We start from the raw sequence: 72,089 nt of genomic DNA, 5'->3' as shown, positions 1-72,089 counted from the left end.
CAAGAAAATCCTTGTAAAAGACCATCTAAGTTGTTGCATAATTAATTAAAAAATTATATAGCAACTCTAACACATAACGATTGTACTTTAATTTAAAAAAATATGCACTATGCTTAAAAAAGTATTCAACCGAGTATTCCTAAAAGTTTAAGCAATATTCATAAAACATTAATTGATTTTAAAATAATAACAAATCGTTAAAATTATATTCGTACTGACGAAGAGTTCCCTCCAAAATTATGGTCTGAATTTAAGTCTAGTACAATAAGAACTACAAACGCATGTGAATCTTTCCATTTACACTTCAATTCTATGTTTTATTTGGCTCACCAAAATATATTTCAATTTATACACGTTTTACAAAATATTCAAATCGACGTTAATATTAAAATGAGAAGTCTAGAAAGAAGAAGAAGAAACTGTATTATATCTAAGGAAAAAATGACAGAAAAGATATTGGGAACAATTAATTGCTACGAATTCGTTAAATCTGTATCTTATAAATTTCAGCCCAATTATTAACTTATTAACTAGGTATTAACAACTAGACGAGTGTAATTATATTTGTACAAAAATAAATACTATGTTATTATATTTGTGTAATTTATATATATCAATAATAAATTAAAAAAACAATTTTTTTTCTGGGACCCAACTAGTATGCATCGATATTTGCTATCGTTCGTGTAGAAAAATAAGCTTTTAAAATGTTTAACGAATAGTGTGCCCTGCCTAATAGCGAGCTAAGAAAATTTGAGTATTATGTATATAATATCACATATCATGTATACCTTTATTATTATAAAGGGGTGGGGTCGTGATGCTTCTAGAAGCAACTCAATCGAATGTCTTTTTAAACTAAAGAAAAGTTGCTAGAGATTTCCAAAGATTACCAGAGATTCCAAAGATTACTAGAGATGAACTAAGATTACTATATAGGGATGACCTAAGATAACCAAAGATTTTCAAAGATAACTGGATAGATAAATTAATAAAATTAATAAAAGATAAATAAGGATTTCCAAACATTACCAAAAATCCCTAGTAATCTTAGATAATCTATGGAAATCCCTGGTAATCATTCAAAATCACTAGAAATCCCTTAGAAATCATTGGTTGTCATCATTGGTAATCTTAGACAATTTATAGTAAATTCTAGGTATCTTTAGTTATCTTTGGCAATTTTTGTAAATCTCAAGTAATCCTTGGTAATGTTTGGAAATCCCTGATAAACTTTGGAAATTTTTAGTTATCATAGGAAATCACTGGTAATCTTAGGAAATCTTTCTTAATCATCAGAAATCTGAATTCCAGTGTACTAATTTTATGTATTGGTTTATCCTTCGGTAGATTTAAATACTGACGTTATTTGAGTTAAGTTATTGATTTTCGTTTTCCATATCAATTGACTTTATAGTTATTCATTTAGCGAAAAAACAACATTTTATATTTTATTTAGTAGAATTAAATTTGTTTTTAAATAATTCGATTAGAAAAAAATATTTAAATTATTTACTTTTTACTTTATATTATGTCATTTAGGCTTAAATTGTAATTTTTAATGTATGCTGTTTTTACTTAATTTTCTTGAATCATTGAACAGAATTTAAACTTGAATGTAGGTAATGCAATTGTTAGCATATCTTATTTTGCAATAGTTGTGTTAAGTTATAGGTATTTTCATACTTATAGTTTTGCAATTTAGGTCATACATATAATTAGTTTGACGATGTTTTAAAATTTCAATGCAGTAACGCAATTATATCGATTTGTTTCATCAGTTTAGATGTAAGATATTGTGTGTCGTAATTTTCATTGATAGGTATTAAATTGAGTTAATTCCTATATAATAGGAAATTTTATACAAGTATTAATTTAATTTGATGGTTTTAAAATGTGTGATTAAAAGTTAGAAATATATTTACAAGTTTTTTTCCGACTAGAGATGGAGATGATTTTTAAAGTATTTGATTTTGTACTCAAATACTTTTTACAAAGTATTCAAATATATATTTTAAATATTTTTCAAAACAAGTTTATTATCTGTATTTTAACACTATTAAAAAATATCTTTTATAAGCCTGGCTAAGAGGTTTAGTAATGAAATCACTGAATCATTGCTTCTGGTATATGCCGTAAAAGTTCTTTCTGTACACTCAATGTTTACAAAACAAGCAGTGCGCACTGCAGATATGCACTTCGATTTGGTAAACGACAAACATATGTATATTTTTAGTTTTTGGTTCAGTTTTAATTTAGGCCATAATAGGGGTGGAATACAATGTCCAATGAACTACAATAAATGTATTATTTAACATGCCTTAAGTGATGTCAAATGATATTACAATACAATGTAAAGTTGTAATCACAAATTTTAATAATCAAATTAAATTCAAACTTTTATCGAACGTATTTTCCATTATTTGGAGATTACCTGCTTTAAATTAATTTCTATTAAAAATGACTAGACATTAGATTCTACATCAAAACTGATGAAATATCTAAATATAGTAATTTAAATTGTTTACCACCCATGAACTTGGTAACTATACCTAATAATATGACCAAGGTATTTGGAAAATAAAAATTTGAAATACTTAGGTAGACTGGAAAATTATAAAAATATATTATATCGTTATCTTCAATAATACTAAGTATTATAGAAAATAATATAAATATGCACTTACTTCACCTATACCGTAAAAGTAAATAATAATAAAAACAATGTTCCATTGTTGTACGCTTGCTGCTCTTAGACATTAATTGGATTTCGACTTCCTATATACCTACTTTAGCCGGTTCTTACAATGTCCGGTTAAGTGTCCGTTAACGATTAACCGACGGTTAGTGGGAATTTTACCGGCAGAATTCTACCAGCTAAGTGTCGTTAACTTTAACCGGACATTGTAAGAACGACCCTTAATGTATGGTAATACTCGAATTATGTAATATAAAATACAGTGATACCAAAATATTTCCCATTATACCATGCGTCATGAAGTAATCATTTTGAACGCCCACTTGCTATGAAACTCGAATAATAATAGTTTCACAAATACGTAAATAAGTCAGCTATACTAACTATAAGCGAGGCTATAATTTGGATGGGATTACTAAGGCACATTAGGGTACATTCCAGTAAACATGATCCACCTACCACCACTGAGCTTCCATAAAATTGCATTAATTGGTAGGTAAGCTATTGTATATTGTGCATACTCATAGAACAAAAATTCTGGTAATAATTTGTGTATACTATATTATAATGTAGTTTTATTTTGAAATTTTGGTTTTTATTTAACTCCCAAAAAAAAGAAAATACCGTAGATACACGTGCATTAAATTTTCACTGGATACTTATAGAATCATTTTCTATACACGATAAAATTTTCAAAATATTTTGATTAATATTGAGTTATGAAATAGTATATGAAATTTCGAATTTAATAAGATTTTTCTTAATTATTAATGTCGATAAAAAAAAATGTTCACTCGGTCAAAAAACTTGAATATTGAATATAAGACTCCTAATAACACAATATTACAATATAAATCTAAAAATATTAAAAATATATGGGTATGATTTTTTTATAAACATTTTAAGTTAAAATGTTGAAAACTTTCATATTATTTTGCTCTTAAAAATTTACAAAACGTTCAATTTTTAAAGCTTAAGATTGAAAAATAAAAATATTAAAAAATTAATTGATTAAAATTAATTATGAAGCAAATTTGTATTTGAAATAAATATTATTGTGATGACTGATAATAACCTACGGACGCATATATTACACAAGTTACAGCATAGGTATATATATATAATATCCTTATTAAAATCTTGTATTAAATTCTTATTTTGTATAATTCCCTGTATCCTTAGTATTACCCACCTAAATAAAATAATACAATTTAGGACAATCAATTCACTTTTTTAAATAAATAATTTTAATTTTTCTATACATTTCTAAGATTTGGAGAAGATAGATGGTACCTATGTTAAATTAGGTATATTATACGTAGGGCTCGCGCAATTTCATTCGAGTTCGATAAACTTGCAACTACAACCAAATAGATGTAGTTTATAGATGACATTATGACAATCACGTGAAAATAGTTTTTAAACAATGTAAGTAATTATAGAAAACGGCATATTGTCCAGTGATATAAGGAAAACGTGAGGAAATGTTAACTTAAGAGATACAATCATGATAATCATGATTGCAATGAAAATTAATTAGTGTTAATGAGACACAGTTATCGAAATAACATCAGTCTCAAATTAGTTGTCAGCCTTTTTTGGACATGAGATGGCAAAGAATGACAAGAAAGAGATTAATGGTTTCTTCCTTCAGTTGTCGCCCATTGTTCTGTCCTTGGAATGCATTAAGTAATATACTTACATTTAATAATATCAATACTTCAACAAAACATTATTTTGTCGATGGTTAGGTTAAATCATTGCTTCACTGGTAAATCACGGGCATGTTTAATGTTTATTAGCTATAATGCCGACGCTCACCTGTTACGGTGTAAAAATCTTAGGAATAATTTATTGATATTATTCAATTAGTTACGATTAAATGAACTTTAAATTTAAATATGAAAAAACACATTAATAATATGTTTATAATATTATGACGTATTACACGATGTGTAATACACGTAATATGTTTTCTTAAAAAAAACTATTGAATTATTCTGATTTATAAGGTAAATAATTTATCTATACATACCTAATATATAAATGTTAGTAAATAAAATATTGCTCATAATATTATATATAGTAAAACAATTCTCGTTCGTCTTCATCTATAAGTACCTTCAATGTACCTACTAATAACTTTGATTGTAAATTATACTTAGGTTTACACGGTTGTTGTATTTCATGATGATTTTATCGTTTATTAATAAGTACCTATTCATATTATTTAAAAATAAATAATTAATACATTTGTAGAGCTTTAATTACATAAGTGAAACTATTCTATTCTTGGATTTAACCAGCGGCACAACGGCACACCAAGGGGGATTAGGTATCTTTGGCTAAAGCCCCTACCTAACAAATATAATATATGCTTTTATGTTAGATTTAACATAATTATAGCATATTGTTTTGACACGAATACATTAAAATGAAGAATGATGATGTTTGCTTTTCAAAATTGGTTATTATATTACTTAATAATACACATTAATAGTTGTACCCACATGAAAAGTTTGGGACAATCACCGATTAATTATTTGTAGAATATTATTGTAGGTACTATAGTCGTTTACTATAATCGACAACTAATTTACCTAACAATAATAATTATAAAGTCTCGTTTGGGCAGATCTGTTTATACGATTTTGCCTTTGCATTTATTATATATGATTAGTGATTAGTGTTTGCTATTATGATTTGATTATAATAGTTTAAATTAAATTTGTTTTATACTTATTTCTTAATCTTAATATAATAAATACGTATGTTAGTCATTCCAAAAGATCTCTCAAATTAGACAAAAACTAATTACATTTTAAATTAATACATCAAAAATTTAGTTATAAATATTATGGATATAATTATTATAAACATATACAACATATTATTTACTATTTCGTAAAAATAAATTTTAGAAAATAATGATTAAAAATAATTAGTGATAAATGTTTATTTGTTTGTAAGAAAATAAAGAACATAAAAATTTCAAATCCCATAGAAATAATAACAAATAAAAATTATTAAAAAATTAGGTAGGCCTTTTATTTAAATTTTGATAAAATCATTTTGGCTCGTTTAAAAAGTAAACAAATTTAATACAGGGTCCTTATAAGTTGTTCTATACCATTTAAAAAATATCAAAAATAAGTCGTCAGCAGTTTTCTACCTTAAATGATAAAAAAAAAATGTTTAACTGAAATTTATATTAATTTTTTAAGAAGAATATCATAAATTATACTACTTAGTAATATATAGCCTTACAGACCTTCTTCGATTATATTCGTTATTCATATACAATGGTTTTAATTTATTGAACTCAAATTTAATACTTCCAACTTCCATTAGAATGACCCACTCAACGCCTACTGTTCAGCAAAGCGTACCCACTTGCCCGTCTTTTAATACATAATTTTATAAAGGGAAAAATCAAACCATTACATAAGCAGGTATCCACTTAGAATCATTTTTTTTTGTGTAATAAACCAAATTGTAGTTTTAAAAATATAGGTAATTTCGATACGACAGAGCTGTTTTGTGCCAAGGAGAGCAAAGTGAAACGAGTGTTTAATATGCACTCTCTACTCCGAAATAATCAGATATAAATTATATTTAACGCTAATACATAATTTTTTTAATATTCATTCATGAAAATATAGTAGAAAGGTAATAAAATATGAACGTTGATTCAATATTTAATTTTCCTCTGCTATAAGATATTTATTTTTTTTTTTTAGATGAATATATCTTAATAAATTGTATACATCTGAACAATATTAAAAATCATTTTCAACAAATTAAAGACAATAAAAATTATTTTAAAATAATTATTTATAAAAATTTATAATATTCAAATATTCATTAAAAAACAAAAATATGCTAAGTATTTTGACGATTAAACGTTTAACCCTTATTAAAAATATAAATGTCTTACGACATAATATCGTATTTTATCGTAGTTTCGTGTAATTAATTGTTAATATTATACATTATTGAAAGCTAGGATAAGTCATTAAATTATTCAAAAGCGATTCGTGTTGAAGCTTAGCTAAACATAGATGTACACTTATTATAATATTATGATACGACAATTATAATATATCATATATTATATTTTATTGAAGTAAGTACCTTTACCTACCGTGAAAATTCTAAATATTAATGTGCAAACTATTTTCAATTTTTGTAAGCTTAAATATTTTTCTTATATATAATATATATTATTTATTTTCTTATATATGTCGACGACTGAATATGTGTCATTAATCATTAATAGTCATTCACATTCGTATACACGTATCAGATATTGGTTAACCACACGGGGTAAACCATAAAAAGTAAAACCATTATTATTAACCTTATGGACATTATCTTTTCATTGTTTCCATTGCATAATGGGTAGTGAACATATAAAATATTCAGCTAACCATTTTTTCGTAAGCTTAAAAATTATTTTCAATAATTAGCTTAGGCAAATGTATATCCTTTTTCGAATTGCTAAAAAAATATATGATCATGCATTTATGTATATGAATGGTAAATTTCAAAAAAAAAAAAATAACTAAAAAAATATGGACAAAAGTGTTTTTTTGAACAATACATCCATGGGTAAAATATAGAATAAGTAACTTTATAATTTTTTAACATGACAATATAGTTGATCATTTAAAATAATAAAATAACAGCACTAATGGTTAGACATTATAAATATTATATTTTAGTGTAGAAAAGATGAATTTAATTAAGGAATAATTTATAACAATAATAATAAATTATATATATACATAATAATAATAAAATAATAAGATCATGAAAACGACAACGTTTTAAGCATCTTTGAAGTGGTAGATGCATACCCATATAAATTTAAGTATATTAGTTGAACCTGTTGATCTGAGTGAACCAGGTACATTTAAGACCGGGGTGCTTATATAATCTTGTTTTTTCTAAATTATGAGTATTTCTACAAAGAAACAGTTACGGAAACTGCCTGCCTACATTTAGTTAAAATGTTAAAAAGAATTTAAAATTTAGTATTTAAGTAAACGGCGTACACCACTAATGTTATAAAATTTGAATGCGCATTATGTGAATAATAATTATAATTTATAAGTATAACATTAACAAGTAACAAACATGTTGGCATAGTAAATAATAATTGCTAAATACAGTGGCACCAAACCCTATGTTAATGTAGGACAACTGTCCTCGGAGTCTCCGTCACCACCAAGTCTCATGCAAATATTTTTTATTATAGTATTATTATCCTGGACAATATATTATTTTATAGTATTACAGAATAGTAGAAATCAGAAATCTATTTATTTTGGTAGAATAAACTAACAAATGAATGGGTGGTGAGTGAGCAGGCGAAACGCAAGATAACAATTTAAGGGGGGGGGGGGGGGGGGGGGGGGGGTAAAAATGTTCAAAAAATATCATACTATTCATATTGTATTTATGTAGGTCAGGTAATTTATTTTTTGTTCCTGATATAGGGGGGGGGGGGGGGTTAACACTAAATGTTTGTCCTACATATTTTTTTTTACTTCGGCGCTGCTGGCTAAATATAAGCTAGGATAATTCCATATTCTTATGATATTTTACTTCATTAACTTTTGATACCTAGGTATTAGATATTTCTAAAGTAACAGGGCAAAATACGTATTATATACCGTTCTAAATTTTTAAGGTTAACCAATTATGTAAATATTATTATGTCACAAATATTATAACATAAAACATAATTTATTGTGTTCAATTAATGACATAATGTACTTTAGATCGGTAGTGCATATAATGTAAATAGTATGAATTGTTTTTGTTTTTGTTACTTTAACTACCTATATGAATTTATCATCCTGAAATTAAATAAACATAACTATTCATCAAGTTTTAAATATTGTCATTATTCTGTAACGTCTAATTTATTAAAAGGTTAAAACAGCCGATAGGTATATATAAGTCTTTAGTAAACATGAATAGAAATATTGTGTAAGGCCATGGTATACAATAACTATAGTGTGACCATGTAATTATCGTATATATTTCATTGAGAATAATGATAGTTTTTAAAAACTCACCAAATACTTTTATAAATAAAATGATAAATAAAGACTAATAAAATATTAAAACTAGTAGGTATAAAAATTAACATGTTACCTTTTTTTTAAATAATTATTCACAGTACAAACAATCATAATTAAAACTATACTTTTCAATAATTGATCTTGGAAAAAATTACTCGTTCTATTTTAGTAGAAATACATTTTACCTTTTAGTTAAAATTCTTTTAAAAATCAGCGCAACTATTGCAACCTTTTAATCTTTATAATTTGATATTAAAATATAAATATTTTCTTTGTCTAATTTATTTAAGTTTATATAACTTTTAACCACAACATTTTAATGCACTAATTAGTTGATTAAAAAATACAGATACATATTCCTGTATTAATGTACCTATTATGTATACTATGTAATGCTTGTGAGTTTAGGTTATAATTACCTAGTAAGTATTTAAAAACACATAAACAAAAAAATTATATTTTATTTGCAATCGTTGTTATAGTAACTTTTAATTTTAATTTTGAGTTACGTATTGAAATTGAACATTCCAATGAATATCATCGCGATTAATAGTCTATAATCACCTTAAAGACTTATTTTATATCGATATCTATATTTAACAGTAATTAGTTATTTCGCAAACAGAATAATTACACCCACGCTTCAACCAAAGAAAATACAATTGCAAGATCTAAATGACTAAATGCTTCAATGCTGGTAAATATCCAATTCGAGGACAAGAGGTAATTTTATTTAAAGATATGATTATTTTTTAAATCAAGAGAATAAACCGACAAATTGTTGAATAAAATAAAATAATACAATAAAATTATATTATACATTTACTTACATACGATCACCGATATTATTACCGTGTTTAGACAATATGATTGTATTCATTAAAAAAAAAAATAGTGACTTATAAATTAGTATCAATAATATATTATGTTTAATTTTTTTTTCTTTTTATTGATCAAAATATATCAACAACTAGGCCATTAGTAAAAGACAATTTTTTTTTTTGGTTACATTTTTAGTATTTAAGTATTTAAATTTTCTACATTAAATTAAATTGTACAATTCTGTTTTTTTTTAAGAATAAAATTAAGTTTTTTACATCCTGTGGGTTTGGTCCAAGAGCTTGACAGATTTGTTCGGAGATGTAAAATTGATTTCGATACTGGTTGTATTTTTGACATTCAGTGATGATGTGGTTGACGGTTAAAAGTACGCTGCATGACTCACATAGTGTAGTCATCAAGTAGCTGTGTGTTCAGTGTGTGTTACCGATTTGGAGACGGTTTATTATGGTTTCATCTTTTCTATTGAGTTCAGGATTTTTCCATGGGTTTATATTATTTTTTATTTTGTTGAGTTTGGTGTTGAGTTTTCGCCAGTGAGAGTGCCATTTATTATTTGAGTGTAGGCTAATTTCGTTATTTGCATCTGCGAATGTAATGGAATTTATGGTTGAAGTTGATGTAGAGGCAATTGCATTATAAGCTTCTTGGTCAGCCATTTATTACGTTTAATTATTTAAACTTTAAATATAGATACTAAGTTCCTTCAAACTAAATAATAAGTAGTTGTAACTTGTAAATTAGTTAATAACAAAATAATATACGTAAATCAAAACGTATATTTTATTAATATTCCATCCATGACAGAACTATCATAGTGTGCTTGTTCAGCTTTATCGTATTTTTTTCCTTAAAGAAAACATTTTCTTCGATAAATACAATGAACAACTACTATTATATACATTTGCGCAATGTATGTGTATAATTAATTTAACAATTTTTATACTAGCTTTAATTGATATTCATAATATAATAATTATGATAATATGAAAATGTACTACTAAGATGATTCAGATAGAAAATAATTCAATAAAAAGTCCTTCACTTAGCCATGAATAATAAAAGATGTAATGGTTGGCAAAATCTCATGGTCTTGGTCAGTGTCCCTATGTATAAATAAGCATCAATATATTTTAGTATTTTACCCAAAATATAATAATTAGATAATATAAACCGCATTTTTATTTCGTTTATTCGTCATGCTTTGACACACCGCGGCCGTCATATTATCATATTATAATAGAAACGCAAAGCGATGATAGTATTATTACTATTTTAATTGTTATATTGAAATTATTTTTGAACTAGTCAGTTCGATAAATGTTATTGTAAAGACTTATTATTTTGTATTCTTGGGCATCATATTATTTAGAAAAATAATAAGTACCATAAAATGTAATATTATATAATTTAAACATGACTCTATATTTTATGCATTTGGTAATTAGAATAATATACTCAAATATACATTAAGATTATCCTTCCAAAAAACTATACTTAAGTCGACAGATGACAGATGAGTGGTGTGTAGATGGGCCTGACACCAGCTCACTACCAAGGTGATGCAGTTGATATTATACTAAATTGCATGATATATGAAATGTAATCACGGGCACATGAATTACCCGACTTGAGTATATAGGTGTAATTGGAATCGGGAAACTCGCGGTGAAATATCGTTATTATTGCCGCCGTTGTTTAATGTAATATTTATGCACATATATACAAACGAAAAGAGAAGAGAAAAAAATAGTGGACGTAAAACGAACCACTCCTAACGATATTATTAACCTCATACAAGGAGGCCATGACCCGTCGATTCTTCCGGACGGTAGGTAAACCTCTATAATTTACGTGTATATGTAGTAGATATTATACTGACTGAATTGTAGTATATATACCTACAACCTACTCTGACCAAACTTTGAAAACGTCAAATGTTGTTCTCAGGATATGGTTGGTACATATTATATATATATAATATTATACAGCCGAGGTCATTTTAAATTATATTTTATAATAAATATTTTTTTTTTCTATAAAAACTGCTCAGATGTGTATTTGGAGTATTCTGAATATTATAAGACAAACCTAGTGGAGCGTGTTCAATTAGTATAAGCTATAAAGCATTTTGAATTATTTTTTCATTATTTTTATGTTCTTTACTTCTATACAATATTTATGAAAACATATTGCTGGTGTAGATACACAACACTAGGGTTCGAAAATTTCATAAAATATTTCAAAGTTTTAATAATTTTTTTTTTAATAAGTTTTATTTCTAGTATTTCTACATCATAACTATTAGGTACCTTTAAAATTTTATAATATTAAGGAAAACAATCACTAACTACTCATTAGTTATGGTTTTCTGTAGTTAGGTTATTGATAAAATAATCATTATTAATATTTGTATCAGAAAAAAATTCTATGTTTCACATTTCCATGAAAAATATTTCATCACATACTGAAATATTTCATACTTCAAACAATATTCAAACACTACACAATACACAAGAACTGCATAAACATAATACTCACCAATTAATACTGAAATACTGAATATTACTGCAGAAGTACTCCTTCACGAGTGTAACAGGTAAAAAATGAAATAAGTTAATTCCTACACAATGTATGTGTATATAAGATCAGAAAAAAATTACTTGTGTTAGTTTCTCACTAATCAAATCCTGAATTTGTATCACCAACATTCATATATTTTTTAAATTGTTGAAATTCTAAAACTTGTTTGAGTAAATACATAGGATACGTTAAAATAACAACAACAAATAGACAAATAGTAACGAAAAAATAAAAATCATCAACAAAAATACAGTGAAATACGAGTAGAACATTTTAATTATACCTACAACAAACACAAATAATCAATACGTTTATGTGAAATATTTAGGTTTCCAAAATAAACTATAAAATTGTATATTTTTATACTAATTATTTATTTACGAGATGAATTTAAGACATTAACACTTTTTTGATTATTTTTTAACATATTAAATATTATAAAATTATATTTTCCTTTAAAAATGGACCTAATAGTATTATAATATTATTCCAATTGATAAATGTATAAGTGTAGGAACTAACATAAAACAATTTTTTACCTTGTAGGAACTTATATACATTTTTTCACACTGTTAGAACTAAGCTACCTAATTATTTCTTACCTTCTATGTCTCATGTAAGAATTTAGATACGCACAATACGCTATAGAATAGCAAGTGGCTATGTACAAGTACCATGTAGAATAATAATTAAAATTATAAGCTATGCATTTGTTTCTAGAATATAAGGAACTTGAGATTCAATTTATTGTAAATAATTTGAACTAGATATTAGCTTTGAATTAACGAAAATCAAAAGCATTATTTTAAAGATCTGAAAAGGACCAAATAAATTAAATACCTAGGTAGTATTAAGATTTTAAGTTGCAAAGAAGAATTAAAATATTCATACATCAATTCACATTTTTATTTGTAAATTATAAAAATATTTATTTTTCAGCTATTCGACAGGTTTATATTTGGCACTGTTGAAAATTGATCGAATTCAAATTTATAATTTTTATCTAAAATAAAAATAGTTTACTATTTTTTATACAAGTTAAAATCCATACAATATAATACTATGCCTTGGGAATATATATTGATCAAGATTCTATAATTGAATTAAAATATTAAAATATAAGCACACGTGCATCTATTTTTTTAGTTAATAAAAAAAATTGTTTGATCATGGAAACATTATTTTAAATACTTTATGATTTATGAATCTGTGTAGCTAGTTTTCCGGGTTTCAAAATTATAGGTACGTGAATAGAAAATTGAATACATTTTTTCTATGTTATAAAATAATTATATGTATCACATACAATATTGCATTATTTTAACTAAGAAGTAGTTTAATGCTGATAAATGGAAACCATTTTATAAAGTTAAAACAGTCTTCAATAATTGATGTTATTTTACGCTACACCACTAAATTTAATAACATTAATAAAAATAATTGATTAAAACCATTTAACTCTTATTAGACATACCTATAGGTATAAGGTCCTAACCAAAATATATCAAGTGACAATTTTCCTCCAAAAAAGAACAATAAGTACTTATAAAGATATAAAGATAAGTAATATGGACAAATTACAAAAAAGTCTTACATTTTTCTAAAAGCTTAGTTTTCAAAATAGCTATTAAATAGTTGGTTAAAGCAAAAAAAAAACACTTAAATATATAGAACAGAAAATAAATTATTTCATTTGCTAAAGCTTCGTGTTACATACAATTATGTACATATTAACTTATAATATGTATAGTTTCAAACGGTTATTCATTTGTTGGTATAAACAAAGTTAATTATATTACCATATATTTGTATTGGTATTGGTATTTTTATTGAAATTACAGTTAAATTTTAATATTTTTTATTAATAACTTTTTGGTTTCTATTATATTTTAATATCTTTTATTTGTTCTGTATATGAAATTAAAACACAATTTAAGAATACGGTCGTTTAAGTCTCCATAAGAATAAAAACTAGATATGTTATATATATATATATATATATTTTGGTTTCATCATAATTTATATATATATATTTTGGTTTCATCATAACGTAAAAACTGAAAATATTAGTTCCTGCACAATATTAGATTAATTTACTTCGAATTTTATTCAGTCTTTGGTTAATAAATTTGGTACCTAGGTAAAATATGATGGCATTCATGTACTCAAATATAATATGTAAATTAAAAATAGAATATATATAAATATATTTATACATATTATCACTCATTACTATGAATAGATACTAATTAAAAATCTAGTTTATTCAAATGCAAATCATTAAAATAAAGAAAAGCTATACCAATTTTTTACTTGAGGTCATCCTGTAGGTTACTATATACTAATTAATTAAAAATAAATCTATATCTAAATTAATTATTAAGTACAGAATATATTTTTTTAGATTTACACCAATAAAATAATAAATGGGCGTTTCTATGCATATTGCAGTTAACTATAATGAGTAATGATCAAACGTTCCTATAGTTTTAGATTCTTAAAAATAATTTCCTGAGTAAGTACATATAAAATAGACATACTATGTATTATTACACTAAATTACCAACATTGTCATAATAAACTAATAACTATAATACATATTATATAAATATGTATATTGTATACTTAAATAAATAATATGTTACCTACTAATCTACAAAATAGTAAATCTGATACTTATTAATCATCTTAATAAACAAAATGTAATATTAATTATAATAATATTAAGTATATAAAATAAGAATTTGTAATTTTTATCTAAGATTTAGGATTTGATCGATTCTGCCAGACGTATTAACACATACATATATATACATATATTATTTGGGTTGAATGCAACTTTTAATGCTGACTAAATAATTTCTCACCACTACAGTGATTATGAAAACCAAATGATGGAATTAATTTTAAAATGTAATAACTTTGCGTTATAGTATTTAATTTACTTAAGTCGATTGCCCCTTTCAATTTCAACCGACGAAAATATATGGTAATTAGATTATTAGAAGTAGAGTGGCTCCAAAATTCGATGACACTCGAATTGCCTACGCGCAGATGTTTTCTAATCTAAATTTTTCATTTACCACTTTAAATGAAATATATATATATATATATAGCACAAAAAATGAAGAAAAAAAGTTAACTATAGTTTCATTAATATTTTATATAATAATACGATTTGAATATAAAGGGTGTCCCGCGAGGATTTACCCAATCCGATATCTCCTGAGATAGTTAATATATCATAATCTGTTGTTTTTTTCATTAGATTCACATATACAAGTGCTGCAAGTTTTTTATTTTTTTATTTAATTTAATTTTTTGGTAAAAAAGTTGAAAAAAAATAAAGATATCTATTTTATAGAAGTTATTTTACTGAAAATTTTGACCTTTCAATATTTTACTCTCATTAATCTCATGATTTTTAATTATTTTTTTAGTTTATAGATAAAATGGTACACCCTACATATACATATCAAAAATATCGTGCAGAAAAACCAATAGATTACTTAGTAAATATGACATGTGATTAATTATAGTAAAATAGAAAAATAAAATAGCAGAAAATAAACATATTTTATTATGCACACTATAATTATACAATTATTCATAACATATTATTTTTATTGGGTATAAAACTATTTTAAAATTACATAAATATTTCAAAATAATTATAAAAAATAGATAAGTATTGATATTTTTGCTAAACGTATGCTATAATGTTATTATAGCACAATATATTATTTTCTAAGTGTCCGTTTAAAATAACTAAATTACTTTTGTTTGAAGGCCACTACGCTTCCCACATCCCGATCGATTATTCTCAGCATATATTTTTGCAATTCTTTAAAAGTATATTACTAAACAATAAAAAATTTACAATTTACAGACACGGAAGATAAATATATAATTTTCCGGTTGTTTATGATAGTTTAGAACTACTATTTAGCTATTGTGTGAGACGTGAGTGTTCAACTAAACATTTTCGGATATTGAGTCAAAATGCATATAATTGTTTAATAATTTCACCAAATCTATTTACCCATTGGGTTTCAAAGACAGAGAGTTGTTTCAAGTAATAATCCCTTTTATAGATCAATAGTTGTCTTATATATATATGTATATCATGATGACATGATTTATGTTACTTTTAAAAATATCGATGTACACTTGATGTTTTTCGTAAATATTTTAATTTTAAATATTTCGGTGGGGGAAATATAATTATGGATTAAATTTAAAAAAAAATTGACAAATTTCTACCGAGTAGTTCATAAAAATGTGTAGTTCATTCTGAAATAGATGAAAATTCTGTCTTGATTTTTGGTAAACTATCATCATATTACCAAACATCTAGGTAATATGTATTGGAACAATTTCCAACAAAGTGTAAGAAGATAAGATATATCACTCAATATCAGTAACTATTTCGTACACCTTATTTTACCCGGGAAGCAATTATGCATGTTATAAGTATTCACTATTCTGCATGTAAATTTTTTTTTTTTATACCATATAGTTACTATACAGACAACGGCCGAATAGTTTTTCAACCGTGTAAAGGCAAGCAATGACCATGGATCAGACCACGAGCACCCTCACCTGAAATCATTTTTTGAAATTCACTATTCAGTAAAACAAAGCATGCAGTATACCCACATCCCTCTTATCTGTAAACTGCTCTCCGATGTCTTGTTTGCATTTTACTATTTTTATAACGATTATGTCTTTGCATGATGAAATATTATGTCAAATTTTCCGGGACACTGATATTTATCCACTTGACAACAATTGACTTTTGCATCGTTTCCTGATTATATTTCGTGTTGTATAGACGTCGGCCTGAGGGATCTAATCGATCGGACAGACTCCACGATGACCTGAGAATAACACACACAGAACAATAAACTAAAAAAAAAATCACATTAACATTCCAATAACCTTAACAATAGTCACGACCGGTCCGACCTATAGGTACTGCTGTGGGTTTCACGTCAAAGTATATACGTAAATATAGTCACACTTAAATAATTATTTATCATAATACGTTATTATTATGTTGGTTTTTTTATTATAATACGTTTTTATGGTATATGTATACACTATGATATATGTTATTATATTATTATAGGCTGTGAACTTGTGGGTGTTTGTGAAAATAATAAACACAAACTCCCGTGCGGTTACTTTTCGCCTTACATTAGACCGATCTAGCAGACTGCGTAAAATTAAAATACGCGTATGTGGATCTGTACAAGTTGGTCAAGGATCAACCCACTGTTCGCGAACGCTCATTGTCTTTTGACGTGTTCCATTATAACACGAATTATTGGGTCTCATTACCTAGGTACTATTAAACGGACAAACATCTCCGCGTGATGAATAATCTAAATAATTACTGGCAGGTATATACTATATAGGCGGTACATTGGTTATATTATTATATATTATGTTTCAAGTAAGTATATAGATAGGTATGTGTTTTACTCAATTACGGTTCGTTTCGGTGCCACGCGCTTTTACTCTATATATATATTATATAATGTATAGTATACATCCGAATTGCAGTAGTTGTTACTTTTACAAACACGTTTATTTCAATACTTATGTGTTTATGTGTATACTTTTATTTTTAAGTATGATGATTATTATTGCCATACGTGTTTCTGCCGCCTATAGTATCCATCGACTGTGTTTTTCCACATATTTTTCAACGTGACCGTGGGTATACATGTATTTCAGCGTTGTCTTTGTGCGTGGCTCTCGCATCTTTTTCCATCTTAAAAAAAAACCTGTAGACCTTGTTGTCGAATGTCCTGAACTCGTTCTAAATTAGGTTTATTCATATATAATATAATCTAATCGGTTTTGGGAATTTTTATATGCCTATTCATTAAAACACACATATAATAATATATGTACATCCGCGATGCAGATATTTCCCGACGCATAAGGTTATGATATCATAGAATCGCGTAGGAATGCCAAACGTTTTTAAAACCTATTTTATTTGTTGACTGTTGATTTTTTTTAATCTTGATGACCGATGTCATTAATTTATTTTACTACAACTTTGTCAACCAATTAGACGTTTGTGTTTAGTTTTGTAACTAAGTGTCGTAAAGGGAAAGTGGCAGGGGAAAATTCTAGAATAAAAGAAGTACCTATATGTTTATCTATGCTAGCTCTAACGTGATTAACTGTAGGTAAACAACTAAGGTGTGAAACTCTAAAATAGTAAAATTATTAAGCTACGACATTATAACAATATAATTAACAGGTATATTGCGACCATAATAATTAGACGCCATTTAGGCAGCTTTTTATACGATTTAATAATATTTGCAGATTCTAACGCTAGATTTACTTCTGATTATTATAACACGTCTAAATTTAACCAATTCAAATTTCACAGAGGCAATTTTATACATATGTAATGAAATTACTAAATTTATTATGTGCATTATTTATATAGGTTCCACAAATTTTATTCTATACTCCATAGTCCATACTCGTATGATAATATTGTATATTAATTAATTTTTTTGACTAAAGCCTAGAGGGACATTGGCCTCTATTAGTCAATACAGTATATTGCTATACGGCCATACACAGCTAATATAAATATTTCATTATAGAAAACAAAATATTACTGTGGTTACCGCTAAATCAAAACAAATCAGGCATAGAGGCTTTTGTTCGTATTATCTGACAACGCGAAAGAAAAGTTCATTAGAAAAGACTGTTTGATTTGGTCTTAAAAATGTTGTCCATGATATTATGTGACGGCCCAGATTAGATATACTGAACTAATAGTGAACGGAGACCACTGTAATTAAATCATTTTGATAAGTTAGCTTAATTTCTGCAGAAATGGCTAATAGCTATCTACCTACACATGTTTTTTTTTTATGATTATGGTTCCTTTCTACACGAATTTTTTAGATTAACATTATTTAAATTCATATATACGTTACGTTGACATGATGACATTACAGCCACTCATAAAATAACAATAAAATCAATTATCTGTGTTAAAGCTCAATCATTGGTACTTACGTATTTTTAAATACAAAGAAATAAGTATAGGTACTATTAAATGATCGAACCTTAATTATTTTTTCTAACAGTGGACTTGTTCAGTTTCCACAAAAAAGCTATTTATTCTTATTACCATTGTATTTATCAACATTAAGATGATAGATAAAAATTGACAAGTACAAAGACCGAGCTCTGAGAATTAATTTTCCTATTTATTCACCGTGATGCAAAATAGTTAGAACCATAGTGTGTTGTGATATTCAATTTGATAGCTTCGATCAAGTAGTCATTTTCCTCAAAAAATAGAATAGTTCACAGTAAAATATAGTAAAAATGTTTCAAAATACCAATGTAAAATTATAAAAGAAAATATATATCTATTGATTGATGTGAATTCATCGCAAATTATTATAAATGGTTTTTTTTTTTATATTAACTCGATTTTATCATAGTTATTGTAGTTTAACGTAATAACCTGTACCTAAGGTAATAAATTATAATAACTTAATAAATTGTGAGCAAGCGGTTTGTGTAAAACTAAACGATAATGTAATTAATTGATTTGGTGATCAGTAAATTAACGTGTACACATCAAACATTTATATGTCATATATTATACCTACGTAATAGCTACAGTTCTATATCAAATATGTTAAATATAGCTTGGTATGAACCGAAATTTCGGAAGTTGACATAATATACTTTATTGTTGAAATAAGAGATTGTAAAGATTTTTAATAGCGCTTCAATGTTGTGAGTAGGCGGCTCTGTTGCAATATTGGACCTTGCCAAAACATATACATTGACAATACTGACCGTCGACCACATATAATAATAAATAATAATAGTAAACATAATTCGTTTGCGGTTTACAACTTAAGACATGTATATAATTAACGAAATTTGTCACCGATAGTGCGCATAATACTATTCGTTATTGACCGGTACTACCGTAGATACATCAAAATATTTATAGGTTCGATTTGATATGCCGCCGCTTCGAGCTAATGGCTTATGAGTTAAATCTTACTATTATAATGTTGGGCGTATACTGTACGCTCACACAGTATGATTACTATATTATTATGAATATTAATATTGACACATGGAAAAGGATTATGAACGGGAGGTAGCGAATAAACTTTATACAAGTGTGTACGTATAGTTTTATGTGTATACACCGCAGTGATATTTTGTATTACACTTTCTTGGATTTCATACAAATAATGATTGTAAATAGGTATACATACACACACTTTATTCTTGAATACGATTTTCACAGCGATCACGATCGTCACGATGGTGGATTGCAATTTGATTGATATAATACATTATTATTATAATTGTTTATATCTTCCTTCGGAGATTTTCCTTCAGCTAAAACAATTATGTTGACATCAAGTATTACAAAATGTTATTAGGTGCAACTTATATACTATAATATACTTTATGTAATAAAACAAGCGCACGCTGATTATTACATAATATCGGCGTTAATAATCTTTTTTGAATCGGCAAACGATATTTTAAATATATAAAACAGTGCTCCATGAACCGTATAGCTGTATAAGTACAACAAACCTACGTCCCACGATCTAAAAACTGATATTAATCGTCCTTATTATTTCTCTGATAAACAACTCATTACGTTTAATCGTTCAAACGAGGTTACGTTTAGGTTTAGCGCCCTCCACTTGAATACAAAAAAATAAAAATTAGTAATTTAGTACGTAATTTTAAGTTCAATAAATTGCGTGCATTTTGGTTTCTAAAAACGTGATAGGTACCTAACATTAAGACCATTAAGTTGAAATCATTTGAACAATATTGTATTGCTATGAAATATCCTCCGCGAAACTTAATTATGTAATGCATTTGTATTTAATATACCTAAGTAGGTAGATTAAATTTTAAAATTACGATACAATATCTCACTTTTTTGGAATTCGTCTTAATCCTCATAAATAAAAATAAAAAAACTATAATTTAGCTATTTATGGATATTTAATACATTTTCTAATCAATATTTTTGCTGATTATTTTATTCTAATTAAAAAAAACATTGAAATATTATTATTTATTTATAAAAAATTAAAATTAATGGCATTGTCAATGGGAAAATAATAATTTCAAAATTATTTTAGACTACAATTATTGTAAAAGTTAATAGATGTAGGTACTATGTTTATCGATCATAAATCATATCAGAATAAAATATAATTATTATTCATTTAATTTATAACTTTTCATCAAGTTCTTAATACCTAATTGCTTGCCAATGTCAACTGTTTATGTCATAAGTATATTTATGTATGACTATTGATCAACGATATTCAAAACGACCACTATAGTAATAATACGTATTATATACCTACACTTATGTGCAATATACTCGATTTATTGTTTTGTTTTTTTACCTCGTAAACGAAAATGTATTAATTCATCCCGTCCAACTTTGCCAATGTTACACGCATAATAAAACACCTAAATATAGATTATAAGAACAATATAATATTGTGTTCGTATGAAACAGTGTCCATGCGCAGTCTTAGATACTTGAGTCAAAAAACATACCTATTATTAAACGTACCATATTATATTGTGTCTCTTAAGGCCTATCATACATGGCCTCTAGATCGCCATCACCGCGGGGGCAAACCGTTGTTTCTATTCTTTGCGACAAACACTTGTGTTGAACGAATAATATAATACTCACGGAGTCACGGCTCGTATAATACGTCGAACGTACTATAGCAGTGTCCTGCAATCTTTCAATCCGTTTCGTTGTCTGCCGTATACAGTCGGATGACAATAGAATCTAGAAACATATACAAAATACTAATATGCTACATTCATAATATATATCTATTATATAATTGATCATGTGATATACCATTTTCCTTTGCAGTAGGTACCATTAAAATACTCGTATAACTTTATAATATATCTGCAGGGGTGGCCACTGATGGTTGGGTTAAGTTAGTTAGAATAGGTCATTTGATAAACATACATCACCTGCCTAAAATATAATAATATTTTAGAGACCTACTTACTGCAGTTTGCCAGTTTAATTTGTACTAGTGTACCTACATATAATGTCCTAATTACCCACAGTGGGTTTGTACTAATTAGTGACTAATTAGTACAAATAAATATACCAAAATGGTATGGATAATATAATTAAAATTTATTATTTGTTCCCTTAAGATTGTAAAAATAAATGTTGCGTAATATAAATCTAGATATCTAATTAATATTAAAATAAATTAACTAGTAACTACATAGGTATAACTATTAACACAATGAGAAGTTAAAGTATGACAGAAAATCATTGGCAAGTAAATTAAATTCCGGAAAATAGGTGCTCAGTGACCATTGCTAACCAAATAGACTTATACATTTTCATATATAAGTGTAGCTCCGTATTTCAATTTAACAAAATTAATATTGTAATTTTCTAAATAAATGTACAAACTTATCAACAACGATCGGCCATTAGCCCACTATATATGTATATTACATTGTAATACATGAAATCCCTTAACGTTTGTTTAAGTTATTCGTACGTTTGTCAAATTATAGTAGCCTATGATTTTTAAAAGCTTTTAGTTATTACTATATTTAAGAGACACGTGACATTAAATTATTATTATTATACGTTGGTCTAATAAAAATAATTATATAATGGTCTGGTATTCGCCATCTACCTACGCATCATATCGATTCATCGATAAAATTGAATAAACAATACAACCACAAGACGTATTAGCATATAAAAGACCTTCAATACACATCATACGGAATTATTATTTTTTTATATTACTATATATAAGTATTTTTTTTTTTAATTCTCAAAATGTATTAGTTATCGTGATACAATTTGTACAATATTGTAATTTTTATTTATCTATTATCGAATTTTTGTTCGCTACGAGTACCAATGGAATGTCAACTTTGAATTTTTCGTTTTGAAATTATTGAAATGACAACTATCATTATTTAAAGATTAAATTATGTGTGTATAATACTTAAAAGTTAGTTATTTAGTATTGAATAATATCATAATAACATAATAACTATAGACTATATATAATAACTAATAGCGTGAAATAAACAACAGCATTTTATGCAATTACTTTCTGTCAGTCGCATAATAATAGGTATAACAAACGAAAAACAATTAAATACTGATGGTAGGTAGCTTAAAATGTTCGAATAGTAGTTGTTGGTTCCATATTTTGCCATGAAGAATTATTGTAAATCATACTTTAAACCCACAAACTATAGTGTGTAGGTCACGCATTAGACTAAAAAATGACGTGTAAGTCGCGAGTTAAAACTGTAATTATTCAATTATTGTAATTATCCTTTTCGGGTTACCTAATCTTAACTCAAAGTTCATGTTCCTCGAATATTTGAAATAGTCTTACTATATAAATACACACAATTTCAAAAGTTAAACAGTCGTTATTTTCATTAAGTGTATATTATGTATTAGTAGGATTGTGTGACTTTTTAAAACATCTACGTAAGTTATTAGGTGGCGGGTAAAGAGGAGCATAAATATACATTTACTTGTAGGCGGATGAGCGTACACACGAGGACAAACATGAAGAGACAAACTGTATATACTATCAGACGTTCGTATTTGAATACTTGACATTATATACAGTGATAATGTATTATTATTATTTTTATTATATACCCTCTTTTAAAATATAAATATATACACTTCACACAAATAATATTGCAGTCTTCCGATTCGATTCACGCTTTGTAAAAATAATTATGTTATAAAACCACAATATTTCAGTGGGCGCGGACTGAGGTAGGTGACTCGATAGTCGTTAACGACGAATTTGAGGAAATGCCGCAAAATATAAAACTTTGATTTATCAGCAGTTTCGTAGTTTAAAATTTTAAATACTATTTACTAATTATCACTCGCCAATAATGTTGCGTTTTGTAAAGGTCATTACAGCGGCTAATATCTGTACGAAATCAAAAACCAATAACCATACATATTACATATTATATTAAATTATATTTAAGTTATGAATCATTGGGTGTTTCTTCGCTTGTGCAATTTATACATGAAGAATAAACCACAAACGTGTATTTTTATAATACGACCGAATTAAGTATAATATGCAACACTATGCGCTGTACCACACCGTATATGAGTATAATAAAATAATATATATATGATATATTTAAGTGTATAAAATATGAAGTCTACACATTACACCGTACGCCATTCATTTCGGTCCATCGCCGTACTACAATAGAATAATATACATTATACAATAATATAATATTAATTAAATGTTTTATACTGATAATGTATAATTAATGGGTGCGCGTTATTAGCGAGGAATAATATGAGAAAAGTTGCATAACTAAATTATAATCGTGCCTATGATAATCAATTAAATGCACTTGATTAAAGTAGATGTTTTACATAATTCCTGAAGGCATATCACACACTCGTGTGAACACATGTTATAATACATTATGCGAGAATCCGACTGTCATGTCTTAAGGAACAAAAACATATCAATTTAATATGAAGGATTTAGTTTTATGAAAATGTAATATACACTTATTTCTGCTTTACCTATTATTATTTTTTTCACTCTGACAGGATTCCGTTTAGTCACCACGGTTATACGTCATTATTATTGCATTACATATAATACTAGGTCATATAACTAATTTTGTATTCAGATTCATCGTATACTAACTATGTATACTTCAAACAAACCATTAGTCAAAATTATAGGTACCTACTTACTTTCTGTTAATAGGCAATTTAAACACAAATAACTTTTTTGTAATAACATTCATTCAATATTGATTTAAGTGAAATATTATACGAGACTGGGTCTAATATATAAACATAACATTATTTTTATTGTTTTTGCCTATTTGTCTATTTTTTCAGGATTGTTTGTTAATACTTCGTACATTTAAAATATATGTACTTATTGCTCCATAATGCTCATAGTGGTTTTGTTACTTTTACAAACATGGTTTTCAATAGATACTAATATTGATTTTAATAAAGACAAATTAGTACAAAATACAACTTATAACTACTAGCTGATTAGTATATGTCAAAGTACGGAAAATTAATTTGTTTAACGCGTAAAGGCATAGTTAAAGTTGCATGATGTTAGCCCCCCCCCATCCATATCATCATATTTGCTTCAAACCTTAACCGATATTTTGAAGATAAATTAATTATTTGAAATCTAAATTTTCAAAAATTAAACTTCGAGCTTTTCAGAAAAAATAAATAACTAATTGAATTGAAAAAGGCAGCTAACTTTAAGCTCACCTCTATTTTGTCGTAATTACATAATTAATTCACTTATATTATGGAGCGTAATTGGAACTATTTGGAAACAAGTTTTCCGAATTCCAAACTTGAAACTTAAAAAGCATTGCTTTTATGTTTATGTTTATTTCAATATATATATTTATAATATACCTAAATTAGTACTAAAAAATTAAATATAGTGAAATATTAAAGTAAAATATAAAAAAAAAAATACTAGCACAATTATATTCCGTAAAATAAAATGATAGCCCAAGAGTAAAAAGTTCTGTATATCCCCCCCCCCAAGTAATAAATGAAGTATAACAGCTAGAGACAAGTGAGTACCCCTGCTAAAATATATTTAAATTTTCAACTATTAAAAAATATTTTATATAACCATTAAAATTCTTTTTATTTTGTAATATGTTCTACAATAGTACAATTTATATTGATTAGGTACAAAAAATAAAAATTCATTTTTTTACTTCACTGTATATTAGATTGTATAGGTAAATAATACAAAATTGAAATAATTTTTAAACTTTTATTTTGCAATTTTTGTATTATTTTCATTTTTTTTGATTTTTTAAGCAATTGATGGTATTTCATAATTATGGTTTTTATAATATCTTAATCATTAATAAATATATTTCAGAATTCAAGCAAGTATAAATATTATGTCAAATGTAGGTATTATCCTCAAATCCATGGCTTAATTATTTTGACGTTTTAAATATGTAAAAAAAAAGTTAGGATCAAAATAGTTCCAAGTACGTATCAAGACTAATACAAACACTTAATTATTGACACATAATTAACAACTTTTTAAAATCTATTTTTACAATAAGCTAAAAAATGAATTTGTATTCATAGTAACTAATATAAATTATTGAAAACTATGAAACAAAAAGAATATTTATGGTTGACAATAAATTTTTCTACTATTGGAATATTTTAAATTATAGCTATGGTTCGTGGTACAGGTCCTGACATATTATGTACCTTAAAGCTGTTCATTTACTATTATAGTCATTACTCGCAGATCCTCAAAACATTTTAATCACAGACCTACATTTTATTTTATTTCATAAAGAACTGTGTGATTAATTTTATTTATTCTTTATTTAAATACATGATTTTTTTTTTTTTACAGTCAAATTCTAAATTCAGGAAATTTAATTTTAACTATTTAGAATTTATTAAATTTTTTAATTTAATTCTAAATAGTTAAAATTAAATTTTAAAATATTGGTGAATGTTGAAGTCAATATGACAACATTGAGATAGGCTGGATTCACGCACCATATTCAGAGAAATTATCCTCTATTTCACTCTAGCTCCCTGATTGTCATGATAATGTAATTATATTACATCAATTTACAATTAAACAGTATAATAATGCTGTATTACTTATACTAGTTTAATCACACGATATTATTACTTATTAGGTACTAGATAGGTTGTATTATTAAAACGAATTATTCACCATCCTAACATCCCTCCGCAACGCTAACCATTTGTTTGATATAATTTATAATAAGAAAAAAAATTGCTAAATTGTTATATAGTTTACAATATAGTATATATAGTATACATACATAATTACATAAAAAAATTTGAACTTAGATAAACCTATTTCTTCTTACTATAATAATCAACATATATATATAATTAAATTGAAATGCGTTATTTATTATTTACAGATTAAGTTGTGTTATTACCTTAAATTTCTGGGCCAAGTTTACATCTGCTTCCATCACTCTCCAGTTTTTTCAGTACTTACACTTTTTTTTGGTTTAAATAGTACAATAATTAATATGGTTAACTGATTATTATGAATTAACTTAACTTACTCATGGATATATTAGTTTTACCAAAACGTTATATATAAAAATAAATAAATATTATAGCTCCCTAAAATCATTACCTAAAAATATATGGATAGCCATAGGTGAAAAACCATATTAGTTTGATCTGTAAGATGATAACATCACACCATTACTCATTGCATGATCAAAGTATTAATTAATTTATATTATTTAGTCTGCTTTAATTTATAGTCCACTCTGAAACCTTTCTATGCGAAATATAATATAAGATAACATACCACAATACGACCATCGTATGAATTTCGTAAAACCAAAAACCATATTATAGAACCAGCACAAATAAACTATGTCGGTAACTTAAACGCTGCCATGGAAAGGAGATTAATTTACAGCTTAGTTTATAATGTTTATATAATATGATAAATATTTTTTAATCGAACTAACAAAATATATTTTATTATATTGCGTTATCATATTAGTATTCCGAATGAAAAATCCAACTAAAAACGTCTCAACGACATCCCATTGACGATTCGTCAGTTATCGTATACAAATCCTCTAATGCGAGATTCAAAGTCTATTTAATTTAATATGTATGGCATAATAGTAACATAATTATGTATTAAAATATTACCTATATATTTTACACCCGTATTTTTTCTTTAAATTATTTTTATAGGGAAAAAATTCTCTCACGGCCTTCAGCATAAACAATATATACATATAACATAACGTATATTATTTGAATAAATCACGTTCCTTTTTTTGTTTGTTTTTTCATCCTTTCTTCCTCTCACGCACACAGATAAACGCAAACACGCACACGGACACACAAGACATATCTTGTATCTGCGGCGGGCACCCGAAACACGGTGCGTGGAACCGCAATCCATAAAGTCCAGGGTTATCCATATGGGTGGGGTCGCCGGTCGAATCGAGTATATAAGCCGGATCCGTAAAACTCTTCTGCACAACGAATCCGTCTCCTCATCACTGCAGATAATTAAATTCTACAGTTGACACATAACAAATCGCAAATCACCATGAATACCTTCGTCAAAGTGAGTGCTTATATACTATATTGCAATACATCATACAGTCACTATATTGTAGACACTCGGGCACTTATAGACACGTATTTGAACGTCTATAAATATATCGATCTTAATATATTTTATAAGTTTCTAACTATTATAAAGTCTACACGATAGGCTGTGCTAAGTTAACAACGCAATATACAATGTCGGAATTGTCATCATAATTTCTGTTCTATACTTAATTTTAGGTGTTTGTCGTGCTGGCTGTGGCCGTAGCTCTAGCTAAGAGCGAAGAAGCCAAAAAAGAAACTAAAGTCGTCGAGAAAAGATCAGATAAATCCGATCTGACTCCAGCGGCCACCGGACGATGTAAGTAAACATATGAAATCCTTAAACTATATAGGTAGGTTATAGGTATATCAACGTATTTTCTCAAAAGACCTATTATATATTATAATAAATGGTTGATTTTAAAGCCTTTTATTATGTTATATTGTTATATATTCTTTTTTATTATTAACTTTAAAACCTTTTTCAAAGACACAAATTTGATTTGACTTATATTTTATATACAATTTATTGGTATTAAGTGAGGAATCTAAACTTTTTCGTAAATTTTCCAAACCATATAATATTAATTACCAAATGTAATGACTTTATGAATATTTTCTAATAACGATTATGATACAAACACACCAATTCGCCCCGAAACACGTAAAAAATTTAAATTTTTCAAAATAAAACTTATCAGTTTACACTTTATATCACACCAATACCTTAAGTTTGGGACATTGTTCACTTTTCTCTAATTTTCATTAGCATGACGTCTCTGTCGTTTTTGTATAATATTGGGTAAATATATTATTGTTCCAACGGATAACCATTCTTGCAAGTAATTTAAGTATATTATGCAATAGTTCGGAGCCACCATTTTCATCGTCTTGGTATTTATCGGGGGTGCTATAACATAGAGATCCATAGGAAAAATAAAAAATTTCCATTGGCTGCAGTTTGTAAAAACTGTTGAGTAATTAGCGCAATGATAATATTGTATTTAATTATACGATTCACATAGTGTTCGCTGAACTCCAAGGAATACCAGTTTTCGCGGAAAATCTAAGCTAAATATAAAATTACACTCATCATAGTATACGTTTGTAAATTTTCGTCTGGTCGTTATTATTACAGCCATTGACACCGATCCTCCAAGGTTCCAATATCCGTACTATATATTAAGGTACACGGACCGATGACAGTTTTATTGCACTTGCCTGCGACGGCCATCACGAAATACACTCACACGTAGTGTGTTTACACAAAAATAAACGTAAACACTATAATATTACGACACGCACTTACAATAACGCGTATCCTTCGCTGAAATATTATCTAACGCGACGTAAGGAAAACAAAACAAAAACTCAAACCGGACGTGGTTTTCCTGAGCTGGAATCTGCTGTCCACACCGTGTCTTGCACTCTTGCGTGCGTCTAACACGTGTGTGAACGTCCGTGATGACTACGGGACCGTGTCTTTTTAGATTATTTTTAAGACCATCCGTGCGACCTTCGTGGGTTTTGTAATAAGCGGCGCATACGAATTTGTATTTTTTTTATCATTAACGTTTCAACAATGAGAAACCTCGACGACGAGTTCAACTCTTGTTAGCGGTGACAACTGCACATAATTTAATACAATGATATCATTATGTTGTCCGCCGCTCATCCGATCGAAATCATGATTTTATCCCACCGTATATTATTATATATCTACACCTACTTTCCGCAATACACTTTGTAAGACGGCAGTTGTTATTGTATTTTACATGTTTGATTTTTTCGCATCATTATAGTGTTCTCGGGTGGTTACAACAGTTACCCGACTGGCTATAGCAGCGGATACAACAGCGGTTACAACAGCTACCCGTATAACAGCTACAACGGAGGTTACAACAGTTACCCATCGTACAACAGTTACCCATCATCCGGATACACCGGAGGCTACTCTTCCGGCTACGGAAGCGGCTACGGAAGCGGCTACGGAAGCAGCTACAACGGTGGCTACAGCAAATACCCAAGCAGCGGTTACGGTAACAACCAATACTACGGTGGATACGATCAAGGCTACAACCATGGCTACAGCAAATACCCGTCCGCTTACTCGTACAGCAACAGCTACAACTACCCAGGATCGTACAGCTCCGGTTATGGTCACAACAACTACGACAACGACAACTACGGTTACAACGGATACAGTGGTTACAGCGGTTATAACAAAGGCTACAGCTCATACCCACAATCTGGCTACGGTTATAACAAATGGTAATAGCCATTTCCGATCATTTTTCATGCCGAAAACGATTACTTGATAGAATTTTGCTCTTTTTTTTTCTTGCGAGTTTTTTTTCATAACGAAAACAAAATTCCATATTCATTTCTTTTAATGACATGTAAAAACCTTATTCGTGTATTTTTATGTAATATGTATATATACATAATATAAATAATTTAATTTATTGCCTTCCAATATATATATATTTATATGTAATAAACAAAATATATTTTACAACGTATACTTTTGCGTTAAATTGTATATACCTTATACCCATCTAATCTTATATAGTTCTCTCGTTGTCTAAATGACTTTATACAATATAACTAAAATCGTAAGTATAATATGATATGAATCATTTGTTCATCGCTCATCGATCAATGTTTAACAATAATGATCCACAACTCACAAGGTCACTACTTAAATTTTCTCATTATAGAAGGCTCTTAATCTTAGGTTTTAAAGTATCATAATTTTACCCTTCTATAAATAATTATAGTTTTCAATTATTAGATAATATATATTATATACTATTATTATTGCCTCTGCAACAACAAATCAAGAATATTGTTTTTTGAAATGATAATTGAAAGGTGCAAGTCGATTTATATATTAAGTATAAAGCAACCTAAATTAGGTTCACACCTTAAAATTGATAATAAAGGTTTGAATATTAAAATCTAATAGAAAATAATAATCAAACTTATCAATCGAATTAATTTTATGAATTTATCACTGAGTATAGGTACGATAAAACTTGTGCATATTTCTGAATCGACGACTAATTAAAGCCACCTAATATTTGTTATAACATAGACATCTATATGAATGTATTATACAGCTAACATGTGTATACATTAGGTAATAGGTACATATTTGTATAGTGCCTACATAAATTGTGATTTGTTGATAAGTAATGGTCAAAACATGCAAAATAAACACATCTGCAACATATAACTTTTTGGTAAGGAGGATTTGCCTAATAATATATTATTATGTATCTATCTAACTGAATCTGAGCACTGAAAAATTATTAAATTGTCCTAAACCAACTTTTATGTTTACTCAAATTAATTTTTCGTATTTATTGTGACGCATTTCAAAGTTAAAGTAGATGAAGAAAAAAATGGATGTTTAAAAAGAAAAATAGGTATTATAATATTATACCTAGTAACTTATTTGTTGGCTCAGACGTGATATGGTTTTTTCTATTAAGAACATACGACAGAAGATATAGTTAAATGGGTATCTTAATTATAGTATATTATGCATCGAACAAAGCATTATAAACTTAAAAAGATGCAAATAACGAAGTATTTATAAAATAGTATTTACGTTTTCACAAAAACCGTCAAAAAATAGATTTATATTCATGGTTTTTACAAAATTATAGGTAGCTAAAAACGTACTAATGTTGTTATTTTTACAATAAATCTAAAAAATCGTAAAATTATTCCAGTAAAGTTAAAAAATTATTCTATTGTAATGTCAAGCTTTATTGGTCGTCCACGTGATTGCAAGTAACTTAGTACTTACCGTAAATTAGTTAAGATTATGAAACTCTTTTCTGAATAATCACTCAGCTCCAAATAAGTAATATATTTAATTAATTATAATTGTAACTATTGGAATAATAATAATTATTTGTTATGTCTCATTATTAACATTTAACTTATACATTGGAAAACAGACAAGAGAATTTAAAATATATAAGATATTTATTGAACATTCACGAACAGAATTGAAAAACATTTACAAATATACAATTTAGTGGAAATTGAAACTAAAAAAAAATACAACAGGAACCTTATAAATATAGATAAAATATGTATGAGTTTTTATTAACGCATAATATTGTTGTTTATAATGTTAAGAACAATTTATTATATAATACTAATTAAATTTATATGTAAAAATTTTGTTTTGATTCCAAGTCAATATATAATACAGGAGTCAGTAAACAAATATGACAGTGTATGTCAGCTCAATGGCCTATATTATATCATATTAATATAACGTCTCATAAGGCATAACCTATATCATTTTAATTACTAAACCAAAAATTCAATGTTGTATTACAAACACGTATAAGTTTATAATCACAATAAAAATTACTACAGACAGACAACAGTTATTATAGTAACATAATATTATATACATACACGTAGGCACTGATTGCAACCGTTTGTTATTATTATATTAACAATGGCGAATAGTTTTAGTTTGGGCAATGGCCCTCATTTAATTAATTAATTGATCTAGTATATTGATTAACACGTGGTGGTGGCCTAGTTAAAATATTATATTGTATAGCACAACAATAATAACAAATAATGATACATATATTTTTAAGGTCAAATAAATCGTTTCTATAAGACTATAATATAAACTATAATTTCGAAAACAATGTGCGTGTGTAGAAGGTACCTACATAATATACGTCGAAGCGTATTTACTATTATATGATAGTGATGTATTATACGTATAGTATATAGTATGACCATAATATGACGTAGTTAATGTTATTAATTATTACGCTCAACAGCCCTTCAAATGATTGGGTAGGTGGGGATGTCGAGGATGTAGATCAGGGGTCAGGAACCTGCGATGAGACCCGTACAATTTAAAAATCGCAAAACACTACAACTACGACTACAAAAAAAAGTATGATTTCTGGACCGAACAACCTGTAGTGTGTCTCTCTGAACATTATAGCTTAGTAACTTTTTAAAAAAATGACAATTTCCTACAAAAAGGTTCCTGTCCTCTGGTGTAATAGTATAAATCATTTCAATCGTCGGATGAATCAATGAATGTATGCTATTTTCAAAACGTCTCTGATCGTGTTACGAATATTATTATTTAATAATATAATATATTATACTATAACTATATAGAACCAGCTTCGGTAATCAGTGCCAAAAAAAAAAAAAAAACGACCAAAACGAAACGCATATCGTCGTTAGGTATTAGTTTTTACTTTTTACAATATTATTATTTATTGTCGAGAAGTGAGAACGACACATGAAGCGCAGAGGTCACGCCCACGACAATAACAATGCACGTTGACATAATATTTACATTATGAGACCATTATAGGCATGTAATATTAAAATATTATAAACGTTTCGAACGTCAAGTTGTCTAGCGACGATCGATAAATCATAAAAAGGTACCATGACGACCGTATCGGTAGAGTTCATCATCACAACCGCTGAACCGCAGATCTATGGAAAAACAGTTTTGGGTTCGATACGTAATTGCAGCTCTACTAAATCGCATATAGGAGCAGTCGAGCACATATAACTATATACAGGTGTTCACGTTAAAAGATACCATTACACATTTTTTGATAAATTCCAAATTTTTAACGCTTTCGATACGCACATGCGCAATACAACTTACTTTTTTTTAATGGTAAAACCGACTTTTTTTACATATTCGAATAGAGTATTTTTTTCTAAACAATTTAGGTATAAAATGTTTATCTCTAAATAGAAAATTGGCATATTAAAATTAAAATTTAAAGGTGCAATTTAATATTTACGAGTAATTTGTTTTTGACGAAATTTTAACTAATTCAACTTACTGTTACTTATTAGTACCTATATAAATGATAATATTTTTAAATTTAAATTTCGCACACGAATAAGTTAAAAACAAACACTTTTTTATCGTAATTTATTCTAATTTTAGATTCTGAGCGAAGCGAAGAATGTATTGGTTTTACAATAATGTTTATTTCTTTTTCTTTTTTATTCTGTAAACACTTTTTCTCCCTTTAAACTTGCTCAAAAGTATCAAGTATAGCATTTTTTCTGAAAGGTAATGTTCTTGGGCTGGTACTTTAGGAAGATCATTTTTAGATTTTTGAAACGGTACTCAAAATAAAAACGGTTAAAGTAGAAAAACGTACGATTTCACGATTTTATATTATTAAACAATTACGAACGACGTTTTTTTTTTTTTGAAATTTATTATAACAATATAATTATTATAGTATAACATATCCTAGACTGATAAACCGTCTCCACTCAGAATTGTTTTACGTATACAATGATATTACATCATTGAATTCAAATTTTATACCATCCATTACAGTAACCCAATTGTAACCTACTGTACTATACAGAGTGACATCCACTTACCCGCTTTTTTTTATTCATTCTTCAGAAATAAGATAGCTGATTGAATAAGTTTAATTTAGTTTAAATTTCAGTACCAAAAAATAAACATAAAAAAAATGTATTATACATGTAGCGCTATCTTAGCACTTAATGAAAAAATAAATAAATAAAAAATATTAATTTGAACAAAAGTTATTCTAAAAGTCAGTTCTATCTGTTACACTTTTTATAATATGTGAATGTTTAAATAATTAAGTCTAATTAAATGTTGGAACTTATTCTTTCAACCTTCTGATTATCTGATATATTCCTTAGTCCTACTCATTACTATATGTTATTCTAATGTTGTTGCATTGTGCACATTCCACATATATAGAGCAAACATAGATGGTCTGCTTTTGAAGCACTTAACTTGCGTATTGTTACTTGTACGTACCAAACATAAATAATATTATGTTACATCGAAATAGTTATGTTAAAATATCATTCGCATCATTATCATATGAAAAAATATCATATAATAAGCCATAAAAAAAGATATTTAAATAATTGTTTATAATATTTTTCTTTCATCGTAATCGTTCGGTATCAATAATTGTTCGTGTTCTAAAAATATCGGGTACAAAAAGTCTGATGTCAAAAAAACCGTCGGGTGTCAATTGTCCGAATACCCATCGAGATAGGAAGGTAGAAATTGTCTAAACTGGAACAGTGGTGTTGTGTAGGGCACATAACCCCTTATAGGGGTCCAAATTTATGAAATGAAAATGTTAATGAATAATAATGGCTGTAATGTCCGTAATGTTATACATAGGGCCTTCTATGCGCGATGCAAGTAAAACGTACGGCTGGTGGTCGCGTCACGACTAATGAATAATTGTTGCTATCCCTACCACTGTATGATGGTAAGAACATTTTAATCGGGTGTTGTTTTTTGGCGTCTATACGTCTAGTACGTACGTCCAGTAGGTATTCTTATCTATCTCGCGACGTTAAATTAGTTGGCACTATATAAAATATCTGTGGACACTGTTAGTCTATGCATGACATTAAAAACGTGACATAACATGGTCATCGGTGATAAATCATATTATGTGATAATTATGTATTATACCTACATTATGGCATTACATATTACATCCATGACTACCATATTCACTTGTACCTAACCTATGTATAACATTACGGACATTACAGCCATTATTATTCATTAACATTTTCATTTCATAAATTTGTATATTTCCGCAGTTACTCTGTATCTACACTCAAACCAAAAGATACTTTACGAAAGGTATGTATCCGTATTATATAATTTAATTTTAATATTATACATTTTTAATATTTCAATATTCGAATGAATAAGATCCAATGACGACTAAAATACACGTAATAGTGTACCTAAGTCTCAAACCTCAGTCTGTGATTGCCGATTGGTACCCTCTAGTTTATAGGTAGTCTATCTACCTATTACTAAGCATGGATTGATGGCTGTACTTACTATTATAATATTAATAGTACAATTACCATTGTCCATTGTTATTTGTATCTGGCTCACTCAATCATCTATAGAATACACAATTGATTAATGATTATAAAGAATTAATATAAGTCATTAACGGAATTAACTATTAAAATTAGAGTAGGTATCCTTTATTATATTAACTACTATAAAGGAGGAACTTTATTTTAAATTTTCAATCCTTAACTATACAATTTAAAAGTTTTATACATTTTTAACAACTAAATAATTTGTAAATTTTCAATTAAATGTTGTCAAAATTTGAACTTTAAATGGTTATAAAAAAAAAGTGTCTATGTATTTAAAATATTTTCCAACTGCTATTATATAAGCTTATGGGAAACCTTATATTAAATTCTCAAGTTTTTAAACCCGATAAATAAGATTTTATCGACATTTATAGAATAAAAAAACTAAAAAAAAAAAAAACAGATAATTTAAAATGTCTATAAATAACTTGGAAGTTGTTGAAATATTTTGAAAATTGTAAAATTGATAAAATAAACAATATGGGTACATTTCAAGTTTCTATAGTTATTGAAGTTTTTCGTTTTTGAATAACAACAAAATAAGAATATCGATACAAGAGAAACTGAGTGAATATCCTGCAATGTTGTTATTCAAATGCTCATAAAAATGTAAACTGACTTTCCGGTAGACATTTTCATTTGATAAAAGTAAACAAACTTTCGAAGAATTTTGTATTGAATTTTCAAATCTTAGATTTAAAAAGATAAATTCGTACGAATTTCTAACTCCAAAAAACTACCGGGAATTTCAAAATTTGACCTCCCCAATAATGCAACAACTATAGATTCAATTTTCAACTGAAAAATCTACTGAAATTGAAAATCTAAGTATTATTTCAACAATTTATCGTGTACACAGTACACACACACACACACAAAAGCACTCGCATAATATTCATCGCTCTGCTCAGAACCTAAATAATTTATTTTACGTCAGATTATGAAATTCTAAGAATATTATGGATCACTGATAAAAATACGATTTGAATATTGTGATTCAACCACAACCACTTATTCACATAACAATGATTATCAGTTAAATAATATTTTAAAACTAAATGGTAGAATTTTAAATTTTCAAAAAAAAACATTATAAAAAAAGATACGAGTAAAAATACATTAAACATTTGAAAAAGCGTGCTTATATATAATAGTTATATATCATCAAAATCGACGAAAAAAAAGTATTCATATTATCTAATACAAGGAAAAAGCTTTACCTATTTTATAGTTTATACTTATACACGTGTATATGTATATATACAATATCGGCCGAATGTCTCTAACAACAGATACACAATATTGTGGTCGACTGCTTGTATATGCGATTAAGTTGAGCTGAAATTGCGTATCGGTCTCAAAACTGTTTTCCCATTGATATATTTTCATTGCAAACCAAAATACGATTCTGAACGAAGACGGTGTGCGGTGTGCATCTAAGTCTCTATTTCTAAGTAGATTTTATAGTTTATCTATAGGTACTACTATCAGTAAATTATTTTTCTTTACGTAATACGGAGGTTGAACTTACTTTCGTAAAAAACATCGCAAATGGTACACCTTAGGTAGGTAATAATTTTTTATTACAATACCTACCACATTATATCTAATAATTATAAAATCTGCTGTATTAAGATTTTAACTAGAATACTAGAATACGTACTATAGGATGGTGTTAACACTGAATATATTCGTGATATAAATATATAATATATAAACCTAAAATTAATCTAAATATGTTTAAAAATTTAATTTCACCAATACAGAAAAATTATAATATAATACGTAGGTGGTAGGTGATGGCAAACATTTCAAGTTTGCTACGCATAATTTTGCTATGTATCTACAACGTAAATCTCTATTTAATTTTTGATGAATACAGCGACGCAAAAAATTTGTAGTTATATATTTCAAGTTAGCAGTCTAGAAAAATCAGGGCGATTGACGAAAACCGAATAAAACCACGGCTCACGTTATATAAATTTATTATAATATGGCATACTGGCTAGCTTCTTAAAAAAATGTCTTATATTATAATAATAGACAGATAATAGATATTATTTATTTATTCCTTTTCTTGATTTTCATATGATTTTTCATTATATTGAACGGATCGCAATTCTCTAATCGTTGGCCACCTCTGCAGGTTAAACTATAACTTCAGTAAAACCATTGATTATAGAATAGATTCTATAATCAATGGTAAAACTATAGGCAAGCTTGGGCATACACGAGTTAAGAAGTTGAAGTTAAGTTAATTTTAACTTTTTTAAATTTAATTTTCATCATATCAACTGATTTTTATTGAGAATTTAAAAAATAACGAGTTACTTTTAATTAAATCCGAGTTATGTCAATTCATATGTAATCAAATAATAAACAAAATTAATTATTAATGATGATGCATATTGCATAAACATTTACATTTTATTATTTTAAACCAACTGCTAGCTATTTAGATATTAAAAAAACTTAAGTTAGTTTGATTGAATTGAAAGTTTTCCTATAATTTTAAACTTGACAGAGTTTAAGAAAATCAGGATAACAATTAACTTTAATCTTTTTTATATGTTTTCTGTCAACTTAACTAAACTCAATTACAAATTATCATTAAGTTGCCAAAACTTTACTATAGGTATATATTATACTGTAACTATAACAAACCAAAAACAATGTATAGGTTTCTATTAGTTAGGTTAGGTATCTATTATGAAGTTAAAATATTAATAACAAATTTATTTTATTTTCCTTTAATAAAAGCTATCAAGTTTATACCATGGATGGATTACTCAATGAAGCTCGAGAACTTGAAAAAAGATTTCTTCAATATAAACAAGTATCCACCTATTAATTCTATTTATTTAATTAAGTTAAAGTGTATTGAAGGTACTCCGTAATCTTTACTAGTCACATAATTATTTCGATTTTCATATAAAATAACTAAAAAGTGGTATCTATATAATTAGTATTATGTAATTTATATTAAAGAAATTTTATTTTTATAGTTTTGGGATAATTTAATGCAGCAATCAAATTTACTGGATAAAGAAAAGTTTTCGTTGTGTGATCAATTATCTAAATTAAATTTCAAAATAAATGTTTTACAAATAGAAAAATACCAACTTGACGAACAAAAGCGTAAATTAGAAATGGACGTGGAAGAATTATCTGAAAAAAGTAGTTAGTAGAGTATTTTAATTGATAATATTATTGAATATACATACCAAGCCAATACATTATCAATACATTTTTGTAATTTATAAACAATACCAATTAGTAATTTTAATTTTTTGTAATCATATATTATTTTTGATATTCTATTAAACATATTATTTCAGAACAATATGAATTTTTGAAAACTCATCTTGAAGTTCTAAATCAAGTAAATATAAATACATTTTTGTTATAAATTAAAATAAACAGTCAAATTGATAATTTAAAAAAAATATATATAAATTTAGCGCAAAGATCAATTGGAAAAATATTCATTAACTAAAGGATTAGAATTTGAAGGTAACAATATTAACAATGCTTTATAATATTGTAAATTAAAAGTATAAAAATAATATTCTAATGTTGTATGTTTAAGAAAATATGTTAGAAAATAAAATAGATAATGTATGGAAATATTTCAATGATAAGAATTCTAAGTTGGATAAAGAAATTAATGATCTAGAATTGAAATTGGCTAATCGCCACGATATGGTGTCTAAGATGGTGAGGAAAAATATAAATATCAAAACAAAGTATTAAGTAACTATAAAAAAAAATGTATTTAATTCCTATATTATTATAGTTTAAGAAAGAATGTAACCAGTACAAGAAATCTATAGAGAAACTTAATGATGAAAACAGTGTATTAAATAAAAAGTTAAGCTTGATTAGTAAGATCAGTGAAGACTCAAACAAATTATCCATAAGATAACTTAGTGTTTTGTTTAAATAAGTATTAAGTAATAATAATTATATATATATATATATATAATATATAATACATTTAATATTATGCAATTATATAAAAATAAAGATTTTAGATACAACTAGATGTTGTAATTAATTATATTTATTTTTTATTAATCATAACATGTTATAAATTTTAAACTTAAAACAAATTTATAAAAATGTTGAATTGTATTTTATGTTAAATCTTATATAGTATTAAATAAACTAAAAAAATAAATACCTTGTAGTAAAATCATCCAGATGAACCATGTTGATATTAAATAGTTATTATTTTATAACATAAATCTTTATCATGCATGTAAAAATTATATAAGTTAGCCATGAAAAAATTTTTATTGTTAATTTTTTTCTTTTTTTTTACAGTAAAATAAGTTTTACAAAACTTTTTTGTATTTAATTTATTAAAAAATTACGCATTAATTTTTATTACAATGGTTTATAATGTTGTCTGCACCAATTAATTATCATAAATAGTTTACAGCGTTAGTTATACCTTAAAAACTAGAGATTGACAGTACCATCACACTGCCATTCTTTATTTTTTAACATAGTAATAAAACACAAGTACTGCAAATATTTTATAAGAATAACCTATTTTACTAGAATAAGCTTATCATAAAGCTATTCAGTATTCATCATTAAATCATTTAATAATAGAAAAATATAATATAGAATATTAATATTAGAAAACATTTAATAGTATCACAATAATTATGCCAGGTTGCATAAGAAATTACTAAGTATTTAATGAATTAATTATGACTGAGCTAATGATCACTTAAATTAAAATTAAAAAAATACATTTCAAGTGATTGTCATGATTAGTTTATTATGTTTTGGCAAACCAAATTAAATATTTCTAATGCAATCCGGCATTACATTTATAAAAATATAATAAATGAAGTACATAAAATTAAAAAATGCTTTAAATATAAGTTTAATATAATATTTTTCTCAATTTTAATTCATATTTTCGATATATTAAAAATCAAAACATAAAAATAATAATATGATAAATAAAGAAGATAACATTTTAGCAATATTCACTTATCATTTTTTATAAGGTTGTGGATGTAACAGAACTCACTCCATGGACAAGCACTGTAGGTGGTAGGTTATTGGTCAAATCAGTGAGTGAGTTCAAGTAACTTACATTTTGTAAATCTGATCCACGTAACTCTTTGGGCATTGGCAAATAAACAAAACATATGGCAGTTTCAGCACACTGATTTCTAATTAGTTTATTCACCCTGCAATAAATAAAAAGCATTATAATATTAATATATGCCAATCATAATGTTATAAATAAAAAAAAAAAAAAAAATGAAAGAAGTTATTACCTAGAAATATACGTATTTACATCACTGTCTAATGTTGTCAAATCAATTTGAGACCATTCTGTTACCTGAAAAATCATGCATTTATAGTTTATACTGTAATATCTTGTTTTTAACATGCACTTACTTCATGAATTGAAGCTTTAATACGTAGCGTAGACAACAGCTGTTTTAGCTGTACTCTTTGGCTTTGAATATCGATAGTATTGAGCAAGTGAACTCTCAATATGTGTTTTTTATACACAGCAATCATTTTGATAATGCATGATAATTGTAACATAAACAAGCTGCTAGTATCATACGCATCATTCATTGATGGGCCAAAGAAGTTAACAGGCCAAACATCAATATACTTATACTTAATGTTTCTGAATAAAGAAAATTATTGTATATATTAAAATAAAATTATAAAATTTATCATATAACTATTATTTTTTTAATAATAATCATACTTAACAATATCAGTCTTGTTATATAAATCAAAATGTCGACAAATACATATATTTTTATGCATTTGAAATATATCACAGATCATTGATACAAATTCTGATGTAGATAAATGTTTTTCTTCGTTGGGTAATCTCAAAGGGAATTTTTCTTCATTAGTGGTTAATCCTTGAAATAAGGATGTTTTATAAACGGAATCTAATCTATAACATACATACAGTTACACCTTGTACAGTTTTAAAATTTGAAATTAACTAACCTTGTAAAATAGTCAAGTGGAACTTTATTGTCGTAGAAACCCAATACAACAGTATTTGGCTTCATTGCTCCCATACCGGATAACCTTACTAGATGGTGTAATCCTTCTCTTACACTATTGGCTACAGTCAGTTCAACAAATGCTTTTACCTAAATTAGTTTTATTAAGCCATAAAATGAATGAGTCAAAAACAAAATATAGATATTTTTAGTGTACTTTACTTTTACATGATCAACTAAAGTCAACCAGGAAGAGATGGTCTTATCTGTATAATCTAAATTTGTTTCTGCTTTATCGACTTTGACGTGTCCTAATACAAATAAACCACTTTTTTTCAGATCATTAATAAATGTTATAGTTGGGCAAGATGACCGAGGATTAGCAACCATTAGCAGCATTTGAGGTCTCCAGAATTTGATATGATTTTTTCTCGGATCTAACAAAAGCAGATACTTGCGAACCTATGATGACATAATATGATTCAATAAATTTTTGTTCTTAAAAAGATGCTACACCCGCATGAGTTTTTTTATGTCTTACTAACGTATAACATAACAAATTTTACATAATTGACGATAATCCATTTTACTCCGTTAATTTTTAAATAAGAGCGAATTTATTCATGGTAAAATTATCGTCCAGAGCATCTTAGAGTTATCTAAGTTGTGATAATTTTAAAATGTATAATTTCAAAAAGGTCATAACTTGCTTCTGAATACAAATATCAATAAAACCTTTCAAGATGCTTACTATCTAGATAATAATCTTACTTTTTAATTGCATAACAAGTTAATTCACTCTAATTTAATAATTTACAGAATAAAATGTATTATTGTGAATATTAAGTTTGTCATATTGTACATTTGTAAGACAGTGACAACACATGTGGGTGAGGCATCTTTTTAACAGGTAAGCAAAGGAAAAAATCATACCTGGTGAAATATTAGAGCTTGAGATATTGATCCCCATTCAGAAGCTTCACATGGAGAGAAGAAGTGCAATAAGAGTATAAGTAACAAACACAATCCAAAACTTGTTGAGGCATAAAATGGATTTATTACAAACATCATTATTACACTACCCATTAGCCCAAAAGAACAGGTCCATGCAGAAAAATACTTGAAAGATGGCCTATATATCAAATAGAAATTAATTGGTAAATGTAGAATTTGTACATCAATTAATACATAATGCATATTTATTTAACTTTGTAATGGATAAAGAATAATAAAAAAAAAAAATATTAATAAATACCTAAAATTAGGTGCTGATGTGAGATCCAATCCAAGGCAAGTCAAATTTAGCGCTACATAGGCCAATAAGAATAGAATGGAATTTAGCTGAGCAATTAAGTTAAGTGATCCAATAAATAAAATCAACTGAACTAATAACCATGAAAATAAAACTGCTGCTATAGGATTTGAACGCCAAACTCCATAATTAACAAATTGCAATAATCGACCTGAAAATGGTTTTTTTGGAAAACTTATGTACAAAATTTAATACTCCAATTCAAATCTTATAAAAATACCAAATGGCACTGACAAATATATTTTTTAGTTAATTTAATTTTTATTTATTTGCTTTTGTTCTATCATAACAATGTCATAATAATATTTAATTGTCAAGGTGTATTGCGTAAAAACTGATATGATATCATTGAATCAGGCTAATAAAAATATCAATATGAAATTAAATATAAGTTACAGGCCTATAAAATATAAAATGAATTTTTAAATTTAAATGTGAGAGTAATGCTATTAGAAAAACCATACAAACACTTATTTAATATTTTAAAATGAAAAGTTGTAAACTCTAATTACAATATAGTAATGATTAGGGTTCGGATTTGAAGGCAAATGCCTTTCTTTTATTAATCATAATAGAAAAATAATTTTTATACAAAAATGTGTTTCATTTAATTTCTTAGACGATAGATCTTTTTTTTTTTGCCTTTTTACTTATAAATGCCTTTTTGCCTTTTTATTACCTTTTGTACTTATAAATGCCTATTTAATTTTCAGTTGATTTTATAATTTTATACCCAGCTAGAGTATTATCACTTTAAATGGGTTTTATTATTCGCAATATTTATCAATATCGTCTTATTGAGTATTTGGTATGGCCATAAAATTACCCGTACACCTATTTAAAGATTAAGATATGTTCGTAATGCGTAGATTCAAGATTGTTCGTCAGTCCGCCTGCATTTGTCGATTGCAATAATTGTCATTCAATAAATTAACTGGTATAACTCAAGTAAGTTAATATTTAAAATTGTTTTTAACTAATTTTTAGGACAAACCTGGTTAAAGAAAAAGGTACCAAATCTATTTATACAAAATAGCATAAACTTAATGTAGTTTAGCATTCATGCTCGTTTTTAATTTGTTTTTTCTCAAAATGTGTGCATTTGAAAGTGTTTAAAAAATGTTCACTATTTTATTTTGTAGTATATTTATGAATTGCCTTTTTTATTGATTATATTGCCTTCAAATCCAAACCCTAGTAATGATATTTAATTTTTGCGATTTTATGTTAAAAACTTAATTAATAATTATATTTTTTCTTTACTTTTTCATTATTTTTGTTAAGTATTTAAATTATGTGATAATATTATGTTAGATGATATTTTAAAAAGTTTAGTTTTGCTACTAGAAAAAAATTATTCTTTGTGTATTTCTATCTATAGTGATATTTCTTAATTTACTTCTACACTTTAAACTTCCTAAATTAATACTTTTGTTATAATGGTTAAGTTTTGAGTTTTTATAGCTACATTTTCCAGGCCTAGAAAAAACATGATGAAAAATATCTATTCACTAAGTGCTCATTAAAATGACTAAATAAACATATTTATAAGGTATCTGCATAAGCTTGTAACTTGGATATATATATATTAACTCTTACCATAAATATGATCTTTTGCTAATGCTTCAAGCACTCGGCTAGAACCAATCAAACAACTTAGACTCGCTGAAAATGTGGCAGTCAATATACCAATAGAAGTAAATGGAGGCCAAATATTAATGGGCATTAGGAATACATAGTTTTCTTGAAGTAAATCTCTTGAACATGTAGCAGCAACAAGAATGGACAAACCAATGTATGATATAAATGTAAACAGCACACCACCTAATGTTCCTCGAGGTATGCTATAAGATGGGTTTTTCAAATTTCCTAAAAAATAATAGAAACTTTGTACATACTTTTATTTAACCTTCTATTAGTCACGTGATTTATTTTTCACATTTGATAGCAAGGGGTAAAATAATTTTGCAGTATATTTTTATTTTATACAACAGTTTTAACTAATTTAATAATTATGCATGTATTATTTAAAGGCAAAATACTTTTTTTAAATACAAAATTGTTTTTATTTTTAATTTAATAAACAAAAAAAAAGTTTAAAAGTAATAAAAAGCAGTTGACTCATTAAGTTAGATACATATATTATCAAGAGGTATATGACATATAAGTACATTATCTTGAGAATGTTTATAATAACGTTAACTAGCTCACAAAAGGGAAAGAAGGTTAGCAAACAACAATATTTTTATTTTTTTTACCAGACATATTGGCTCCAGCCAAAATTCCAGTCACACCACAGAAAAGTACACCAAACACAGTTGAAAAGGTTACAGCAATATTGTTTGATGTGTAATCATTACCGAACTTAGGGCCTAAATTTTCAGAAAAAGTAGTTAAACTAAAACCAGTATAGTTTAATAAGACTGTAGCATTAGTTTGATTTACAAAAGTATTTGCTGCAGGCACCTCAATCTGAAAACAACATTCATTTTTATTTTATTTTGTATGTATTTCATAGCTGTTTTGCTTACTTGTAGTGGAGATTTCAAAAAAAAACTTATGATTGATGAGAGTAAGCATATCACAACAATTGCAAATATAATCACAGTAGTTTTTGCAAATAATGTTGCACCAATTAAACAGATAAGTAAATTCAGGAAATTTAATGATGATGTATAAGTAAACCTCCACCAATGGCCATCATTTAATATATAACTATCTTTTGGCATTAAATAACCTAAAAATAAATACATATATAAACAAAGTAATACATTTTACAGAGTTTGGTATATAAATTATATTATTATACAACATACACAAAATATATAAAAATCATATAAGCTAAACAAATGACGTGTGTATTTGTTATCCGATTTATAAAATATGCAGGTACTTGTGCGTTATCGCGCCTACCGCGCGCCACATATGCGTTATCGCGACTACCTCATATTATGGCGAAATGGAGAAACAAACGTCATAGAGGTACAGCGCGACACCATTTAGAATCTTACTTGGCGGAATTTATGTGGAGGAATACTTATCATAATGAAGAAAAGTTCAACGTTTTACTTAATAATATTGCAAATCATTGGCCACCACAAATTGATTTTTAAAATTTTAAATGTATTACTAAATTTTATTTTATTTTATTTATTTTATAAATTTTACTCGTAATTGTTGACGTATAAATTTGACTTTATTATTATATTTTATAATTGTTTTCGTATTATCAATAAAGACATTGACATTATAGCTTTGGGTAGTTTTGTATTATTATAAACACATTAAAAATATGTTGCGTTCGAAATCAAGGTAGTCGCGATAATGCACAAGTGAAAATAAGGTAGTCGCAACGAGTCGGCGGTAGTCGCGATAACGCACAAGTACCAATATGCAAAATTACAAAGTTTACACAATTAGTTGAAAATTTAACATACCAGATTCTCCAAAATTATCTATTAGTCCTTCTACACATCCTGTAAGGCAGAGAGCACTGCTTACAATATTTGCCAAAAAAAACAATGTTCCTATAGATCCTCCAAGTTCTGGTCCTAATGTTCTACTTATCATAACTGTTTATGCTGTTATAAGGAAATAATATTCATAATTATGAGGAAATAAATTGTCAAATAAAACAATTTTAAAATGTAAAATAAATAATGATTAAACCATAAAACTTAAAAACAAAGGATACAATAAGCACCACCTCCTTCAACAGCACCATTGGTTGATATAGCACAAACAGACATTACAGTAAAAACAATAATAGTGTAAGCAATAGCAAATTGGAATAATGTCTCAATAAGGCCAGCATTTCCAACCACAAACCCTAAACAAAAACAAACAAGCAAACAAATTACGACAGCTGATAATACCTATTCAAATGTTTTTATTAAAAAATGTATAAATTAATTCATAGGCAAATCTTTAATATCATACCCACTCTCAGGAACAACATGGCACTAAACATGGACAGACAAACAGGCGCAAACACACCAGCAAACGGGCCCAATGTACGGCCACTGGTCGCCTCTCCAATATTGCCAAATTCAACGTAGCCATCCTTGGATGTTTCCTCAGAGCCAGTACTAGAGTTTCCAAACATGCGCGTGAAATAGTCAAACATTTGTCGGCGGCGATTCATTAACGGTATTTTCTCACCGATATTACCAGCAAATGAAACGCCAATCGATGCAGGACTTTCAGAATTCATTGGACAAAAATCTTGGTTTTCTCTTTGTCTCTCAATCAACCTACCAAATCATAGCTATTTGAACGGCGTTTAGTTTCTATAGAATCAAGGAAAGAACAATTAATAGTAGATTATAAAAATTACGTATAATTAATAACTACCACGACAAATGATGATTATGTAAACGTGGAAGTACGTCGGTCTAACGATTTGCAGTAACAAGTGCAGTAGGCGTTTGTGACGGCTGTACTAAACTCTGAATTCGGTTTTAACTTACAACTTATGGTTAAATAAATGTTAAAATATTTGCACCTTATTTCTTATTCAAAATTTACCTCTTAGAAAAACGAAGAGTGAAGAGTGAACTTACTGAACTTCGATTTATGATCAACGACTACAACTACTGCTGATAAGACTGTTTTGTGATAAGACGTTAACAATGACCGTGATAAGGATTGAAGATAACGAGAATCACAATTTACAAATCACGATTTAAGATATAATTATATAGGTATCCTATAAATCCTTCTTTTCTACCAACAATTTTTTTTTCAATTTCAAATCAACTAATTTCAATGGTTTTAATTTCCAAATTATACTTTTGTGGTTTGTTTCATTTCAATACGTAATGCGTACGTGTAATGTACTAATGTGTATATTTTATAATTCGCTACCTAATACACACGTGCGTTCATAATATAATATCATATTATTAATATGGTATATATAAGTACCTATATGTATGTGCTGCATTATATATGCCCGATTTTTTTATGTTATTTGCATCTGAGCGGTAATGAAATGCGTGGGCAAAGTCAAAAATTGTTCGGTAGCAAAAAGATAATATAATAATATAATTAAGACGCGAATCCGGGGTGCGGAAGTTCTCCGAAAGAGGATATTATAATATTGTTTTACACACACACACACACACGCATATATATATGCGTCTCTGGTACCTATCCCTGGAGGTGTATATACATTTATATTATATACGTATTTAACAATTACACTACTATTAAGTATTGTGTATCATAGGCGTGCACACAGGGGGTGCAGGGTATGCGACTGCACCCCCAGCGAGTTCAGCTTAGACATAGATAGATAGATAAATAATACTTTTTAAGTTATAATTTTTTTTTAAACCCGCGGTCACACGATGAGTGCTACTAGTGCTTATATGTACGAATCTACATTATACGAAACTCGATTAAAATCGACAATCGTTTTCTGTTATCGAAGTGTGATAGTCGATAGATATAGTAGCTATATAGACACGTCATCTTGAATTATATTTTAAAATTATTATTAACATGGGTAACTAACATTAACATTACCATTGACTTTTAAAAGAAATACAATTATTAAAATTATTATTAATTTTTTTTTAAATTAATCCTGGCCTGACTTGTTATGTGGCTAGGTAACATACTAAAATGTTCAATCTGTTAGTACTATGCACACTCAGCAAAAATGTCCTGCGCACGCCTATGTTGTGTATAATGTTTATTACATAATATTATATACCTACACACTACAGTAGGACCTATAAATTATAATAAATAATAAAATACGCTGTATAGTATATAAATGAGCTACAATTAGTTGTAGCTCGTGTAGTTTGTGTTTGAATTGTAACGAATAATATGGTAATAATAATAATAATAATAATAATAATAATAATATGGTCATAAACTCATAAATAATAATAATATCCGTGGTACGTACGTCGTTTACCAAAAAAAAAAATTGTCACACAGTCAAACACGAGAATAATAGAATATCTAAAACCAACTTTAGATTATTTAAATATATAAATAAATCTCAATCGCAGCATGAATGACAGATCATCACTTAAAAACGATTTGTATTATCGGTTAACAGTTTGGCTGATTTTTGTTGAGTCCGTAAGTGTGAGAACTTGGATAAGTTGAAAGAATATTTTTAGAATATCCACCGGAATAATATAAAATTAATTAAAAATTGTAAACATAAAAGCATTTTAGCATTCTCGAATGTTTGCACTAAATTCTTTAGTAGCAAGTATATAAATTATAAATATAATATATAATAATATAATATGAACAGTGTGTCGTGTCACCGCACAGTCGTTATAGTATTAATTGTTCCACTTCCATTACGCTGCTACCTACCACTGAGATACCTCATCAACATACTATCATAATTCAGTTTCAGCCGTAGTCAAATATAATTTAAGCATCTTGAAGCATTGGCCATTGTTTGTGTTTACCCACCGTATGCCGTATGACATTATTTGTTGTTTTTGATTATTGATTAATGTTCATTACCATTACTGTTCCACTGTCCGGAAGCTGTCCGGCGTCCGCCTTCGAAAGTGACATGATACTTTTTAATGCATTGTTTGTCCAATTGCTAAATACCATTTGAAAGTCGGATCGGGTGCTATATCGTACGTCGTATATCGTTGATTATTTTGTGTGAGACTTGAAAATACCTGTCACGTGCGCCAGACTATGAAACATTTTGATTTTGACGTTTTTTTGCTATGCGTTTGTGTGTTGCGTGTGCCACCGGATCTCACGGCTTACTCACCATTCCGGAAATTCAACGCGAGCCAGTACGTTCATTGTTTTCCGCTTATCTTCGCTGGTTGTTCGTCGTGATGCGTTACCGACTTATCGTTCCGTTTCGGACCGCATACCGGTAATCGGCTGGTCTGCCGTTACCTTAATTCGTGCACTGCTATATTATATCTATATTATAGTTCGTCTACGGTTACATACTCATTAGAATATCCCTAATCCAGCGTTGTGTGCTGTCGTGACGTTACGTCGTTATTAGCGCAATCACTCCGTCATTGGTTGTATTGTTAAGTAACGATTTATTGTCGTGCGCTCACGTAGGTAGTAAAAAAGACACTGATTAACCCCTAACCATCATGTTTGATTGAGTTTGCTGTTGATCGCCGGCTAGTTAGTAGTTAAGTACAACGATAATAATTATTGGCTAATTTGTGTTGTGAATTTGATATTTGTGTCCTTCGGGAATGTGGTGAGTGTGACGAGTGCGTGCTGCGATAGCGATTTCTATATTGTGATCGACATTTTTGATAGGTACACACAATAATGATATGCCCCTAAATCATAATAAAATTCCAGTACGTATTCGTCGTTTAGCAAAAAAATGATGACTTTCGCCGATTTTATAAAAAATTTGGTCGTACTTTTACTTGGATATTATTTTATTCCTTTGATAATATTAGTTCATGTGGCGCCAGTTGTTAAATAAAATGTTATACGATTAAGAATCCTTTGGTGAGCAATAAAATAATTATAAACATTTAATAGTGGCATAGGTACTATTATTAATATGTATGCATGTTTTTTATATTTGTTTTATCGTCGGTCATCGTGCAGACCACGACTACAACAACCTATTAACTATATTATTATTATATTATGTTTACGTTATCGGCGTACGTCGACCGACGATCCGTGCCGACCAACGGAGGCCGTTTTTTACTATTTTAAATACCACACACTAAATCGATAGTTTCTGCTTATAACGTTATAACGTTCTTGGTTTTTATTTAAATTCTATAAATAATAATAAACGCTTTTCCTGTATCTCCCATGATATTCAAAGTAGGTGAATATAAAATTTTGAATTTAAAAATAAATATGTTACCGAAATTATGTTATCGTACGATTACAAACCTATAAGTCCAGTAAGTTCTTATCCCATGAGATCCCAACAAGGCACCAAATCTTCATTTGGTGTAAGCGTTCTAGTGCCTGCAGCTGAAGTATACCACCATAATTTCTGCTGTACTTCGATCTAAAATTTAACTGAATTCTTAATCTAATCCTACAAGACTGGACTTAACCTACACGTATCTCAATGCTAGACGTGGCATCTCTATAAATTCGGCAACAACAGAAAAAGCATTATTTTATTTTATTCGTTTTATAATCATTAATCGTATACCATCATACTATAACAACATCGGCGCATCGGCTAGTACACAATCGTGATAGCAGTCGATTTATTCTAGGGCGGTACATTGTTCTTTTTCTTCTATCGCATAGCTTTTATTTTTTTATTTTTGGTAGCGACGATGATGGCCAGCAGTTGCAATCTTTATCTTTATCTTAATATATATATTATTATTATTGAAATGTGAGGCGATTTCTTATGACAGTTATATCTGAAGTTCTACTGGACCGATTTTTATGATTTCTCTTTCAAACGCAAGTTACTCGGTGTGCAGATGAGTTTTCAAAAGAGAAAAGTCCAACAACTTAATTATTTAAACAGTTATTAGAAGTATAAAGTTTGCCGTTTTATTACATAGCGACGAGTTGCTAGCCGTGCGCACACACACATCATTACAAACCCTACTACACTGATGCGTCTGCTGCAATATCACTGTGTGTTGTGGCCAGTGGCGTACCCAGGGGGGGGGGGGCTTAGGGGGATTCAGCCCCCCCCCATTGGCCGTGTTTTGGAATACATTTTATATTATAAAATTATAAAAGACAAAGTACAAACCATGATATTTCTAAAAAACGATATATAATACAACGTATTATCTTTAGTAACAATGAGTAATGACTTAGTATAAGCAAAGCATAAACGTTACGTTTATTATGGTATCGAATACCGATATAGATTTAGCCCCCCCCCCCCCCATTCGAAAATCCTGGGTACGTCACTGATTGTGGCACTGTCTTCTCACGTATTTTGCGTGATATCGTCGCCGTCGTCGGAATTTTCTAATAAAAATACTATTTCCGATTTCGTACAGAAGCACACCGTACATCATCACTACATCACTGACAACAGAGAACGCTTAACAGTGTTTTTAACAATGACTCTTACAGTGAAATTGTTATGTAGTGTATTAATGTTATTATTAAATTGTATTTTACTCATATTTTAAATGGAGTATCAATTAATTCCCATAGTAGGTGATGGAAATTGTTTATTTCGCTCCGTGGCATATGTAATATTTTTGGTACGCAAGAAAGACATTGAGATATTCGATCAAAAAATCATTTACTTGGTGATAATATAGTGGTTATATGTTCATCGTTCGAACGTCAGGATGTTAATTTAGAAAAGGAAACAATGACAGCATTTTGACATATTATTGTCTATATTTTATAAGTATAACATACTGCACGCGCCGAACTAGGCGGGTCACGTGGTGACAGATAGACTTACTGCCGTTGCAATTTATTATTACAAGATATTACAGTAGGTACATATTATTATATTGTTATCAGATGTAGATCTATTCTTATTATACTCTAAATCTAAATAAACGATTATTCTGTTGAAATTATATATATTAACGACTTTATAAGTCGTTTATTATTTTGAAACACATAATTTATAAACTATATAGGTATGTTTGTTTCGTATGGGACTTGAAGATACTTAAATACCTATTGGCTATTATGGGCAACGCCGGGACGACAATCTCATTTTGATTCTACGAATTGCGTCTACAAATTACGTTTCGCGGTATCAATTCCTTCCGAATTGTGTCCCAAATTTTTTTGAGTTCATACCAATTTATTGGGTCTTGGATATTATAAAAACTAAACAATATTTCTCTTCCCGTTTTTATATAGGTAGACTTAATGCTTGCCTGTATTAATAATTACTACTATATAAGTAAGTTAAAAATATTGTTAATGCTTTTTATATAATTATTGTATTTTTGCATTTGTAATTTTTGGTGCCTGTCTGATAAGCTATCGTGGCTGGACAATATCGATATCTATTCTGTGCCGACATCTATTTTCTCTGAGATATTGGTGAAGGTCACGTTCCGCAACTAGTGACTATCGCTATTCGCTGTCCTGCGCACCTTGCCTTACGCCGCGCCGCCGGTTGTCGTACGGCCTTTGTTGTTACCCTCGGCTATTAAGTCCGATCTAGTGTTGCGAGCTTTTCGCACCGTCGTATCTGTTTTAGTGACGACGATATTTTACTACGGTTGAAAAGTGCTCCGCCGCGGACGCCGGGGCTCGCCATTATAGTGCGTGTTGCATACTTGCATGTAAAGATAAGACTCGTTTCGAAAATTGTTTTATACTGTGTGTTTACGTCCGATAGTGCCTATAGTGCGTCAATCGAAGATACCGGATGCGTGTATATTTGAACGCTTTGCACCACCTTAAGGTCAGCGTCCACCAGCTGCCGGCAGTCCCCATCACCCGTTCGCCATCGTTCTCGCCGATGTCATACCAGCCCAAGCATAAAGGTTAGGGTACTGTCATATTATATTTATATGCTACCAAATTATTATTATTTACCGTGTTTTTCTATAGTATTATTAATTGTATATTCGCATGATAAGCAATATCATTATCACCATTAACAACCGTATGATATAAGCATTTTTTCTATAGTATTTGTTTTCTAGTGTAATTATTAGCGCATTTTTACCATACTTTTTGTTAAGGTTATTATTTGCTTTAAAGTCCACTCTCCAAGTCTCCACTACCATCACGCATGGTTACTACCCGTACGACGACGGGGCAATAATCATACACCTGCGACGATCTTCCGGGAGTGGGCAATACCAGCTGACTACAATAACTACTATACAATAATAAATACTAAAATGACTAGGTACGTCGCTGAGCTGCACGGTTTAGCTACATATGCTATATAGTTTATCGGACTATTATGTAATGACCACGTTGAAAACGTTTCTGTGATTAATAAACTTATATATTGTGACGGTCTCGGTGTCTCATAATAATAATTCAGGTGCACGAAAGCGACGAAAACCGTCGTAATACGCCGTCCGTCAGATATTCCTGAAGACTAAATGCGGCTTATTTGCGCAAAAGAAATAATATGTATAGGTCCTCGAATTATCGGCAGGTGCGTGCCGCCGTAAAAAGTGCGATCACAAGATTTGTTCTCTTTTTGTCGTTGATGTGATCAGCCGGCATTGACGACTAATAAATTATCGAGTTTTTGCAGTTTTCCGTTTTGGCGGTTGAGCAGAACGCAGCGTCCCTTTCATTCATCACCCGAAGTGCCGGCGCAATAACTGCGCAATGTTTGCTCGGATTTGTACGCACTCCGCTATGATCAGCCAACCCGTGGTGCAACTTGAAAGGTTACTGACACGTTTTGAGGTAGCGTATCGCACCGATAGCAAACGGATCATCTTTATATATCTCCGAGGGTCTCCGTTTCGAACACGGAACAGTTTAGCGCTTACACGTTGCGCTACGACTCCGCCGAAGTGTGGCAGACGCACAAGCTTCAATGAGCAGCCCTGTTCTCACACTGACGAACCACGCTAGCATAGTTCAGCGATGGTATTACCGTCGACCGTGCCGTCAGCCCATCAGATGTCTAACATAACGCCATGTCTGCAGAGCTGATTTGCGCACGCAAGCGGAGAAAAACGAAATAATCTGTATCAGTGTTATGTTCTAGCAGGCGCTTGCGATTTGTATTCTGACCATGCTGTTCCGAACACAGTATACGTTGACCACATTCAGCAAAATACAAGAGGTAAGCTTTGTATTATTACGCGTGCGTGCAAATCAGACAAGATCCGGCGTATTGGGCAATTGGGCTATTTCCGAGGGTTAATCGAACGCTGCAGCGTATAGCATTCGTTCAACGTGCGTGCGTTGTTAAAACCTCGTGTTGAAATAAACATTAAAAATTAAAGAGACTGCGAGTGATTTTTTCCGTTACTCTGATCAGCCGGAATATTAGCAATTTTTTTTTGCAAAAATGTGAATGTCAAATTATTATTGTGTCAGTACAAGTACATTGTACCTACATCGAATACATGACTACAGGTAAAGTCTTGTTTGTACGATCTAAATGTGCTCCTTCTATATTATAATTTAAGAAACATATTTTGAACTTAAAAACTATTCCCCTTAAATAAAGTAGTTAAATCAATCTTTTAGCAGTTTATTTTTTTTTGCCAAAATGTAGCTTATTAACATTGACTTATACTATCTAGAATAGTTGTGATGTCCGTTCAGAAATAATTCTACCAGAAAATCGAAGAACTTGAAAAATTTAATTCGTAATAGCCAGCACCAAGTGTAGCTGCATGATTGAGTACCCCTTACTCCTTAGTGCAAAAATACTATCAATGTCAATAAGTTTACTTTGACGTTGCCATAAATAACTCCAGGCATTAGTTGAAGCCGGGTTCCACCATTTTCTCGGTGAGCAAATAGTATGCTATATTACTATATCATACATGTATTTATGGTAAATATTAATTGATCTTGTTTGTATTTTAATATTTCTAGACTTGTTTTTTGTAACAAAACAAATTATTTTATATAGATAATTTTGTCATTATTATTTTATTTCATATTTAAAAAATTATATAATTGCACTTATAAATGTTGTGTATGCCAACCAATGTTTTGCCATCCGACAAAACGGCGGTCGTTCTCGTGCGAGTTTTACTGATAACAATTAACAATGTAAATAATATAAGAGTATTTTATTTAGTTACTAGTAGACTTCCATTGTCGCCAATTTCGTCGTCACCCATCGACAGTCGCCATGGTATTATGTGCATTTGTGTTGTTGGTGGGAGTGCAATGGATAACGATACAGATATAGTGGTAGGTACCGTCTCGGTCCTCGTGTAACAACACCGTCTTGACGAAATTAACAAAACGAATTTTGCACAAACATTTTTTGGTGCAATGTGTGTAACCGTGATCACGTTTTTGTTGTCATTACGCTGAATATTGAAATATTGGTGACATTTATTTAATTTATCCGTTGTTTGTTTATTACTACGATTATTACAAAATGTAATGAGATATATAATATATAATTTATATCATATTTAAGTATATAATATACAATGTAATGTATCAAACAACATTTGGGTTTGGAAATTACATCAATTATTTTAATAACTTTGAATTAATAACACTTAGAATTAAGATGTCATATCAAATCCATTCACACACATAACATTAGATACTACTATATAAGGAACCCGATTTGTGGTCTATAGACCAGACGTTATCGTTGTCTGGTTGTCTATTTGTAATTTGCATAGACGATCAAAAGCTAGCATTAAAAGACTACGCAGATCGTTTATACAATAAGACATATTAATTGTAAATGTTTAAAATATATGTACGTTAAAGAGTGTTAAAAAGGTTAAATAAATTAATAAGTATTATTGTAGATCAAAGGAAAAAAATCTTTTTATTATAAAATATAAATTGGTCACCTCATTTAATACCTCAGATATTGACTACGGTTTCAACAGGCAAGGATCAGAGAGGTAACATCATTTAATTTATAATAAAATAGTCAATAAGTAATTGTTTTAAAGACATATAACAATCCACACTAATTTAAGGGTCATTAAATTCATTACCAAAAAAAGGCAGAGTCGATTTTTGTTGTTGATAGGTGTCCGTTAATAAAACAACAACAATTATAATGAAAAATTCGTCTTACAAAATTAAATCAATGCATACCACACGGTCCTGACGATAAGCTGGTGACGATCGATGTACTAATAACAGGGTTGGCGGTCATCATAACAATCGCAATCAATTATGGCGAATGGGAACTCAAAGCTGACGCTTGTTTGACTGTGGACTACGCCGTACAGACAATACATTTTTACGTAACAATGACATATTATCGGCGTGATAGCATAAATCCCGTGACGTATCATACATTTTGCAACTGTTACTCTATAACACGATCGTCGAAACAATACACAACACACGAATACACGATAGTACGTTACTATAATATAACGCAGAAGAATCGATATTCTGATATTCGGTACGCTGTAAGCGGACGCGCGGTGACGAAATGACGATACTGCAACGCAAGACTTAGAGCATATGACATATGAGTGACATAGGCTCGTGTTTAATTTTATTGCCGTGACCAGAGCCGCATTTAACGGAGGGAGTATTATAGTGGTGACATACACGCATATCGCAGACACACAACATCATGTCAAAATAACTATGATTTGTCATCCTGTTCGATGATGAGTAACTACACAAACAAATCGACGATATAATAAAGGCGGTGAACAATATAATGTAACGATTTACAGATTACTGAATTGTCAATTATGTTGCACTCGGCAAATTTGTTTAGGTAAATAGAACATAGGAACATAGAGTACAAGCATATTCGCATAACTATAGATAGTCGTGTCTGAACCGCTGGTAGAGACAATCATACAACTGTCGAGCCTATATTTTTTAAGTGACCTACATTAATATTTGGACTTACTATAGGTATAATGACCAATCTCATATAGATAAATAATAATTATTCAATTGTTCAACTCGTACTCCGCTACTCCTATGATCTTTAATACACTACTTATAAGGACATGGGTTACTCGGGTGATAGTGTACTGTATACTATAATTATTATTCAATAATTTAATAAACCTTGTATACTTCACTATATCGTGTTGGTCTATGAACGCAGGTTATAAGTTCCTAAGACCTATAAAATATAACTATTAAATAACTAGGTAACGCAAGAGCAAATAAGCAAGAGGCAGACGGCCAGTATAGCGGCAGCAATGGAGCATATACACGAACACAAAACATGTCAAAATAAAAACGATTTGTCGTCCAAGTCGTCCTATTGTCCGATGATGATTATAACTACACAAAAACATCATCGATATCATATATTGTATACGGTGAACGATATAGTATCTACTATTTGATCAAATGTTATTTTGCAATTGAACAAACAGTGAGCAATTGCTATAAAAATTAAATGCTCTGCGGATATGCCTCTTCAGGAAATCAGGACAGCAATACAGCATAATACAGTAATGGATAATGATAATAATCAATAAACAAAAATAATAATAAACGCTTTGAGTTACGACTTTACGGGTAAACTCATGAATATTATGATAAAATATATACAAAATCTATTATGACTTACGTCATTTAAATATTTGTATTGAATGTTGGTATCAACTATTAAGATGTGATAATGTGATATAATTAATGTGCATTATCCCATATAAACTAATAATGTAATCAGTGCTGCTATGATTTGCCTTGTGCAATAATTTATAAAAGCGAGGCCTCCACCCCTCACCTCTCCGACAAGTGACAACTAAAACACAATTTATTGTTATACAATGTTATTCTCGTCGACCCTTTAATAATTATTCTATCTGTTTATATTTTCGCCGCGTGGCGTGTGTCAAAAAATGTCATGATAATAATAAAAAATAAAAATAAATACCAATGAAAAACCAAGAGGTCCTTTATCGTCTCACTAAGCGCTGAATAAAATATTCTGGTGTGCCGTACCAGCGTGAATTAGGTTTAAATGTTTCACTGCTCTGAAGCTGGCCGTCTAGACTCGCTCGTTGTTCGCGCAATCGCCTTATTATACCATTTGACTCATTTGAGCATCGGATCGGGTTATATATCGTTGGCTGTTTATCGTTGATTGTTTTGTGCAGGACTAAAAGTTGACATACCTGTCACGAGCACTGGATCGAAGAGACATTTTTATTTTTACATCCTTTTGTTAGGCTTCTGCATCTCGTATTCTCGCGGCTGACTCACCGTCACGAAAATTAAACACGAGCTCAGTACGTCAATAGTTGTCCACTTCGCGTTACTGTTTTGTAGCCGACCACACACAGAAAATCGACTCGTTTTCCGTTGTATTTGTACATTGTACGTGTAGTGCGTTCTCGTATATTCATTAAACTATACTGTAAACCGGACGGATACGGCGGACATGCTGTGTGCTGTTTTGGTTTTGAGATGATACGTCGTCGCTGTTTAACGTTATAAATTTATAATACACTATTCGTGGCTTCATCGTTTGCGTCATAATGATTTATGCGACAACTACGAAGATAGTAAAAAAGACACTGATTAGTCGAGTCTGATTGAGATTACTGTTGACCAGGGCTCCGTTGGTATCTATATCGATCATATTAATTGGTTTATTTGTATTAAATATTATGAATTTTCCATTAAAATCATTATTATTTTATTATCCACAATTCATACTGCATTATATATTATAGGTACGCGTAAGTATTATTATAGTATAAGTTCAACATTATATTCGACCAGCATTAGGATTTTTACTCGATTTATTTTGTAGCAAAAAACTTTTTCATATTATAGTTCATTTTTTTTAGGGTACTACCTGTTTAGCAAACGTTATAGATCGTATTGGACTAACATGATCCACTAAGCTCATCTTAACTTTAAAAACTTATTGCTAGGGCAAGTGGATTTTAATGCAAAATGTATTATTTTCGAGATCATCTCGACTATGCGTTACGTTGATAAAAATGAATAAAAATTAAATAAACTAAATAAATTGGTAGGTACTTAATCTTCCTAATCCAAACAATATTTTTTCGATCATTCATCATATTTAGTGATAAACTAGTAGATCAACGGTCGGCAACTGGAAGACCGCGGTCCGAATCCGGACCGTGCAATGGAACGCAGAATGCCTCCGGATCGTTGACATGTCTTAATATTTTTTCTTCATATTACTTTTATAAAAACATAAAGATTTGGCAAAAATTTTTTTTACTGGAACTCATTTATTTATTATTTTAATCCTCCGGACTTCAACAGAAATTACTTGCCGACCCCTGCAGTAGATGGTATAATGATGGTATTGCTATTATCTAATTTGGTTTAATCTAAGTACATAATAATATCAGCCGATGCTATAATGGTGTATAATAGACAATAATATTAAATATCAATAAGTGAAGAGTTTCTCTAATGAATAATGATTCTAGCGAATCATCCAGAGTACCTATAACCTATAAAAGTGAAAAAAATTTTATTTGTAAAACTGCTGTTATTGTAGTTTATAAGTTGTATTCCCGACTCCACATCGTTTTTCGTCGGATTCAATTCAGTAACTCACTGTATAGTTTATTGTATTTGAGTGACTATAATAGACGACGGATATGATAATCACTTTTTACACGTGACGGTATAAACGCGGCTATTGTAGCTATAATTTTTCCGTTAGAACATTGAAGACAATAATATTGTATGCAATTGTCACAACACACTGACACGCCGTAAAATTACGTAGTAAAATAACGTAAAAATTTACCATTGGTGTACAAGTTCTTTCTAATAATTAATAAGTAACAACAAAGAATAAAGTAAATCAAAATAAATCTTTTGAATTCAACAAAGAGTCACCTTATCATCATCCTAAGTTCTTGGCACCTGCAGTAGGCGATGCGATTACTACGATAACAAACATTGTTACATCACAAATTTACTTTAAACAATACAAAGATTTTTATTGTGTTAATGGTTTATACACGGTAAATAAAAATTGTAAATCTTGAAGTGAATGAAAATTTTTCATTATCTTCATCAAAATCTAAATAATGATGTTTTTGTAATCACCGTTCATATTGGTCTCCTACAGTATGTTTAAATCATTCAGTAATATCTTTATTAATTAAACTCGCTGCAATGCGAGTTCTGCGACTTTTTCTGGCATTTTCAAAAACAAAAATTCAAATGTTAATTAATGAAAACTATTGTATGCTTCTTTATAATCAAGTATATCACTTGTTAGTCACGTGTATGTTTTAAGATTTACAATGGAAAATTTTATTTAAGACCTTTTTCGCTAAATATTGTTTCTTAATATCGCTCAATATGTCATGAAATCAGTGCTTATAAAAATAAATACAAATAATTTACATTTGATTATGTAAACATTGTAAACTTACTAAACCTATAGCCTATGAAATCCATACTTAGTTAGACATGCATACCTTATTATCTAAATAAATCAATGAAAAAAAAAATTCAACCATTTTATATTCTAGCCTTAACATATAAATTAATTTAAAATCATTGAATAAAGTTTCAACTTATTAAAAATCTCTATCAGTACATTAATTTCATGTTTATGATAAATAAATAGAAAATTATTTTTATTTAGTCATCAATCTTTATTTTGACTACTTGTTCATTACAATTATTATAAATCATAATACAACAAAATTAAAATAAATTATTTTTATTATTATTATTTAAGCTAACCTGGCTAACAATCAAGAGGAAAGAACCAAGTTTAAATAAATATAAATATTTTGACTGTCTCTTAATATGCCATATATCATTATTGTTTGCAATGTGCCAATGCCTAGCTATAAATATTAGTAAGGTATGCAGTCGACTAATGTTTTGTGTTCTATTATGGATAAACAACAAATTGAGTCTGCAGGAGGCCTATTAGATGGAAAATTGTTAAGAAAATGTGTAGTAACTATGAAGACTTATTAGAGTGGTACTTAGCTGAGTAGATAATCCATATTGATTAATTAATGTAATTATGACGACAAATTAATAAATCATTTTCATTAAAATATATATATAATTATTTAAATATATACATAGACTATTTGATAAGATGATTACCCATTAAAACCGCAATATAAAATAATTTTACTAGGTTCCTAATTTTGTAATTGATGATTATTAAATTATTTATACTCTTACCTTTGATCTATTTGATCTACTACATGATACATGATAGATACTTTAATTGGATCTTCAAATAGACTAAAAATGTGGCGTATATAGATTAACCTTAGACTTATCAATTATCATAGACATTTAGGTACATCACATTATTCACATCACATGTGTACGTCTTATACTTTTATGTCTATGATGGTTTAGTATTAAATGTCTAATATATACATTTCAGTGCTTACTGCGTAGTAATTTGAGGTCCATGTCCATGTCCATGTCTTTCGTAAAAAAACCTGGGGCAATCATTTGTACTCTGTTTGTATCGATTTGTACCGCAAAAATCGTCGTTTGTACCGAAAGCTGTAAAAAGTTACACACATTTTAAGTTAAGGGTGCTGGAGACATGCCAGCACCACCACTTTGAGCTTTCGTAAAAAACCTGGGCTGATCGTTTGTACTCTGCAGTTTATACCGCAAAAGTCGTCGTTTGTACCGAAAGCTGTAAAAAGTTATAAAAGTTTTAAGTGAAGTACGACTCCAGTACCCCCACTTTGAGGGTTGTTATAAAAAAATCGGGCATAATATGACTCTTTTACCACTCAGCCAACGCACTTATCGCAACATTTACCATGAAATCCTATAGTTACTTTTTGATTTTCATAAATTTGAAAAATATTTTTCTTAACACCATTGATATAATAGCTTTGAGTAGAAGGTCCATTGGTCTTGCAACCCCCCCCCCCCCTTTGGGATTCTAGCCTATTTTAAGCTAGAAATTCATAAAAAATTTTCTTTTTAAATCTAAGATTTGAAAATGTAATACAAGATTTGTTAAAAGTTTGTCAATCTTTATCACAAAAAAAATGTCCACCGAAAATTCAAATTAAATTTTTATGAGCATTTGAAATTTAAATTTTTATAACATTGGATTTTCACAGGATTTCACATTTAGCGATTTTCTTATTTTGGTGTAACTCTAAAACAAATGACCGCAGATACTTGAAATTTTCTCTGAATGTTTATATAGTCATTTTCTATATTTGATACAATTTTCAAAATATTTAGATTTGTTTTGAGCTGTTTACTGACGTTTGAATTTTTCAACTTTTTTGGTTTTTTTGTCTATAAATATCGATAAAAATTTATATGTTGGGTAGAAAAGTTTGAAAATTTAATACAAGGCTTCTAACACATTGTAACAATAGCAGTTGAAAAATATTAAAAATACATAGATACGAATTTTTTTTATAAGCATTAAAAGTTCAGATTTTGACTAAATACGTAAAAATTACGGCAATGTTCAAATTATCTTAGATAGAAATTCATAAAAATTTTTTTTTTTTAGATATAAGATTTGAAAATTAAATACAAGGCTTCTAAAATGTTTTTACAACAACAGTTGAAAAATAAAAGAAATACATAGTCACAATTTTTTTTTTTACAAACATTCAAGTTTTAATTTTGACAACATACGTAAAAATCACGAAAATTCGCCCCATGTACGCAAATTTGAACTTTTTGTTTGTGGGCCCCCCATTAAGACATTTCTAAATACACCCCTGTTTATACTTTATTACTTTATATTACACCTATTTTTTTTTTTTTTTTTAATAGCACCAGTGAACTCAATTAGAATTCGCATCGTTCGGAATCTAAAACAGTGACCAAATATTATTAGGTACTTACTTATACAAAAAAATACATTATAATATCAATTTCTATGATATTATAGATTGTTAAAAACAATAATTAAATAAGATGGATTTGTATTATAATAGTTTATATTATAATTATATTTTCCGATATAATGCAATGCATGTTACATTATTTCTAATTAAATACCTACATGGTAATTTGTGTAACTGTTGATATTAAAATTAAAATTGTGAACAATATATTAACATCATTACCAGGCACCGAACAGATAGGTACCGAGTACTAGTATACCCATAGTAGTAATTTAATACCTTTTTATAGATTTTGGTATTAATCATTCATAAAGTAATATGTAGGCAAGTAGTTATATAGGTTATATAGTAGGTATGTTAAAGGGCATGTACCGTTTCCGCCAAAATTTGTAATGACCGATTCCGCCATCGCCCGTTTCCGCCAATTTAAAAAAAGGTTCGATTCCCGTTTCCGCCAATTTACCTGCTATGGTAAAATTATTGTAATATATTCATATACATATAATATTTTGATATTTTGCCAAACCTAATTTTAAGAAATACAGTAATTGAAATAATTAAAAAGTCATAATATTTTTACTTCATTATTATATTTATTAAAACTATGACACAATGTTGTGTATATTAATTATGAATAAGTGAATAGCAGGTAAATTGGCGGAAACGGGAATCGAACCTTTTTTTAAATTGGCGGAAACGGGCGATGGCGGAATCGGTCATTTCAAATTTTAGCGGAAACGGGTAATTCCCATGTTAAATATTCAAAATTACATTTATGTTACTTATACAATATGTAAAACTCAAATCACAATTAGTAACACCCTGCCTACATTTGTACCTTTATTGCATTATCTAATAAGTTTAGTAAGTTTACTCTGACCTTCAAAATATGTGATTTATGGTTTTTTTATAAATTTATAAACAGGTTAACAGAAGTACTTATTTATTATATTTTGTGGTATTTATTTCCATGGTTTTATGTCATTCTTCGAGTAGGTACCCACATTTATTTTTATATAAATTGCATATATTTTACTGTTATAACTTTGAATCATGTTTGGTGAAACATTTAGGGGTTGGTGAGTACACTGGATGTCAAATTTGAGAGCAAAGAAAAATTAAAATCCTCCCAAGTGATTAAAATCTATTTATCAGTGATTGTTACTAGTTAAGTATTTTTTTGGTGTTGATAGCATACTAAACAATTATTTAAAACATTAATATGTCAGCAACATGGACATATAATTTATACTATTTATGTATATATACATTATACATATATGATTTGCACTTTGCAGTTAGGCATAAAAGTTACAGACAAGAAATACTAAGAGTATAGCTTTGCATTAATTATACATATTTAACCTTTTTATTCTTTATTATTATTGAAAATAATAATTTTGGGTGGCATATTTTATTCAACTGGCAGTTACATTTAAAATTCTCCATTTGCATATATATAAATGCTCAAGTTAACAAAAAACAAAAATTAAATTGCTGTTTCTTACCAGCTTATATTTGTGTTAATTTTTTCAAGAAAAAAACAATTTTTTTCTTCAAATTAATTATTAATACAAATTATACAATGTTTATGAGTATAAATGCTCTTTTAAGCAAACTTGTGATAGAGATAGTAAAACAATATTGATTATTCTAAAATAAACGAATTAGAAAAACTATAGATAGGTACATTCAAATAAAATACAAGGACAGATATTAATATATTATTGATTAAAAAATGAAAACAATATATTTTTGCAAAGGTGAATTGTTGGATCCCTGCCTCAGTACCTACTTACATATTATTGACAGAGATTTATATAGCATATTAGTATATTACTATACTTATATAACTTATAGTTTAAATAAATGCAAGCGTAGAGGACCATGCACGCTCTGGAGCATTGTTAGTCTTAAATCTTAAGGTTTTAGAGCTGTCTAGTTTTAGCAACAATTATATACCTACAAAATAAACCTTTTTTTGCTTTGTAATTTGTATTATAACTTAAAAGTATTCCTTAATTTGTTCTTAAAAGTTGATAAAAAAAAGTCGGTTTTCTGTGTGGTCATTATAATTGTTAGTACCTACTTCCATCAAGTATTATTAATAACGCTAGTGCACCGTTTTTATTTTCAAAAACGTTGCTGAAGTGTTGAACATAATATATTTATATCTAATTAGATTATACCTACCTACAATGGAATAAGAATGGCGTGAATCAATTTATGTATATAAAAATTAAATTTCTATCTCGTGCTTATATTAAAAAAGAAGTATTTGCTTTAAACCCTAGACCTACTTATTATAATTGCCATGACCTTATGATTAACAATATTATTATGCTACGAAGATGTGTGTAATGAGTTTGTGGTGGTACATGATTGGCATATTGGTGGCTTTTGTCGTAGATAATTAATTTATTATAATAAATAACAAATTTGTAATTAATTAGGTATTAGTTTCGTATTCGGAGAAAACTTTTGACTTGGAATTTTACAAACTAACTGTCGCCCGACATGGTCGGTAGTTTGGTACGGAAAATTAATGTGTACACTAAATAACTTAATTTTAACTTTAAAAATCAGTAATCACATTTATTTAAATCAACATTTTTATTTAATTGTTCATAAAGAAATATATTTTAGTAAAAATATGCATGTGCTTCAACATTTAAACACCATCTTAAATATTCTTAATCGATAATCAAATAAATAAATTTAAAAAAAATAATTAAAATAATACCAAGGTACCTACTTTATTTTGTTATACATAATTTTAATTTAAAGTTATGCATTATTTCGTTATAGTTATCTCATTTCATTATTGCCCGATGTCCTGCAATGAACAGATTGTATACAAGGGCATCGTTGATATAAAAGTAGTATTATGATATATATCTAGGTATCTATGGATTTCTCTTATTGATTTAGTACAATATAGTCCATGGCAAATGTCAAAGTCGTTGCGGAGGACGCAGTCTATTAAAGATTCTAACATTCAGAATTCGAATTCAGCAGTATCTGATATGTGTTTCCATTTCAGCGTCGGAGTGCATACACGTCGCGGACTCTAACAAAGCCTAAAATAATTGATATTTAAGGTAAGTTTGCTTTAATACCAATTCTTTTGCGGCTTAATATTATTAAAGAATTGAGGTAGGTACACGTTCGTACACTTTTACAATGGTGATGTTTGCAAAGAGTTCTTCACCTATGCATTTGAAACTAAAAACTACAATAGGTACTTTAAACATACTTTATATTGTGACTTTTTCAAATATAATAAAATATTCCCTTGAACCCAAAAAGTCAGACTTATTATGGTCTTCTACAATTTTTAAGTAAATGCAAGACTGTCATATTTTGATATGTGGCTGTATTTTATACAGAAATTGATTTTCAGACATAACCAAAATATGGCAGTATTGAACTTTAAATTATTAATGAATAATAAAATATTATTAAATGTTAATTTTTTTGAAATTTGATTTAAATTGTTGTGTTATAATTTACAATTGTACAGGTAATATATATATAAGGATGAAAATTGATCATTTAATAGTTGTAGGTATGTAATCAATATCTTTAAAAATAATTTACTATAAAGCACAAAATAAAAAATAAAATACTACTTGTCTTTAAGTAAATAGCTTATTTTTATGTATCAAAGTAACAAATAATATGACAAATTAAAAAAAAAAAATATTCTAAACTGATAATGACTATAAAATTATCAAATGCTTTTGAACAACAAGAGTACAAGACCATAACATTATGTACGAATTTGAATAATTTATTATTATTTTAATTATATAGTTAATACTTGTTTGAAATACAATGTAAAAAAAAAAAATACTCATTATAATTATCATGGCCTTATGTTTAATAATATTATGCTACCTATGGCTTTGAAAATAAATAAATAATAAGTCTAATTTTATTATATAAATTAATCACCATCTTCAAAGTTTTTTATTATAATTTTATTAGTATTTGTTATAAGTATTGTCAATTTCAGATATTTTTAAGTTTTTATGAAAATGATAATAAGTATCTGGAATAAGTTTTGCTTTGCGCGATAAAATTAAATCTTTTTTATTTGTAAGATTCCAGGCTTTTCAATAATTGCAAATTTCATATGTAATGTTTGTTTGATAATTTTATTTTTATTTAAAACTATAATTTCTTGATAATTTGCTTGCCCATAAGTTGTTTAAATTCTTGTAAAAACAATTTATCAGGGAATTATTTTTTAACTTTAATTAATTTAATGTCTCCCTATAAAATCATTTTGCCAATAGTATTTGTATTAATGTTGTTACAAAAATCTTTACTATGACACCTTGTTCTAGTTAAAATGTCATAAAATTCTGATTTTAGACCTTTCTTATGATGTTCCTGAGCTTTTATTTTTCTTCCAGTTAGTTAAATTAAATTAAATTTTTACAGATTTATAGGTAAACGATTTTATAATTATTTTATATATATTTTGTTCATTGAGCATATTCACATCGACAACAAAGGCCTTTAGTTTATACACTTATTTACAATAATGATATAATATAATATGTAGGTACTGAATACTGATACAATGGTAAGTTATTTAATTAGGATAAAACATTTTTTTAAATATAAGATTGAACAATTTTATTTTTCTTGAAAATTAATTATGTCTAGGTTTTTTTCATGAATAGGTTATTTTATATTTTACGTAGGTACCTAATTCAATAATTTATTAAAATTGCATTTATTATTTATTTTCTAAAAAAAAACACAATATATCAAAAATTCATAAATAATAAATTGGAATAATATTTTTAAAAATTATCGAAGTAAAATAAATAAACATTAATACAAGTAATTATAATTAATCTTTACGTTATTAAAATAAAAAGAACCGGTAGGTATCCGAGTTCTAGTAGTTAACTTGTGGTTAGTGAACTAGTAAAGAAATAATAATATCTTGAATAAAATATTTAAAACATAAATTAACACATTATAACAAGGTAGGGAAGATAAAAATTAAACATTAATCTGATTTTTTTAGATATATAATACCTGTAATGCATAAAATAAGCATGATCGTAATCAATAATCAAACAAAAATAGGTTAAGAAAAATAATATATTATATTATAATTTAAATTTAAAATTACATATATTTTTTGGTTATTTTTATATCACATTTAATTATTTAAATGAACATTATTCATAAACGTGAACCTCCTTGGTAATAGAAGTTTTATTGAAATATTACATATCTTTGGATTTATTCTATTAGCGTAACATAATATAATCTGTGGCGATTGTCTTTTCAGAATCAGAAGTGGCAGTCGATTAAAGATTCTAAAATTATAATTTAAATGATCACTAGATCAAACATTAACTAAAAATATTCTGTATTCCGTATAATTTTAATTTCATAATTAATAATATTTTCAGACTTCAATTAAGTATCTGATGCGTTCTTACGCCGGTATCGGAGTGTACCCATACACGTCTCGGATTTCACCAAAACCCCGAAAAAGAGTCGATGTTTGAGGTAAGTTTATTTTCATATTCTTTTGAGGGTTGAATCTTATGTTAGGCTTGAAATAAATATTTAACGTCACGAAAAATATATTCCCACGTTCCAAGTATCGTTGACGCATATTTTATTTCTAAGCGCGAAATTAAGAAATACGCGAGATCGAATAATATAAACGCGCTGCGTCGTTTTTCAGGTTGCCAGACGTATAAAAATTATAATTTCATAATTATAACCTAGGTATGTGTTTGTAATCGACATTTTTCAATTTTTGTTTAGTTAGTTAATTGTAATACCTGTTTTAACTGATAACTCCAGTATCCAAAACTCATAGGGATCAATTTTAATTCGTAAACGGTAATTTGTTCCAAATCGTTAGAAGTCAGGAATTTAGAATAAAATATATTTTATTTCCATAAATTATGTATATTATAGATGTTTATAGTTATTTATAACCTTTATTCTTTATCTTATATCTAATATCATAGGTACTTATTAAGTTATTACATTGTAGGTACATCTATAAAGCCCTATGACTAAAAGAAATGATCACTGAGTGGTGAACTAAGCGGTTATGAAAAATATATTATAACTTAGTTATCATACATATAATAAATATCTGTTAAAATAGTGTATCTACCTAATACACACACACGGGAGTTATTATTTTCTTCAAAATTGTACAGTCATTATTTATTATGAAGTTACGTAAAGTTAGGTAAATAAACAAACTCTAATTTATTGCAATCGAATTTTTATTCATTTTATAAAACTCAATCTTTCAAAAATTACTATAGAATAATAATTATAATATTCATGAATTCTTCAAATAAAATAAATAAACAAACTAAAATACGCAATAATAATTAAAGTTTGTATAAAAATTATTAAAATAAAAATGAATCGGTACTAGAGTTTTAGTAGCGTAGTAGCCATACAGTAGGTATAATGTTTTTATAGTCATATACAATTAATAAGTTCTTGAATAAAATAATCAAAACACATAATACCATTAAACGGATTGTTTAGCTATATTTTATCTGTAATGATAAAAAAAAGTGGGTAAGTGGATGTCGCTCTGCTATACAGGTTAGGGGGTGGGGATGACCTCTGACAAGGGTAGGTTAAATTTGAATGCAATGATAGGTATCATTGTATACGAAAAACGATTCTGAACGGAGATGATTTGTCAGTCTAGGATATATCATATTTAAATATTATCATATATTCTATTTTGAAACAAATATTTTATTTTTCAATTAAGACGCATTTTGCATAAGGCATGGTTAATCAATTTTTCCAAAAACATTGTATGTAGTTATCATAATTCATAATACCTTGTATTATCATAGATATACATATACCCGGTTTGAGGATAAATCGCTATCATTACGCGATTTCATAAACATTTAAAACTCATACGCTCAAAACATTTTTCATATAATGACGCATCAAATTTTCTCAATAGCTATTTGAAACAAAACTTACGGAAAACTTAATGTTAAATTTTATAATCTTAGATATAAATACAAACAATATTATGAATTTTGAACTACAAAATAATTTGCAAATATTCACGGTTTTGACGAATTTTTATCAATATTTGAAATTTAAATGCTAATAAAAATTTAATTTGAATTTCCGGTTGACATTTTTTTTGTGACAAAGATTAACAAATTTGTAAGGAAGCTTGTATTAAATTTTCAAATCTTGGATTTAAAAAGAAAATTTTTTATGAATTTCTAGCTTATAATAATTTGCGAATTTTCGTGATTTTTACGTATTTTGTCAAAATTCATAATTTGAATGCTTATAAAAAAAATTGTGACTATGAATTTATTTTATTTTTCAACTGCTATTGTAACAATATGTTAAGAGCCTTGTATTAAACTTTCAAGATTTTCTAACCAAGAAATAAATTTTTATCGATATTAATTTAAAAAAAACTAATAATGATCGAAAATTGCTTATATTTATGAATAGTTCAACTTAAGTCAAATTTTTTTGAAAATTTCATGGTGGTTAGAATATACTTATATAAACATTCGGTGAAAATTTCATATATAATTGGTCATTTGCTTTAAAGTTACATCAAAAATCAAAATCGATTTTGTTGAAAACTAATTGTGCGTAAAATTTCTCGTTTTTCCCTTAACTTTTAGTTTGTTTATCCCGATTATTTAGAAAAATATTAAGAATACTTTTGACCACCAAAGTACCAATTAGATTCACTTTCTGATCGAATAAGGTACTGAAGTCAAAAATCGAAGCACTTTTACTAGGCGTAGGACGTTTGCGCATCGCTATTGTTACGAATTACCTTTTTTATAGGCCGTTTGCGCATCGCTATTGTTAAAAAAGGCCTAGGGTGATTTCCTATACCTATTGTTATGAATTAC

General features: G+C 28.0%; 3 protein-coding genes and 1 long non-coding RNA gene across 5 annotated transcripts; 2 read left to right on the top strand and 2 right to left on the bottom strand.

The window, feature by feature from the left end:
* Positions 1-16,400: 16,400 nt before the first annotated feature.
* On the bottom strand, positions 16,401-22,286 carry LOC149056035 (uncharacterized). The gene is made up of 4 exons (XR_016191551.1): positions 22,148-22,286; positions 21,971-22,072; positions 20,505-20,631; positions 16,401-17,093 (listed from the first exon to the last, which is right to left on the bottom strand). It is a non-coding gene; the product is annotated as an uncharacterized LOC149056035 (long non-coding RNA).
* Positions 22,287-28,309: 6,023 nt separating this feature from the next.
* On the top strand, positions 28,310-31,014 carry LOC107170582 (uncharacterized). The gene is made up of 3 exons (XM_015520738.2): positions 28,310-28,466; positions 28,691-28,811; positions 30,295-31,014. Exons 1-3 carry the CDS (start codon positions 28,449-28,451, stop codon positions 30,765-30,767), a joined length of 612 nt encoding a protein of 203 aa, XP_015376224.1. The 5' UTR covers positions 28,310-28,448; the 3' UTR covers positions 30,768-31,014.
* A 4,938-nt stretch (positions 31,015-35,952) lies between these two features.
* Positions 35,953-40,373, top strand: LOC107170581 (uncharacterized). The gene is made up of 7 exons (XM_015520737.2): positions 35,953-36,191; positions 39,209-39,284; positions 39,454-39,628; positions 39,787-39,830; positions 39,910-39,961; positions 40,038-40,165; positions 40,245-40,373. The coding sequence occupies exons 2-7, from the start codon at positions 39,225-39,227 to the stop codon at positions 40,371-40,373; spliced, it is 588 nt and encodes a 195-aa protein (XP_015376223.2). The 5' UTR covers positions 35,953-36,191; positions 39,209-39,224.
* A 458-nt stretch (positions 40,374-40,831) lies between these two features.
* On the bottom strand, positions 40,832-48,361 carry LOC107170580 (solute carrier family 12 member 9). 2 transcript variants are annotated; one of them, XM_089226598.1, is made up of 15 exons: positions 48,119-48,361; positions 47,705-48,054; positions 47,460-47,594; positions 47,203-47,337; positions 46,297-46,502; positions 46,024-46,237; positions 45,365-45,634; positions 43,709-43,916; positions 43,387-43,585; positions 42,676-42,915; positions 42,455-42,603; positions 42,201-42,398; positions 41,876-42,116; positions 41,752-41,816; positions 40,832-41,661 (listed from the first exon to the last, which is right to left on the bottom strand). In XM_089226598.1, the coding sequence occupies exons 2-15, from the start codon at positions 47,976-47,978 to the stop codon at positions 41,469-41,471; spliced, it is 2,727 nt and encodes a 908-aa protein (XP_089082724.1). In that variant the 5' UTR covers positions 47,979-48,054; positions 48,119-48,361; the 3' UTR covers positions 40,832-41,468. The 2 variants fall into 2 exon arrangements, with proteins under 2 accessions (XP_089082724.1, XP_089082725.1); XM_089226599.1 differs by lacking the exon at positions 48,119-48,361 and having other exon boundaries at positions 47,705-47,853; positions 47,927-48,054.
* Between the last annotated feature and the right edge of the window lie 23,728 nt (positions 48,362-72,089).

This window comes from Diuraphis noxia, unplaced genomic scaffold (genome assembly GCF_037042655.1).
Source record: "Diuraphis noxia isolate RWA-SAM2 unplaced genomic scaffold, SU_Dnox_SAM2 contig0004, whole genome shotgun sequence".
NCBI classification, from domain to species: domain Eukaryota; kingdom Metazoa; phylum Arthropoda; class Insecta; order Hemiptera; family Aphididae; genus Diuraphis; species Diuraphis noxia.
Note: the sequence above shows the minus strand (reverse complement) of the source record. Positions and strands in the feature narration are given on the sequence as shown.

Coding starts and splice junctions, on each gene's coding strand:
- LOC107170580 (XM_089226598.1), bottom strand. CDS start 47,978: ATGAATTCTGAAAGTCCTGCATCGATTGGCGTTTCATTTGCTGGTAAT. Junction 42,399..42,454: donor CCACTTGACTATTTTACAAG/GTTAGTTAATTT, acceptor TGTATGTTATAG/ATTAGATTCCGTTTATAAAA. Junction 41,662..41,751: donor GTAAATACGTATATTTCTAG/GTAATAACTTCT, acceptor TATTTATTGCAG/GGTGAATAAACTAATTAGAA.
- LOC107170582 (XM_015520738.2), top strand. Junction 28,812..30,294: donor TCCAGCGGCCACCGGACGAT/GTAAGTAAACAT, acceptor GCATCATTATAG/TGTTCTCGGGTGGTTACAAC.
- LOC107170581 (XM_015520737.2), top strand. CDS start 39,225: ATGGATGGATTACTCAATGAAGCTCGAGAACTTGAAAAAAGATTTCTT. Junction 39,629..39,786: donor AGAATTATCTGAAAAAAGTA/GTTAGTAGAGTA, acceptor ATATTATTTCAG/AACAATATGAATTTTTGAAA. Junction 39,962..40,037: donor TAAAGGATTAGAATTTGAAG/GTAACAATATTA, acceptor TGTATGTTTAAG/AAAATATGTTAGAAAATAAA.